This window comes from Tachysurus fulvidraco, chromosome 24 (genome assembly GCF_022655615.1).
Source record: "Tachysurus fulvidraco isolate hzauxx_2018 chromosome 24, HZAU_PFXX_2.0, whole genome shotgun sequence".
Taxonomy (NCBI): Eukaryota; Metazoa; Chordata; class Actinopteri; order Siluriformes; family Bagridae; genus Tachysurus; species Tachysurus fulvidraco.
In genome coordinates, this window is record NC_062541.1 from 16,061,751 (window position 1) to 16,133,839 (window position 72,089).

Below are 72,089 nucleotides of genomic sequence, written 5' to 3' on the forward strand. Positions count from 1 at the left end.
AATCAGTGAGCTAGTAATCTTCCAGATTTGTCTCCATATTCGTAGTATTTGGCCCGAGAATGTAGAAGTAACCGCTCTGCTTCATTAGTTGTGTTCAAGTCTATCTCTGTTTTTAATACCACATGCCGCCTTAACAAATCAGGAGACGTGGACGAGGCAAGCTGTTGATCCACAGATTCCAGATCGGCTCATAATTTTTGAATGGTTGACGTTCTTAATTTCTTCAAATGAGCAGAATATGAAATAATCTGACCCTGTAAGTAGGCCTGTAAAGATTCCCACAGGAGTGTCTTAGAAATGGTCTGAAATAAGAATAGGATGATAACAAGTATCTGTCACTTTGGGCATCAGTATGGCATCAATAAAAAAATAATCGATACGGGAAAATGTCTGGTGTACATGTGAATAAAAGTTGGATTGCGATCCCTCCAGGGGTCAATGTAGCCATTGTCGGACAACAAAACTACTTAGAGTTCTAGCCATTTGTGACTGATTCATGCTGACTGTTGAACGGTCTAGCTGGGAATTCACAACACAATTCATGTCCCTGCCGAATACCAAAAATACATCATTTAAAGATGGTAGTTTCTTAAACAGATTATTTAAAAAGCTAGGATTATCAAAATTTTGTGCATATACATTGACAAGTAGCACTGGAACCCGGTATATAGTCCCTAAAATGATCAAATACCTGGCGTCCTTGTCTGAAATTACTTTGGTCTGTGTGAATGGAACTGATTTACTAATCTGAATGGCAACCCTTCTGGCTTTAGAATTAAAGCTGGAATGGAATACTTCTGCAACCCAGGGCCATGTCTGGTCATTATTTCACATGTGGGTCTCTTGCAGAAAAACGATATCAGGCTTTAAATGCTTTAAATGAGAAAACACTTGATATTCCAACTAGCAAATCTCACATTCAAAGCTTTAATACTTGTCATGTTTAATTTATATCATAACTGAAACTGCAACCACAATTTGACCTCCAAAAAAAAAAAAGACAAAACAAAAGAGGGAAAGACAAAAATAAGAGATAAACCCAGATCCCCCTTCCCCCACACCTACTATTACCCCATGCTTAAACGATAAGGTACCGATGTAGACTCCACTAGGAGTCATTAACAAAACAACTAAACTCAGTGTATTAGACCTAACAGTCATCTTCATACTTCTCCAAAGTCAAACTCAGCAGGAGCCCCTGCACAACAATAATAAAATGTGTAACTTAAATTACAGGGTGTATATTCAACCAGAACAGTGCAACTTGTGTGAACCAGACATTTGTAAATCAAAATAATAAAATATTTGTGCCACTGTTACTTACGTCTCAAAGTCAAATTTACTTTGATGTTACATATTTATGTTATATAGGCATTCAAAGTCATTTGGTAGGCAGGTGGCACTCAAAATCGGTTATAACTATTTAAGGGTTTTAATAAAGACAGCAGCCTCCCCAGGGGATATGAAATCCGTTGTAACCCCTCCACTCGTTGTGATCCGGAAGAGGGCAGGATATATCAGACCATATCGTATGCCTGGGATGTCCCTGAGTTGCCTCCTAACATCATTAAAGGCAGCGTGTGCTTTCGCCGTCCGGGCTGTGTGATCCGGAAAGATGGAGATTGTAGAGTCCCCGATCTTGATCCGCTGTTGGGTCCTGGCACGTTGAAGGATGTCAACACAGTCTGTGTAATAATGTAAACGTGCTATTATTGGACGTGGCCGCTCTTCGGGTTTGGGCTTGGGGTGCTTTATTCACATTAAGAGCTTCCTTAAGCAAAGCGGAGGTAGATACCACGGTAACCATGCCACATTGCTCAGATAACCCGATTATACGGATGTTATTGCGGCGAGATCTACCTTCTAGATCTTCACATTTATTCTCAAGAGCCAGAACTTTATTAGACAGGCTCTCCACTTTACTCTTGAGGTACGCCATGTCGTCTGTGCAAGTTGACAGCGATTCCTCCATTGCAATCACAGTCCCCCTTAGCTCACCCACATCAGATTTTGTAGCGGCTAGATTAGCCGTCAGCTCCCTTTTCACACTTTGCAATTCTGACTTCATTTGGGATAAGTTTTCAGTTATAGCCATCTGTAACTCAGACTTGAAAATGCCTACCATCTCTTCTCGGAGAGCAACAAGAAGTTCGGCTTTAAAGTTCGCAGAGGCTACACTCAAAGCTATGATGGTGCTAGCGACGGTAACGCCATGAGGCGGCGGTCTGACAGGATCACGCTGGGCCCGGGGATGTAGCCCCTGCGTTAGGCCGCGCTCTCAATGCCGTCTGGCTGTCCGCATTTCTGGGTTTTGGAGGCATAACGGCATTTAATACAATCAAAAAGGTTCTATGATTTCAAAATCTGTACACACCACGTCAGTCGAAAACACCCTGAACTCTCAAGTTTCGGATTTCATGGAGTTTAAACATCGGATCTCAGGCAACATCTGGATAACGATGCTGCTGTGTTTAACAAGCTGTGCACAAATGTGTAGCACAAATACACACTTTATTGTTTATATATTTTAAGCCTGATCTCGCTGCTAAGCTGCATGAAAAGGTCTGGCCTGCAAATACGTTTAGAGAAATTCTGTTTCTGAGCTGTGAATTCATACCCTGTGATATGAACAGTCGATTTCAATACCTGGAGATGTATGCAAATCCAGGCCACAAAGCTGTTTTAATTCAGGGCCAGTGACCAGGCTATGTTGTTCATTTGAATTTTGGAGTAAGATACGGAAAACTCTATATTCGTTCTCCACTGGGATGATGGGGCTTTCATAGGAAATGTTGTGTGCGTTCTTGCTGCAGAGGATCTTTTCCGTGATCAGATAAACGTCATTATGAGGGCTGATAAACGATTGAGGTTTTGATGCACAATCCAGAATGTTATTAAGGCTCTGATATCCATTAAACCACGATAATCTCGCTGCTGGAGGGTGTGACGTTTTCAGACCCTGAGCTTCCGGTACACGGGGTACACGGGCCATACTCCAAATCTGTCTGGATCACTGGGTCCAAGTTCTTCTCCAGAGAAGGAAAAATGCTCTCATGCTGATTCAAGTCATAGATACAGTGTCCATTGGTGGGGTTATGAATCTTGTCAGAGAGTGAAAACATATAGGACTTGTTACTGAAGTCAGAGCTGTTCCCATATGGCATTAGAACATTACTGTCATTGCTGAGAGATGTCAGGTTTTTATAATATTGTGTTGTTGTTGGTATTCCACTGATTGTTGACTGAGATTCTTTCCCATGAGTTTTATTTTCAGGGCTGTTAGCTTCTTTACTCTGAATTACCTCTTGGCTGTAACTCACTCCTGACGAATCTCCGTCTCTACCGAAGCTGTTGAGGCTGTTATTTTCACCTCGGACGTCTACCGGAGAAGACGCAGGCCTGTTTGATGTCAGGAAAACAGCAGGAGTTTAGAAGAAAAAGCTCTTGACATTAATAGAACTTTGTGTTTCTTTGAATACTTCTCTAATGTGTGTAAATGAAAAGAATTACCAGATCTTATCTCCGGAGTGGAGCAGCTTTGAAGCGTCGGGATTGTCAGGTGAGAAGTCGTTTTGAAATGACAGCAAGTTTGGGACCTGATGAACGTCAAACGTATGAGAGACAGAATGAAATCATAGCTTTTGGAAATAATATAGACATAATGCTCGCTCTCTCTCTCTCTCACACTTTCTTTGTTTCTTTTCTTTTCTGTCTTTTAAATTGGCCATTATGCCATTTTAGATAGCCGAGAGCTTTCGTACAGCTGTGTCATGAAACTATGACAGCAATTTGTCATTGAAATTTGGAAACAGAAAGTTCAAATGAAAATGACAGCATCTGAGCGATTATGTGTCCTGCTTACGTGTTCCTGACATTCCTGACAATCAGTAGCATGCTGTGATTTAGAGAAAAGACATGAAGATAACTTTTCTTTGTTGGTTTTTCATGCCACAGACCCATAATTAAGCTGATGGTAAAACGTCTTGCATTTCGGATGCGGCGTGTACGCTATTCAATCCTCTCATTTAAGTCGTGTTAAAGAAATGGGTACAACAGTTAATAGGAACAAAAACGCTGCCTACCTGTTTTACAAAACTAGTAGCTATTTTTGGTGTAGGAATCTTGAACCACCAAACAATCAGGATTCTGCAATCAAAAGATTTACACAATGCAATTTAAACTGTAAATATGCTGTTTATATTCCCACTTTAATACTAACATCCAACTAACTGTAAAAACTGTAAATAAAATATCTAAAGGAAATAAAATGGAAGCCTTCTTACTTGTTGCATAAATAGTAGGTGATAAAAATGCTGATGATCAGAGTTATACATATGAGGGGAATTATTATCTTGACATAGTCCTTTAGATATGAGGCTGAGGACACAGAAGGATGTAATACAGTCAGTTGTTTTTTTAGTAAATGGGATCATATTTTTAATTGAAATTAAAAAAGACTTACGTGTAGAAAACCTATATGGAACACTGTAGTCGCTGAATCTGTCATTGAAGATTGATTTTATTCTTGCCATCACAATATAGTTGGAATTTGACTCAAGGTTTCTGCCTACAAGCTCGTACTTAAACTGGCCTTTTGTTGGTACGATCACCTGTATGAAGAAACAAAAAATAGCTGCAAATGTAAAGTTCAGTTATTTACTTTTTCACTATTATGCGTACTGACGTACAGCTCACTTACATTTTTTCTCGTCCCTTTGCTTCCTTCGATGTAGTAAGTGAGCTCCGCAATCAGGTCATCAGAGTCATTATAAGCCGTGTCCCAAGCAATGACAAAGTTTCCATTCTTTGTTTCCTTGACTGTCCTTATGACAGGTTTTTTAGGTTTAACTGTTTAAAAGAAATGAATTCATGAACTGGCAATAAGTTCAATTATAAACGCTACAAATATAACAGTAACAGATAAATGTGTTGTATATAACAGTATACAATATGATCTAGTTACTGAGCTACTATCAATAAATTCTCTTCATCACATAAGAATTGCTTGAGATCATTTTGATCCTTCTAATAAATACAGGGAACTGACATTACTAACATGACAAGATGGGGCACATGTGAGAACACAAGCTGTGGCCAATGATAAAATAAGATGTTGTTAAGATAAGATGTGACTATTGTGGACCACAAAACACCAAACACAGATGAGACGCAGCCGTGTTAATTACTTAGATAATTTAAACACCTCTTTCATTCTCAGACGCTGCAAAAATAAAGTGTGATCATCACTTAAGATTAAATTTAAACCATAACCATTCAGTTAGATGTTGTGCCCACTTACTGTTCTCTGTAGTACCGAAGTTTGTAATGAACAGTAGGTTTTTGTTTCTCAACACATTAACCGTGTATTCCTTTCCCAGAATAAAGCCAGAGTTCACATGCACTGTGCATTCACATGAGCTGGAATTAAGTTGCTGTAAATCGCAAGTAAATCTTCTGTAAAACAGTAAGGAACAGAAGGATCAGCAATCTGAACAGATGTGCCAGTTGAGAAAACGTTCATTTTACATATTTTTGGACGTTGTTGTTAATTTAGGGTCTACTGATGTACTAACACATCAAATACAGTCACATTGAGACTGTACTCGGGGCAGATGAGCTGTTGGTCTGAAGTCAAACTACACATCATCTCTGTTATGTAATCATTAAGGCACTCCAGATCCATCTTAGGCTCTGAAAATATATAGATTTAAGTTGTCAGTGTATTTAAAGTTCTAACTGACAGACAATAATTTACCAGAGGCTCCAAAAACAATGCACAAACTTGCCTGCACTTGTATAGTCTCCAGAAGATTCAGCAAAGTTAAAACTGATCACAAGGCATAGCTGCAGGATGAGGATTGTGGCACCCACCCTAATAGGCTGCATGAAATGAAAGTAAACAACAAAAACAGATTATTGTTTATTTAAAACATATACACACACATTATATATGTATATATACATTTATACATGGGCGTAAATCCCGCGGGGGGGACGGAGGGGACATGTCCCCATCCGAAGGTTGTCCCCCACATCCGAGGACCCCCCCCCCCCCCTCCCATTTAAAAAAAATATATCGCGATCTCTATTGTGAATCATATATGTATGTATACTTTAATAATTGTGTAAGTAGAAAAAAAAACCGCAGAAACTGCTCCGGGTGTGTGTTCACTGCTGTGTGTGTGTTCACTGCTGTGTGTGTGTTCACTGCTGTGTGTGCACTTTGGATGGGTTAAATGCAGAGAACGAATTCTGAGTATGGTTCACAGTACTTAGCCGTATGTCACTTCACTTTCTTTCTTTCTTTCTTTCTTTCTTAGAAACAGTTGAGTTCCCCCTCACCCCCCTTTTTAAATATCGCACTCTCTATTGTGAAACGTATATGTATGTATACTTTAATAATTGTGTAAGTAGAAAAAAAAACCCAGAAAATGCGTTTAGAAACAGTTGAGTTCCCCCTCTCCTTCCTCACAGTGGTTTGACCCACTGCCTGCTTTCCCAGTACATCTCACCTACTCTGCACACACGAGTCAGGTGTGTGGCTGCGGCTCAATTAATGTTCAACTCCATTAAGTAGTGGATTTTATTCATTTTAAATAAATCTATTCTCTTTAATGTAGTTGATGCAGACTCATTCATAAATAAGTTGCGGCAAACATACTGATTAACGATGTAATTTTCCATGAATCTGCTAGCGGTTACAATCTGACTTATCTAGTTAACGTTAGCTTGTTTACAATATAGTTGCACAGTGCACTGTAACTAACACAACAAAACGGCTTTGGCCGTTTTGTTGTGTTGTTGTAATAATGTTTTGTAATGTTGTGTAATGTTGTTGTAATAATGTTTTGTAATGTGTTGTAATAATGTTTTGTAATGTTGTGTTGTTGTAATAATGTTTTGTAAGTAATGTTTTGTAATAAAATATTACTTATTATATATATTTTTTTCACAATAACAGTCATGTTTATATTTTATTGTATGTTGATGGCTTAACTGTAAACAACACAAACAATGCAATAAATAGTTTTGAAAAAAAAATCTGCTTTGTCATAGAACCTGAGAAAAACTTTGAAAATAACCATAATGACACAGTCTATATGCTATAATAATAATGATAAAAGCAAAGTTTTTCACTGTGAGGACATGTCTTTATAAGTACAATTAGACTGTATTATTTGTGTCCCCTTCAAAAATTGCTCATGAGAAATTTTATACTAAATTTTATATGAAATTTTATACACCCCCCCCCCCCATACTGTTACATGAAATTTACGCCCATTAATCTTTTTAGGAACCTCTACAGAGATATAAAGGCTTTTACTCGCTTCACAAACTCACCGTTGCATAAAATGATTTCCAGGTTATTCCTCTCATCTCATCTGTCGGTTTTCTTCGTCCACATAACACGTTTTCTGTTTTAACCGTGTTTACTTTCCATCGCGTTGATGGCACTGAAGGCGCGTTTGGGAACAACCAGAACCTCACTTCTTCATTGCGGGACTGGGCAGAGTGGGTGTGTTTTTACTGGAACAACTGAGCAGTCGTTGCTCACCCCCCCACCCCCCCACCCCCACCCCCTCCCGGTTGCTCAACCCTGTCGAAACTAGAGAGTCATTTTAGTACAATAAGAAATTACTCAGGTAAAGCGGCAAGCACCTAAAGCATCTACAACCACCCCCTCAACAAAAAAATATTAAAAATCGGGGAGTAAGGATCACTGACCACAATTTAACCAAATACAAAGATTTTTTTTGTTTCCATTCATTTATTTGTGTGTGACAGAGAGAGAGAGAGAGAGAGAGAGAGAGAGAGAGAGAGAGAGATTATGACTGGTGTTGTTTATTGTAAGTGTTTGTTTCCTTTTTAGACTCCTTTATCATTTGTAATGTTTCTCCCATATAAAACAGTTCGGCTCAAGCCCAGACATTTTTAGGGTCATGATTGAGGACAATGTCCCGTCCAGAGACAAGCTGTTTCGTGTTGACCTTTTGTTCAAACCGACAAAAGAAAATACCCTCACTAATGAACGTTTTTTATTGGTTGTTGTGTTAAATCTTACCCAGATAGTGCTTTTTTCTGTTTGGCTATTGTGTAGCCTCTTTTTTTGATTGGCTGATAAGTGACAGGCTCGACTAAGAACTGAGACACGCTTGATTCCTGCCTGATTCCATAGAGACAGCAGTGTGGACTGATACATTGTGGGCGCTGCGGTTTATGATAAATAGTCAAAAAGGTTTTCTGTGTGACAAATACGATGTGTGGTGGGAGAGCGTGACAAAAGACCGACATGAGGGATTGTCACTCTCAATGCGTGACACATAACAGCCCTGTTAATGGAAGAGAAAAGTCCATATGAGTCTATACCACTAGTCTATAATTAATAGAAGAGGAAAGTCTGTTTCAAGTCAAGTCAAGTCAAGAAGCTTTTATTGTCATTACAACCATATATAGCTGTTGCAGTACACAGTGATATGAGACGTTTCTCCAGGATCAGGGTGCTACATAACACGAAGACAGAGCTTAAAGAACTTAAGTAAGTTAGTCCTAGATACATAAAGTGAATCTGTGCAACCTGGTGTAAACAGTGCAGGACAAGACAAACAAGACAGACAAGATGCAGGACAAAAGACAGTGCAAACAAAAAAATTACAAGATAATACAAAAAAGACAATAGAAAAAATACAAAAAAAGACAGAACACAAAAGACAATAAACAGAAACAGTACCAATCAGTGTAAATACTATATGTTCAACAATATTTTATGCAGTAATAATATTATAAACCCAGTTTAAGTGCAGCTGGTCAAAAAAATATAAAATCTTTTGCAGTAATACTATAATAAACCTAGTTTAATAGCAGCAGGTCCCTTAGATAATGTAAAGATTTGTGCAAAACAGCAAACGACAGAAATGTTAGACAGGGTGTACAAAGAGCAAAAAGTGTGCAAAACAGCATGTAAACAGGTTGATAAATGTTTATTGGAAGTGTGTGAACTTTAATCTGGTTTGCTTTGCTAATTCAGCTCATATTTCATATCGATATTTCTTTAGTTAACGCGGTTAATGCGAAACAAATCGGTTTCACAAAACGAGTGCATAATTAAATTTATAAGCGGTTTAACTATGTTAGTATTTAAATACAGATAGATCTGTTTGTATCCTGCTTGAACCCCAGGTAACCTTAGCAGAAGCTCGGACTGGCTGGAGACCCTGAAACTGTGAGGCACAAAGCTCCACCGTTCACTACAACCATTCAAGAGATTTCAAACGAAACTCGAAATTGTTTTGATTTGTTTTGCTTCAGCTCTGCTCTGACACAAGTTTACCGTCTGTGTCCATTTAAATGACAGCTTCCTGTGAGCTTGTGCATACGTTCCTCTCATCACATGTTGTATTCTTTTGTCATTGAAGTTCTTTATGTTTGTTTGCTTAGCCTGTGCTTCGCCTTCCACAGAACCCAATGGTGAAGATTCATTCGGTCCAAATATATCTCTCTGGCGCCATCGTAAGCCTCGTTGTGAAAAGCCATGACACCCAAAACAACTCTAAAAGGAAGTTAAATATAGAAGGGCTAATTGTATTACATAGTGTACAGTATTTATATGTGGCAGATTCGATAAAATCTTTTTTCTAACACACCATATAATAACAAACACGGTGGTCTGTCCCTCCAGATGAAATATTTCGACAGGGTTAAGCATGTAGTCTTATCTCAAATCACATTCTCACATTAAGGCGAGAGACTGCAAGGAAGTGGTTTTTGGTTTTATCCTTGTTTTTACAAGTTCTGTAATTAAACATCACTCTACTACACTTCTTCTTTTACCTAATTCTCACTGAAGTTTTAATTCCTCACGTCTAAATATCCGGATCTGTTCGGTGTTTGTGATCTTTCTTATCTTATTGCATCAATAACGTTGGGTTACTTAACGTAATCCCCGGTTCTTTGATAACAGAGTGAGGTGTTTCACTATGGGAATCGCTTTGGGCGTGACCAACTACGGAAGCTCTTATGACACCACGTCTGTCTTTGACAGACAGTTCGACCTGCGACCAGACTCCGCCTTGCCTATATCAGTCAGGTCGACCCCTCTCTACATCATTAATGAGATTTCTTCCCATCCAAGTGCAAGGAGGGAAGTGCTGGTGAAACACCTCACTCTGTTATCAAAGAACCGGGGATTACGTTAAGTAACCCAATGTTCTCTTTCTAACTTCGCTCGGTGTTTCACTATGGATATATAGACAGCTCCCGATTGCACCCATATTACTGTTTCCAAACGGGTACAGTAGTACTGGCTCCCAGCACTGCGTGTGCTGACGGTTCCGAAATGTCTTGCCCATAGAATCGAACAAACTTATGCGGTTTTGCCCAACTCGCCGCCGAGCAAATGTCCAGAACGGAAACTCCTCTCAAACCCTTAGTGGGCTGAAGACCTCTGCAACCATAAGCCACAGATATCGCCTCCACAATCAAGTGGGATAGCCGCTGTCGAGATAACGGCTTCCCTGTGTGAGGAGTAGCCCAAAACACAAACAGCTGGTCACAAGCTCTGAAACCAGCTGTCCTGTCCACATACGCCTGAAGAGCCCGAACCGGGCATAATGCATGAATGCATATCCTCTGGAGAAGAAAACAGTGGAGGATGAAAAGCCGCCAGTTCAGTAGACGGGCACCTATATGCCGACTCCAAAACCTTGGGCACAAAAGCAGGGTTAGGACGAAAAGAAACTTTAGTGAGCCCCGGAGCGAACTGTAAGCAAGACGAGCTAACCGACAAAGCATGTAAATCACTCACACGCTTGGCTGTCACCAAAGCCAGGAGCAGTGCCATCTTAAAAGAAAGATTCTTAAGACTCACCACCTCTATCGGCTCAAAAGGATGTTGAGACAAGGCTTCTAAGACGATGGGCAGATCCCATAAAGGAACCATCCGCCTAGACACCGGCCATATGCGGCACGCCCCCTTCATAAAAAGACTTATTAAAGGGTGCTGGCCTGCCGACTTGTCACCAAAACCTAAATGGCAGGCTGAAATAGCTGCCAGGTACACCTTAATGGTGGAGAAAGCCTTCCTTTTATCAAGCAGATCTTGGAGGAAGCATAATATATCCATAGGGCAATGAGCGTTTTCTTGCGAGGCGAAGAGATCGACGGCAACCTGACCGTACCTCTGCCATACCTGGCTCACCACCTGAGGATGGAGTTTCCACTCTGGAAAGTTACCCTGGACAGTAAATCTGCCCCTCTGTTCAAGATTCCCGGAACGTGAGTCGCCCGGAGAGTCAGAAGCCGTGTGTTGCTCCACACGATCAGCTTCGTCGCCAACCAATGCACCTGAAGGGAGCGTGTGCCCCCCTGACGGTTGATGTAAGCAACCACTGTGGTGTTGTCCGTTTTCACTAAAACATGCCGACCTCTGAGGAAACTCAGAAAATGTTTCAGTGCCAGCCATACCACCAATAGCTCCAAATAGTTTATATGTTCATGCTTCAGCTGTGGTGGCCATGCCCCGTTCACAGTTCTGCCCATTAGGGTTGCTCCCCAACCCATTCAGGACGCGTCCGTTGTCATAGTTACTCTCGATGACACCGCCCCTAAGGGAATCCCCGATCTGAGCGTCACAGGGCCTATCCAGTGTCTGAGCGCTTTGACGCGCGCATGATTTACTCTCACCGGTCAGCTGAGATGCCGGCGAGAGCACAGACGCAAGCGTGCGATCCAGCGTTGAAAATCCCTCATTTTGAGTAGCCCCAAATGCACTACCGCGATCACCGAAGCCATAAGCCCCAGCATTCGTAAGAACAGCCTGTACGGGACCACTCGTCCCCTCTGAAAATGAGCGAGACGTTGTGTGAAAGACGCTATTCTCTTCCGTCAATGTGACTTGATACGAAAGGGAGTCCAAGTTGAGCCCTAAATACTCCGTATGTTGAGAGGGCACCAGCCGGCTCATCATGTTTATCCTGAAACCCAGGTCTCTGAGGTAATTTAGGACAATCTCTGCGTCTTTTATGGCTTGCTCCCTTGACGACGAGCATATCAGATAATCGTCTATGTAAGACAATATCCTTATGCCCTTGTCCCTCAATGGGAACAGGGCTGCCTCCGCACATTTGGTAAAAACCCTCTGAGCTAATGACAGCCCCGAACGGTATAGTTTGAAATTCGTATGCAGGCTTTCCTCCCCGTGTACCACTCTGACTGCCTGCTTGAGCAGGAGGGTTTCGATTTCGGCCATCAACACACAAGCTGATTCTCCCTTGGCCACCGACATGATCAGCCCATTGAAACGAGGCGGTTTCATGGCAAATTGGAGTCTGTATCCCGGTGAAGCTGTTGCTAAAAACCCATGGATGAACCACACATGCGCGCCAGCTGGCTATGCGGGTAGAGAGAAGGCCCCCGTACACTTCCGCCCCGCCATCGTCGCGCAGTGATGACGTCATCACATGCGCCGTGCGGGCTCCCGCTGACGGGGAAGCGAGACTGGGGGAGCGCATTTCATGTCTTTGCATTTTCTGGGGTTTTTAAACATATCGCCTTCCGCTGTTTGCTTGGCTGCGATAGTGCAACATTTATTGCCGTGTGTCTCAAACCCGGGGAGCATATCGCCCTCAGCCCGTGGCTTGGCTGCGATAATGCATGTTTTATTATCAATTCCCCTGTGTGTGTGTGAGTGCTTGATGACACCGCACATGGCCCTGACCTCCGCTTTCTGAGCGCTACCCAGGCCTGACAGGTTTAACTACAGCACTCTCTCACCTGACACGGCCAGGCCCATTATGTTGCCGCAGCCCTGAACCGCACCGCGTGAGGAGCGCAAATTCAGGTCGTTCACAACACAGATTTCGTCCCAGAGTGCCGGGGCGGAGCGGCGGGAAAACACGGACCAATCAGGAGCGCCGCTGGAGCATTCACCCTCCAGGGGAAAGCACAGCAGGAAGCAAGGCTTCCCGTGTATTCCTGTATATATATATATATATATACATACATATTGTTGAAATGAATTTTCTTTATGGTAATTAATTTTTGTGCTTATTTCATTTTCTTTCATTTTCTTTCCACATTTCTCTTTCTATGTCGAAATGAATGTGTGTCGTCGTCCCCCTCCCCCCCTCTGGTCATGCTGACCTGTGATAAGTGTGTTTTTGTTTTCTTGTTTTGTACCCTGTGTTTCTGCAAACATAAGCAGGATGGTAAGGCTTGCTGATAACATTACCATAATCTTAAGGGAATAGAAAACGAGGATTCTCTGTCATGTAAAATTGTATTTCTGTGTTATATGTTATATGTCATCTTCACCTCTTCTGATTTAATGTTTTTGATTTGAATCTATCCTGTTCCTTTAGTGCTCTTGACCGGATGAAAAGACAAGATAGGTTGACCTGCTTGTGAGATTACTCGCAGGACACTCAGTTTCTCTTTGCTCATGTACAGGCTTTCTGACCTTCAATGCTTGAATGAGAGTTGTGAGGAAGCAGCATTCTAGCATACCCCTATCTATGTTGACAAAACTTGGCCTCCGCCTTATCTCATACACCATAGCTTACTGTATTTCAGTGCGTATATATTCTGTTCTGTCGCTCAGTTCTTTGAGCAGCTGTTTGGAATAAACCAGATTTGATTTCACTCGTGTGGTTTGTTCTCTCAGTGCTCCGAAGCGCTCCTATTGTTTGCAGAGGTAAAGAGACGCGGATGAGTGCGAGGAGGAATCTTTCTTACACATATACATAAGACGATTACCTGTATTGTATACCTATACTACATGATTACCTGTATGATTACTATGATTACCTATATTGTACGCCTATACTATGTGTATGTTGTGTATGATTGCCCTGACAATCACATATAAATAATTTGCTCTACACTGGATTAATCACATCTCTACATATAACATAAACATATAAACTGATCAGATCAGTGATGATACTCAATCCCCAATCACCTACCATCACCTATGATATAGGAGTTCTGATTTAGTCTGATTATGACATACGACATTTTATGATCATATTTTAGGATATGATTTTCTTGATTACAGTAACATCAGGTTCCAAATCAACTGGATTATTCTACTTACAATTAGATTTTTTATCTGGTTAGTAAAAGTACTGCATTATTACATAAGCTTAGCTTTTGCATTTTATAATGTTGTTTTGCATATATGTGGAGATCTGTTTATGCTGACTCCTTAAGTTTGCTAGACTTATGATCTCAGTCTGTCTTGTTTGTCCAGACTGGGCCTGCACATGCATAGTATTTTAAGCCTAAGTTCCTCTGTTCTCGCCTAAAGGACATGTTCCCTTTTTCTTGTTTTTCTCAGATTCTCAGAGTTCTGAGTACTGAGTTTTATAACTTCAATACACCCAATAAACCCCCTTATTTCTGTTAACACTTGTCTCAAGGCATCTAACACATATATATATACATATATATATTAGAATCATATAACTCATATAGCTCAACACTATTACAATATCTGGCCTACCCCCATATGTCCTACAACATCAATTGTAATAGTTCATATAATAAGAGCACATATCAAGATTTTTTCCAACAGACGACTACCGGAGAAGACCCAGGCCTGTTTGATGTCAGGAAAACAGCAGGACTTTAGAAGAAAAAGCTCTTAATATTAATAGGACTTTGTGTTTCTTTGAATACTTCTCAAATGTGTATAAATGAAAAGAATTACCAGATCTTGTCTCCGGAGTGGAGCAGCTTTGAAGTGTCGAGATTGTCAGGTGAGAAGTCGTTTTGAAATGACAGCAAGTTTGGGACCTGATGAACGTGAAACGTATGAGAGACAGAATGCTATCATAGCTTTTGGAAATAATATAGACATAATGCTCTCTCTCTCTCTCTCTCTCTCTCTCTCTCTCTCTCTCTCTCTCTCTCTCTCTCTCTCTCTCTCTCTCTCTCTTTGAAACTTTTCTTTGTTGGTTTTTTGTGCCACAGACCCATAATAAAACTGACGATAAAACGTCTTGCCTTTCGGATGCAGCGTGTACGCTATTTAATCCACTCATTTAAAAAAAATGGGTACAACAGTTAATAGGAACAAAAACGCTGCCTACCTGTTTTACAAAATTAGTAGCTATTTTCGGAGTAGGAATCTTGTCCCACCAAACAATCAGGATTCTGCAATCAAAAGATTTACACAATGTAATTTAAACTGTAAATATGCTGTTTATATCCCCGCTTTAATACTAACATCCAACTAACTGTAAAAACTGTAAATAAAATATCTAAAGGAAATAAAATGGAAGCCTTCTTACTTGTTGCATAAATAGTAGGTGATAAAAATGCTGATGATCAGAGTTATACATATTGAAGAAATTATACTGACATACGTGTCCTCTAGTGACAATTGTTTTTGGATTGTGTAGGAAACTCTTCCACAATCCCACTAAAGGATGTGTCCTAGTTTGCACGGGATAGTTTTGAAAACAATTAGAGTTGCTCTTACTGTACCTTGAATGCAGGTATTGTTCGAAGTCCCTCAGTCTTCTAATAAAGGTTCTGCTTCAAGTTCTTCTACCTATTCTATTGGTTGAATCTTTAGATGAAGGAGACAGACTTAGACCTTTTTGTCTTTTCAGGATCCTCACAATGGGAGGCCTTGTTTTTATTAAAAGTAGTGTAATACAAATAGATGTGTGTAATATATGTAATGTAAAAGAAAAGAAAATTACAGACAATATCTCCTTCAAATAGTCAAACAATTCTAGCGTAAGTAGAAATAAGAAATAAGTAAAATACAAGAATAAAACAAACCAAGAAACACTCTCCAAGTGTAAGCCTGAGTTTGTTCTCCTGATGCACTCTCTACAAGCAATAACTTAGTATAACACACCGAGCTTGCTTCAAGCTGAATGCACACCGATAACTGGTTCTAAAACCCTATTTATACCATTTATTAGTATGATCTCATAACGTCATTCTGCCTCTGTCAGCATACCGTCAGGTCTCTCATGATCTCATGCTTCTGCAAAACATCCTGAGAAGTCTCCTAGGCTGCACGTCTGACTGTGTGTTCTTATTCTGCTGACACAAAGCCTTGTGATGTCCTTTTAAGCTTTCACTGTTACTCTCTGTCTTAATATTTAAACATACTAATGAAAATTATATAATTTCTTAATCACATAATGGTTACATAAATTCATATAAAGGTAAATGAAACTTGTCATTCTATAAAATGAAAAAGAAAATTCATAACAATTCTATAATCTTGATCCAACTGTCTAGGTACAGTGTCTGTTCCTCTTTGGGTTGAATCAGCTTCCTTCTAGATCTTTTTCTTTACAGTTTTAATCAGATATATTCAATTTCTTTATGTCATATAACAATTTCCCCATTTCTTTTAGTTTATTTTCCACATCTTCCTTTTTCCTCACTCTCTGTCTTTGTTGTCTCTTATTTCTTTTCTCTCTTTTTGCTGCATTAATTTCACTTTGTTTCTTTATAGTATTGGATGAGATTGTCACAAAAGGATAACCATGTGCACATTGTATGGCAGTTACTCCACTCCTAACATTTCTATTCACAATATGAGGGGAATTATTAGCTTGACCTAGTCCTGAGGCTGAGGACACAGAAGGATGTAATACAGTCAATTGTTTTTTTTAGTAAATGGGATCATATTTTTAATTGAAATAAAAAAAGACTTACGTGTAGAAAACCTATATGGATCACTGTAGTCACTGAATCTGTCATTTAAGAGAGATTGTATTCTTGCCATCACAATATAGTTGGAATTTGACTCAAGGTTTCTGCCTACAAGCTCATACTGGTCTTTTGTTGGTACGATCACCTGTATGAAGAAACAAAAAATAACTGCAAATGTAAAGTTCAGTTATTTACTTTTTCACTATTATGCGAACTGACGTACAGCTCACTTACATTTTTTCTCGTCCCTTTGCTTCCTTCGATGTAGTAAGTGAGCTCCGTATTCAGGTCATCGCTGAATACAGGCTCTAATACAGGCTTTAATCCTATAAATCATGTCCAAAGCAATGAGAAAGTTTCCATTCTTTGTTTCCTTGACTGTCATTATGACAGGTTTTGTAGGTTTAAGTGTTTAAAAGAAATGAATTCATGAATTGGCAAAAAGTTCAATTATAAAAGCTACAAATATAACAGTAAAAGATGGGGCACATGTTAGAACATAATGTGGCTAATGTTAACACAAGCTGTGGCCAATGATAAAATAAGATGTTGTTAAGATGCGACTATTGTGGACCACAAAACACCAAACACAGATGAGACGCAGCCGTGTTAATTGCTTAAATAATTTAAACACATTTTTCATTCTCAGACACTGCAAAAATAAAGTGTGATCATCGCTTAAGATTAAATTTAAACCATAAACCATTCAGTTAGATGTTGTGCCTACTTACTGTTTTCTGTAGTACCGAAGTTTGTAGTGAACAGTAGGCTTTTGTTTCTCAACACCTTAAACGTGTATTCCTCTCCCAAAACAAAGCCAGAGTCCACATGCACTGTGCATTCACATGAGCTGGAAATACGTTGCTTTAAATCACAAGTAAATCTTTGAAGTGTTCTTCTGTAAAACAGTAAGGAACAGAAGGAACAGCAAACTGAACAGATGTGCCAGTTAAGAAAACGTTCATTTTACATATTTTTGGACGTTGTTGTTAATTTAGGGTCTACTGATGTACTCACGCGTTAAATAGAGACACATTGTACTCGGGGCAGATGAGCTGTTGGTCTGAAGTCAAACTACACATCATATCTGTTATGTAATCATTAAGGCACTCCATATCCATCTTAGGCTCTGAAAATATAGATTTAAGTTGTCAGTGTATTTAAAGTTCTAACTGACAGACAATAATTTACCAGAGGCTTCAAAAACAATGCACAAACTTGCCTGCACTTGTATAGTCTCCAGAAGATTCAGTAAAGTTAAAATCGATCACAAGGCATAGCTGCAGGATGAGGATTATGGCACCCACCCTAATAGGCTGCATGAAATGAAAGTAAACAGATTATTGTTTATTTAACTATTTAAATGGACTTAAAAATAAAAGAAATAAATAATCATAACAACATAAGATTCAGGGCTAACAGATAGGAATATATATATTAATAAAAAATCCATCCATCCATCCATCGATCCATCCATCCATAAAATAATGCCCACGCATCGTATTGATGTCGTTTGAATTTATTTACACTCTCTCACTTGCTCTCTCTTGAGACACTGTGAAAACTATAAAAAATATAAACATATAACATTCAAATACACATCTCACAATCATGATACATTTACATTTACATTTACAGCATTTGGCAGAGCGACGTACATAAGTGCTTAAATCTCTAACATTGAATACATTAATGCTGGTTCACTAGGTTACATACTTAAGATACCATGAGCTTAAAACATTTTTCAAAGTTACAATGAAAAAGTGTCAAAGGTTTTTTTTTTTTTTTTTTTAAATGCAAAAGATAAAGAAAGAAGTGCTATTTGAAGTGTTTCTTGAATAAGTAGGTCTTCAACCGCTGCTTGAAAATAGCCAGTGTCTCAGCTGTCCGGACCTCTAGGGGTAGTTCATTCCACCACCTTGGTGCCAGAACAGAGAGATGGTGGAACCAGTCGAGCAGTGCTGGTAGATCGGAGGTTGCGGGGTGCAGTGCGAGGAATGATGAGGGCTTTGAGGTAAGAGGGAGCTGGTCCATTTTTGGCTTTGTAGGCCAGCAGCAGTGTTTTGAATGGGATGCGTGCAGCTACCGGAAGCCAGTGGAGGGATCGCAGCAGCGGGGTGGTATGCGAGAACTTTGGCAAGTTGAAAACAAGCCGGGCAGCTGCATTTTGGATCATTTGCAGAGGACGGATTGCGTCCATAGGTAGACCTGCCAGCAGTGTGCTGCAGTGATCCAGTCTAGAAATGACAAGAGACTGAACAAGTACCTGAGCAGTCTGTATGGACAAAAATGGCCGAATCCTTCTAATGTTGTAGAGAAGAAACCGACATGAGCGAGTCACATTAGCAACATGAGAGGAAAAGGACAGTTGATTGTCCATGGTTACCCCAAGGTTGCGAGCTGTGGCTGAAGGGGAGATCAGATCGTTGTGCAAGGATATGGCAAGATCATGACCTGGGGATGAATCACCTGGGATGAACAGCAGTTCAGTTTTGCTAGGATTGAGCTTTAACTGATGAGCAGTCATCCATGATGAAATTTCTGCCAGACATGCTGAGATCCGGTCAGAAGCTGTGGCATCTGAGGGTGGGAAAGAGAAGATAAGTTGTGTATCATCAGCATAGCAGTGGTTAGAGAACCCATGTGATGAAATAACTTCCCCAAGAGAGTGAGTATACAGGGAGAAAAGAAGAGGACAAAGTACTGAGCCCTGTGGGACGCCAGTGGAGAGTCTGCGTGGAGCAGATGTCACTCCCCTCCATGTTACCTGATATGAGAGTCCTTCCAGGTAGGAGGCAAACCATTCCCAAGCTGATCTGCAAATCCCAAGACTCTTGAGGGTGGACAAAACAGTCTAGTGATTGACCGTATCTAGCAGTATGTAGCTGATCTAGCAGTATGTAGCTTCTCAGAGACATCCAAAAGGGCTGTCTCTGTAGAGTGAGCTGCTTTAAAGCCAGACTGTTTGGGATCTTGGAGGTTGTTCTGTGAGAGATAGACAGACAGTTGATTATAGACAATGCGTTCAAGAATTTTTGAAAGAAATGAGAGAAGTGATACCGGTCTGTAGTTACTGATGTCTGATGGATCCAGAGCAGGTTTCTTTAGGATGGGAATAACCCTTGCTCTCTTGTAGGTAGTTGGTACCTGACCAGATGCTATGGATCTATTGACGATAGTGGAAATGAAGGGCAAGAGGTCTTGTGAGATGGTCTGGAGAATAGTGGTAGGGAGTGGATCCAATGGGCAGGTGGTAGGATTGCAGGACTAGATGAGTTGTAAAATCTCTTCTGCTGCCACAGTTGAGAAATGTGACAACGAAGGTGTAGGGGAATGCATACTCTGAGATGCAAGTGCAGTCGGGGCTGAAGTGAAGGTCCGTCAGATTTCCTCAATCTTCTCCTGGTAGAAAGAAGCAAAGTCTTCTGCAGTCAGGGAGGATGAAGAAGGTGGAGCCGGGGGGTTGAGCAGAGAAGAGATGATGTTGTGGAATTTCTAAGGGTCATGTGAGGAAGCTTCAAGCTTTTCCTTGTAGAAGGAAGTTTTGGCAGTCACATCTGAGGAGAACTTGACAAGAAGTGTTCTGTAAAAATCAAGATCTGCATCAAGTTGTGATTTATTCCACTTTCTCTCTGATGATCTTAGCTCTCTTCGATTATTGCGCAGCACATCTGAAAGCCAAGTTGAGTGTGAGGGAGAAAGAGTTGAGAAGAGACAGGAGGGAAGAAGAATGTAGCTTGTCAGAGGGGAGGTTGAAGTCACCAAGCACTGTCAGGGGGGAGCTATCAGAAGGGAAAGCACTAAGCAGTGAGTCCATTTCTTCCAGGAAGTCTCCTAGGGGACCAGGACATCCACAAACTACAATCCATTCATAATTAGTCCCAATCACGACATTACAATGCACAATACACTTATATACAACTTATATATATAATACATCCTACATAACAGCACATGAACAACATTATAATATTTGACATGCTATTAACAGTTACCGTGTGTGCCTTTTTGAACCACTTGCAGATAAATGGTAGTCATTTATGTTAGCATGTTAACGTGTCCATGTCATTGCTACGCTCTGACCCATAATTCCATAGTCCTGCGCAACACTGGCATCACGTGGTTTTAAATAAACATGCACATACACATTCTCTGAACATTACATATTACATTTTTAACCTTCTGTTTAAATTTTCATACATTGAAATTAACTTGTATTAATAACAAAGAACAGTTAAACTTTCTTGCAGACATTTACACTCCCACCAATTACTTTGATTTATGAGAACTTTATGCACAGGTTTGAATAAAGCTAGTAATTCCAGAACCACATACCAGAAACAGTTATTTATCGAACCCTTACATATATTTAACGTTTCAAATATTCTATAATATGTGTGAGTGTTTAAAATATTTCTAATGAAACACAATTTAGTTGTTTTCTATGAGTACAACTAACTTATAGATAGGACGTTCCAGAATGGAAAGGTTATTGTGTCTTTTACCCTCTTTACCTAACTTTCTATCTCCTAGTTGTATTGTGACCTTCCGCACCAATCCATCTTCATCTTTACAAACATCAATCACTCTTCCAAGCCTCCATTCATTGCGTGCAATCTCTTCCTTGTTGACAATAACAATATCTCCAATCCTCACATTCTATTTTTGAGAATGCCAGAGTTGTCTGAGGGTGATATTTGCAAGATATTCTCGTAAGCAAATGGTTTGGGGTAAGGGGCCCTAGAGTGTGTTGATGGTCAGTGGATGGCTGTTGATAATTGACATGGCTTCGTAGAAGAATGTTCTTAAAGAAGCATCATCTAATCTGCCAGCACTTTGCAATAAGACCCAGCTTAGAACACTCCTAAAGGTCCTGATCTGCCTTTCCCAAATACCACCCATATGACTGGCATGGGGCACATTCACTGTGAAGTCGCATTGTTTTTGGGCTAGTTAAGCAGTCTGTTCGTCTTTATCTACTTCCTTTAGTGCTCTTGACAGTTAATTTTTTGCCCCGACAAAATTTGAGCCTTGATCAGACCTGATTTCTCTCACAGCTCCACGAATAGCTATAAAACACCATAGGGCATTTATAAAGGCATCAGTTGTCAAGTCATCCAACATTTCAACGTGGACTGCTCTGGAGGAAAGACAGGTGAATATGAGACCATACCTCTTTTGCTCTTTGCGACCTTGTTTGGTGTGAAATGGCCCAAAACAATCGATTCCACAGTATGAAAAGTGTGGTGATGGTTCAGTACGATTGATAGGTAGATCCGCCATCCTTTGTGTTTCTGTTGGCCTGCGAGCTCTCCTGCAGGAAACACACTGTTTTATGTAGTTGGCTACAACTTTGCTGCCACCAATGACCCAGTAACCATTGGCTCTCAGATCATTGAGGGTCTGCCCTCTGCCTTGATGCTGATTTTTATCTTGGCAGTAACCCAGGATTAAATGATGCTTCAAGTCCAGAGGTAAGTTAGCTTTTTTCAGTCTCCCTCCCACCCTAAGGACACCATCTTGTAGCACTGGGTCAAGCTGGAACAATGGATGGTTATTTGGCAGTTTGTCATGGCCCAGTATTTCCTTTATGAAGGCATCCCTTTGTGCTAATTTTATGAGTACAATGCTGGCTTTCCTCAAGTCTTCAACATTTATGGGCTTTGGTATTTTGTCTCTTTTTGCTAGTAGCTGAGTCCGCACAACCACATTTAATGCTGTATGCCATTTTGAGAAACAATTAAATCTCTCCAAAAAAATGTCCTCTTGTACTACTTTAGTTGGCAGGACCTGTGTTTTGATTTCAGGATCTCCCAACAAGATCTCCCACAAGAACTTTGGTCCAGTAAGCCAGTCTGAATTAATCAACTCTGAAACACTGAGGCCTCTAGATGCTTAATCCGCTGGATTTTGGACTGTATCGATGTAGTTCCACTGTGCAGGGTCTGATGCTTCTCTGATTCTTTGGACACGATTGGCAACGAAAACATGGAACCTTTGGGCATCGTTATTGATGTAACCTAAGACTACTTTGGAATCAGTCCAAAAATATTCTTGGTCAATTTTGAGCTCCAGTTCTTCTCTTAACATACTACTGACTGCTGAGGAGACCACTGCAGCTGTTAACTCGAGTCTAGGTATGGTAACAACCTTTGTGGGTGCAACCCTTGCTTTACCTATGACTAAAGAGCAGTACACCTTGTCTTCACTGAGCAATCGTATATATGTGCACTGACCGTCTGCACTCTTTCCAGATTTTGGGGAATGAAACATCTTGGGATCTGAAGTTTTTCCAGATTCTTTAGATCGTTTAACCAGCTTTCTCATTGGGGTCTTAACTCTCCAGGCAGCAGTTCATCCCATTCAATGCCTTTTTGGCACACATCCTGTAGTACTTTCTTTCCCTGCAGTAGAAAAGGGACTAGAAATCCTAGAGGGTCAAACACAGAAGCTACAGTAGAAAGGATTCCTCGCTGTGTTGCTGGTTTCTCATCCAGAGCAACCTTGAAGGTGAAGGCATCGCTATTCACATTCCACTTTACTCCCAACACAGTCTGGACAGGGAGGTTGTCATGACTGAGGTCCACATCCTGAACTCCACTAGCTCTTTCACTGTCAGGAATTGACTCCAGAACTTCTGTTCTTAGAGAAGAACTTATGAAGATGCAATATTCCTTTAGCACACACATTTTGTGCTTCCATCACAAGGTTGATAGCTGTGTCCACATCTTCTATGCCACTATCAACATAGAAATTCTTCTGTATGAAGTTGGCTGCTGCAGGATACTCCTTTTCATTTTGGCTTGGGAGATACTTCATTCCATAATTTGCACAAGCAGGAGAGGATGTCGCTCCAAAAAGATGGACTTTCATACGATATTCCTTTGGCTCAGAATTCGTATCCCCATGTTCCCACCAGAGGAACCGTAAGCAATCTCTGTCCTCCTGGCTTACATGGAACCTGTGGAACATCTTCTCAACATCACAGATGACTGCAATTGGGTATATGTGGAATCTGCAAAGCACTCCTGTTAGGCCGTTGGTAAGATCAGGTCCAGATAGCAAATGATCGTTTAGGGCCGTGCCATTATATCTGGCAGAGCAGTCGAACACAACCCTAATTTTATTTGAGCCAACCGCTTATTCTCTGGAAGCTGGGGGCATCATAAAAGCTATTTCCTGGTGCCCATCTGCATTTTAGCATATTTTGTCATTCAGTAACTGCATAAACTGTATGTCATCTTGTGATATGCTCTTTTCCCCAGGGCTTGTGTCTTTGAAGTCTAATTCTAGGGCTCTGATGACAGTGGCTGGTGTCAGTAGTGGAATTTTTTTGACAGATACACGATGGCACAGGCCTATAACCTCTGACGACTTCGCAACCCGTGGTGAGCTGCCAACAATGTGCCATGCCAGGTCTGTCTTAATGGCATATGGCTCATCATCACCTCCTATAATGACCTGTCATGAAGCCAGTGCCCTGGAGCAGTCATAGCCTATTAATAATCGGACCTTACAATCCATCAACTTTGGAATTTCTTGTGCTATTCTGTTCAGATGGTTCCACCTTCTGGCCATTTCAGGGGTTGGAATGTGGGAATGCTCAAGAGGGATGAAATCTCTGGTATAGGTAGGTGGCAAGTTGACAAGACTTTGGGAGGAAAACCCCCTAATTCTAAGCCCACTAACTCTTTCACTCTGAATAATGAAATCTTTTCCCATCATTTACGTTAGTTTTAGCTTGACAGGCTCTAAACTTGCTCCCACCTCTTCACATACCTCTTGATCTATAAAGGTGTTGCTACTCTGTGTGTCCAATAAATCATACACTAGTATCTCCTTTTCAGGAGCTGTGAGTAAAGAAATCCATACAGGCACTATCATAGATGTGCTCCCGCAATCACCTCTGTCCACACAACAAGAAAGAGAAGTTGTTTCTTCAGATTGCATAGCATGAGAAGATGTGTCTTCTGTGGTAGAAGAACGGTCTTCGTGCAATGGTGTTGGATGGTGCTTCTTACATATGGCACAAATAGCTTTACTCTTACAGTCCTTCGAGTTGTGTCCTCTCCTAAGACAGCCGAAGCAGAGGTTGTTGTCAAATATGAATCTTTTCTTGCCTTCTTCTGGCTTGTTAGCAAACCTTTGACATTTGTGGATAGAATGGTTTTCTCCAGAGCACATGCAAGGAACTGGGTTTGAACCTGAAGGTGGGACATTTACTCTCTTAGTTCCATTTGAGGTTCTTGTGTTGTGTTCTAAAGCACTGTAAGCTTTCATCTCTGCGTTTGACTTATCTGGTGCTTTCACATTTGTGATCAATGCATTAGCTCTTTGTCGTCTTACATCTCTAGCTGGTTTTTCTTCAGGTGACTTCAAAGCACCAAAGGATGTTACAGGGTTACATGCAATTTCTGCTTCTTGTGCCATAAACTCAGCAAACTCCTTGAAATTAGGGTATTCTTCCGTTTTTCTCAACTGCTTTGTCACATGGCGGTTCCAGCAAGAAGTCACCCAGCCTGGAAGTCTGCAACATCTTTTGATTTTCTTCACAGTCATTTAACACCTGAAGTCCTTTGACATATGGCATAGCATTATTGCATGCTGTGAGGAAATCACTGAATTGTCTCAATTTAACTGAGTCCTTTGAACCTATCTTTGGCCAGTTATTCAGTTTCTCTCTAAATGCCCGCTGAATCACAAAGGAGTGTCCGTATCTAGAATTCAGTGCATCCCATGCTTTGTCATCCTTCCTAAAGAAGCTTCCTTCTAACACACATCGTGCTTCTCCACTGACATATTTTTTGTAGGTATAACAACCTATCAGCTGGATTTGTGCATAGTCTTTCAATCAATGCCTTGAAACTTGCGCTCCACTATAAGAATTTAAGTGGATCCCCTGAGAAGACTGAGGGCTCGGGTGCTTGAAGTCTGGTGAGTACCATTGTGTCATGTAGGGCTTGTGCTAACGATGCATCATTGTTTGTATGGTTTGTTTGCACATTGTCATTGTTCTCACAAATCTGTTCATTTTTTATTTCTTTTTGAGAAACTGGAAGACGATAGGCTGCTTCACTGCTTGGTGATCTGCTTTGATTACTTGCTTCGCCTGAATCTGCTTCCGAGTATGCTTTGAGCTTAGCCGCTATTACTTGCAGATCTCTTTCATTTTCGAGCCTTTCTAGTTCTTGCCCTTGTGCAGCGATAGCCTCTTCCATCTTTATTTCAGCCTGCTTTGCTGCGAGCTGTGCAGCATACTCTGCTCTTTTTGTTATGATGCTTGGTTGTTCTGATGAACACCTTGAGTGGTCACTTTGAGCGGTAGATTTGATAATTGAAGTCTCAAATATTGACTGGGCATATGACTTTGTTCTCCTTCTGAGTTGTTTAAATGCTTAAGCTCCAGCATTTTTTGAGTTAATTTTCTACCCCGTGAGGACATTCTAGGTTCTTTTTTCTTGGCAGTGACAGAGGTTGACTCTATTGCTATCTGGTGCATTTCTGTTGTGGTCAATTCTACCTGAATGGACTCAATTTGTCCAGTAGGTTCCTCAACTTGTGATGTCTCTCTATGAACTAACATTGTTTATGCCGTCGTACTCTTCTGTCTGTAGAGAGTAATATGTTACAGCAACGTCGCACTTGAAGCCTTAGTTCTAAAGCATATTTGCAAAACCGTAGTCTGACGCCCTCTCTTGGTAAATTAATGTACTGCCTTTAACGTTGCCAGCAGCCAGCACTCCCGTCTTCTCTTAATCAGCAAACTAGCGCTTCGCCCACACTCAGCAATAGTCTTCTCTTCATATAATCGCCAATCTTCTCTTTGATTTCTCTGACTTTAATCTTCTTTGGCAATACCAGCGGTACGTTTTCACTGTAGCTGCACTGGTTCAATAAAATAATGCCCACGCATCGTACTGATGTCCACTCGCTCTCTCTTGAGACACCGTGAAAACTATAAAAAATATAAACATATAACATTCAAATACACATCTCACGATCATAATAAACATCCACAAACTACAATCCATTCATAATTAGTCCCAATCACGACATTACAATGCACAATACACTTATATACAACTTATATACTTATACAATATATATATATATATATATATATATATATATATATATATATATATATATATATATATGATAAGTTGTATAAGTTTTATATTTTATATATAAAATAAGTTTTAAATTTTATATTTTATATATATATAAAATTCATCCTACATAACAGCACATGAACAACATTATAATATTTGACATGCTGTTAACAGTTACCGTGTGCGCCTTTTTGAACCACTTGCAGATAAATGGTAGTTATTTATGTCAGCATGTTAACGTGTCCATGTCATTACGGTCTGACCCATAATTCCATAGTACCGTAACACTGGCATCACGTGGTTTTAAATAAACATGCACATACACATTCTCTGAACATTACATATTACATTTTTAACTTTCTGTTTAAATTTTCATACATTGAAATTAACTTGAGACGCAGCCACACATATAGATATATACATGGGCGTAAATCCAGGTGTGTGGCTGCGTCTCAATTAATGTTCAACTCCATTAAGTAGGGGATTTTATTCACTTTAAATAAATCTATTCTCTTTAATGTAGCTGATACAGACTCATTCATAAATTAGTTGCAGCAAACATACTGATTAACGATGTAATTTTCCATGATTCTGCTAGATTAGCGATTAAAATCTTACTTATCTAGTTAACGTGTTTACAATAGCTTGTTTACAATATAGTTGCACAGTGCACTGTAACTAACACGCCAAAGCCGTTTTGTTGTGTTTATTCATAAAGCAGTTACTGTAAAGTGATTATTTAATAATTTATTTTGTTACAAAACATTACTTATTTTATATATATTTTTCACAATAAGTCATGTTTATATTTTATTGTATTTTGATGGCTTAAATGTAAACAACACAAACAATGCAATAAATAGTTTTTAGTTTTTAATTAGTTTTATATCCCCCCCCCCCCCCCCCATACTGTTACATGAAATTTACGCCCATTAATCTTTCTAGGAACTTCTACAGAGATGTAAAGGCTTTTACGCGCTTCACAAACTCACCGGTGCGTAAAATGATTTCCAGGTTATTCCTCTCATCTCATCTGTCGGTTTTCTTCGTCCACATAACACGTTTTCTGTTTTAACCGTGTTTACTTTCCATCGCGTTGATGGCACTGAAGGCTCGTTTGGGAACAACCAGAACCTCACTTCTTCATTGCGGGACTGGGCAGAGTGGGTGTGTTTTTCTGTGGAAAAGAGTAAGAACGCTTCACACCCCTAAACAAACCCCCACACCCCTAAACACACCCCCATCCCCCAGTCCTCCACACACACACACACACACACACACACACACACACACAATGTCGAAACTAGAGAGTCATTTCAGTACAATAAGAAATTACTCTCGAGGATTGCGAGGATCTTAATGCAGGGCTCTCAAGATTTGAAGACAGGCAAGAGTGACATCTACAGCCACCCCCTAAAATAAATAAATAAATAAATAAATAAATAAATAAATAAATAAATAAATAAATAAATAAAAAATGGGGGAGTAAGGATCACTGACCACAATTTAACCAAATGCAAAGAATTTGTTTTGTTTTCATTTATTAATTTGTGTGTGTGTGTGTGTGTGTGTGTGTGTGTGTGTGTGTGTGTGTGTGAGAGAGAGACAGACAGACAGACAGAGAGAGAGAGATAGAGAGAGAGAGAGAGAGAGAGAGAGAGAGAGAGAGAGAGAGAGAGAGAGATTATGACTGGTAAAGTCGAGTCAAGTCAAGTCACCTTTATTGTCACATCACCACAGCACATGTGCCATGATGAGTGAAATTCTTGGGAGCGAGCTCCAGAAATTGCAGAACCATTTACATACAGTATTAAGAAACAGAAATTAGACAATTTACATACAGGTGAAAAATGTGCAAAATGCTGAGTACCAGGTGAAATGTGCAAATGTGGAAAATGTGGAAAAGATTCAATGTGCTCATAGTCAGTACACACCGGCCAGTTGGGATGCGCATGCTCGGAGCACACGGCCTGGGATGCCATCAGGACCCGCAGCCTTGCAGATGTTTACCTGTCGGAAGGATCTGGTTACATCCGCGACAGAGACGGAGAGCGCACTCACATCTTCTGCAGCAGCCAAGGGAGCGCTCTCTGTGTGGGCGGGGTTGTGAGCCTCGAAACGTGCACGACTGGTGTTGTTTATTGTAAGTGTTTGTTACCTTTTTGGACTCCTTTATCATTTGTAATGTTGCTCCCATATAAAACAGTTCAGCACAAGCCCAGACATTTTTAGGGTCATAATTGAGGACAATGTCCCGTCCAGAGACAAGCTGTTTCGTGTTGAGGTTTTGTTCAACCCGACCATCGAAAATACCCTCTCTAATGAATATGTTTTTTTTATTGGTTGTTGTGTTAAATCTTGCCTATATACAATAGTGCTATTTCCTGATTGGCTATTGTATAGCCTGTTTTTTTGATTGGCTGATAAGTGTCAGGCTCGACTAAGAACTCCAGGGGAGACGCGCTTGATTCCTGCCCGGTTCCATAGAGACAGTGGTGCGGCATACTAAATATATGAAAATAGTCAAAAAGTTTTTCTGCATTAGAAATACAATGTGTGGTGGGAGAGCGTGACACTTGACAGCCCTGTTAATAGAGAAAGAGAAAAGTCAATTTGAGTCTATACCACTAGTCTATACTTGAGTCTATACCACTAATCTATACTTAATAGAAGAGGAAAGTCCATTTCAAGTCAAGAAGCTTTTATTGTCATTACAACCATATATAGCTTTTTCAGTACACAGTGAAATGAGACAAGGTTTCTCCAGGATCATGGTGCTACATAACACAAGGACAGAGCTGAAAGAACTTAAGTAAGTTAGTCCTAGATACATACAGTAAAGTGCATCTGTGCAACCTGGTATAAACAGTGCAGGACAAGACAAACAAGACAGACAAGACAGTGCAGGACAAAAGACAGTGCAAACAAAAAAATTACAAGACAATACAAAAAAGACAATACAAAAAATACAAAAAAGACAAAGCACAAAAGACAATAAACAGAAACAGCGCCGATCAGTGTAAATACTATATGTTCAACAATATTGCATGCAGTAATACTATAATAAACCCAGTTTAATAGCAGCAGGTCCCTTAGATAATGTAAAGAATTATCATTATCATTTTCAAATGACAGAAATGTTAGACAGTGTGTACAAAGAGTAAAAAGTGTGCAAAACAGCATGTAAACAGGTTGATGAATGTATATTGGAAGTGTGTGAACTTTAATCTGGTTTGCTTTGCTAGTTCAGCTCATATTTCATATCGATATTTCTTTAGTTAACGTGGTTAATATGAAACAAATCGGTTTCACAAAACGAGTGCATATTAAATTTATAAGCGATTTAACTACGTTAGTATTTAAATACAGATAGATCTGTTTGTATCCTGCTTGAACCCCAGGTAACCTTAGCAGAAGCTCTGACTGGCTGGAGACCCTGAAGCAGTGAGGCACAAAGCTCCACCGTTCACTGCAACCATTCAAGAGATTTCAAACGAAATTCTAATTTGTTTTGATATTACAGGTTATTTTCTCAGGCTCTGCTTCAGCTCTACTCTGACACAAGTTTACCATCTGTGCCCATTTAAATGACAGCTTCCTGTGAGCTTGTGCATATGTTCCTCTCATCACGTGTTGTATTCTTTTGTCATTGAAGTTCTTTATGTTTGGTTGCTTAGCCTGTGCTTCGCCTTCCACAGAACCCAATGGTGAAGATTTATTCGGTCCAAATATATCTCTCTAGCGTCATTGTAAGCCTCGTTGTGAAAAGCCATGACACCCAAAACACCTCTAAAAGGGAGTTAAATATAGAAAGGCTAATTGTATTACTTAGTGTACAGTATTTATATGTGGCAGATTCGATAAAATCTCACAAGATTCCAACAAAGTTCCCTAACCAGAATTTTCCTCAACAGTGTCATGTTACATTCAAATGTAACAAAGAGCTTTTTTGTGTAGGTCATTTCAGAGGCATGACTACCGAGGTTCCTTGCCAACGTACATAATATTTACATAATGCTTCCAGTGAAAAGTTTATCTAGCACACCATATAACAACAAACATGGCGGTCCGTCCATCCAGATGAAATATTTCGACAGGGTTAAGCGTGTACAGTCTTATCTCGAATCACATTCTCACATTAAGGCAAGAGACTGCAAGGAAGTGGTTTTTGGTTTTATGCTTGTTTTCACAAGTTCTGTAATTAAACATCACCCAGTACACTTCTTTTTTTACCTAATTCTCACTGAAGTTTTAATTCCTCATGTCTAAATATCTGTCATAACCAGGGAAGGAAGGAGACGGACCCGTACACAGGATAGCTTCAAAAGAATGGGGTTTAATAAATGATAAAGACAAATACAGTAAAATGACGAGGACTAAAATAATACAAACGAGAGACGTATTTCTAATAAACGAGAAACGAGATATTTCTAATAAACTTATTTGTAAACTGTCTGCTATTTAAATTAATACCTTCAATGCAAAGTGTTCTAATTTCTGATGGAGAGTTAGAATATATTACAAACTGCTAAATCATTGTTTTCAGGGGTGCTGGGATGGCCTTTATTACTTTGTTGTATTCTCTAATTGGGAACTTGAAACTAAATTTATCACAGAAGTCAGTGTAATATAGCAAGTTACCAGAATTATCCATCAAATGACTTACTGCCCATATACTTTTTTCCATCCAAGTACCGAAAAACAATGATTTCCTATTACTCAGAATGTATCTGTTGTTCCACAAAGGTGTATTGTGTGGTGTAAAGTTGTGTTTAAACATTAGTTTTCAGTACAGAAGAACTTGTTGGTGAAAATCAGATAATTTTACAGGTAATTTGTATACATCATAGTCACAACGCAAAAGAAAATCAATTCCACACATCTTTTGAAAAATAGCATTTGGGATAGTAAACCAAAAAGAATCTTTGTGACAAATAAAGGACTTCAACCATTTCAATTTTAGTACACCATTCATCACAGAAAGATTTATGACAAACACATATGGCCGAAAGTCCGGGCTGATCCCTGACAATATCCGGATATTCGGCATTTGTGATCTTTCTTATCTTATTGCATCAATAACCATATGATAAGATACCAGACTTAATAAAAACGACAAACTGTCAGTCGTATTTCTGCTTTAACGCTAGAAGCTTAACTATTTTTTTTAGTTAAATATATGTAAATTACTGCATTGACTAAATGCTGCAACCAAAGACTTAAGTAAGCATTTTTACAGTTACATTTATAGTAAATTCATATTATTGATATTGCTACAGTTTGTCCTAAAAATGTCATCTCGCTAAAGTTTATTTTTTCTACTCGGATAAAGTTTCGGATTTCATTGTTTTTTTGTTTCATATATTTATTGGTTTGCACACACACAAAAAAAATGTGAAGACATTTTGATAACAATAACCAACATAATTGTACACAACATTTTCCTTTTTTTTTCTCCCCCATAAAAAAAAAAAAAACACAAGCCAAAAATAAATAAATACATATATTTAAAAAAAAAACCTGAAGAATGTATGTTGGAGTCAGGCCTAGCTAGCTTGGAAAAATTGCATAAATGGTTTCCACTTGTTGTAAAATTTGGCGAGATTACCTTTATTAGAATATCTTTTTTTTTCCAGTTTTAGAAAAGACATGACCTCAGTGATCCAAAGTGTGCTGGATGGGGCATTTGTTTCTTTCCAATTAAGGAAGAGATGGCATCTTACTATCAAGGAAGTGAAAGCCAGGACCTCTAACTGCACCGATGAAAAGAGGTGGTATTCTTGAGGAGTACCGAAAATGGCTACATGTGGAGAAAATATAGTTTTGGTTATATTCGTAGCCCAATAATAAACTTTGAGATTTGGTAGAGAGAGGCCACCATCGAATTTGCAATTCTGAAGTAATTTCAGACTAACTCTAGGTGTCTTACCATTCCACAGAAAATGAGATACAACTGAATCAATGTTTTGGAAAAAAACCTTTAGATAAAAATATTGGTAGGCACTGGAACAGAAACAAGAATTTTGGGAGGACACTCATTTTAACCACGTTAATTCTACCGATCAGGGAAAGGGGGAGGGAACCCCATCTTTGGAAATCAGCCTTAATCTCAGTTAATAGGGGAGAATAGTTTACATCATAAAGAGATTTGCAGGACCTGACCACATGAACCCCCAGATACTTAAATCCCGAAGGACTCAGTTTGAAGCGGATATCAGATTGAGAGAGCTGCATTGCTAGGGCATTGATCGGGTGACATTCGCTCTTCGAGACATTGATCTTGTATCCCGAAAACGAACCGAATTTGTGGAAAAAAGAAAGGATAGCAGGGCACGCCCCTACAGGATTTGTGATATACAGTAGCAGATCATCAGCATATAAAGAAAGTTTGAATTCGACATAGGCACGCGTAATGCCACTAAAAATGAGGAAAGACCTCAAATAAATGGACAGAGGTTCTACTGCACGAGCAAAGAGGAGGGGAGACAGAGGACAATCTTGTCTACAGCCACGGTTCAGGGAAAAATAACTAGATTGAACATTATTAGTTGCGATACTGACGCAAGGTGACGTATACAGAAGGCGTACCCATGATATAAAAACATTACCAAAACCAAATCTCTTCAAAACTGCAAGCAAGTAACTCCACTCAACTCTGTCAAACGCCTTTTCTGCATCAACAGAGATTACAACTTCTGGAATGGCAGCGGTTCCTTTCGAGTAAATAACATTGAATAAAGTATGAACATTGTAAAAAGGGTGGCGTCCTTTTATGAAGCCTGTCTGCTCCTGAGATATAATTGTCAGAAGCACCTTCTCTAGGCGACATGCCAAGGCTTTCGCAAGAACTTTTGTAATCCACATTCATCAAAGAGATAGGTCTGTAAGAAGTACAAAGGTCAGGATCCTTGCCCTTTTTCAAAAGAACGCTAATAGAGGCCTGTCTCAAAATGAAAGGAAGAGAGCCATTTGACAGAGATTCTACATAAACAGCATGTAAAAGCGGAATGAGTTGATTATGGAATGCCTTGAAAAATTCAACGGGAAACCCATCTGGCCCAGGAGACTTATTATTTTGCATATTTTGTAGTGCCAGTGTAAGTTCTTGTCATCCAACTGAACAATAGCATCTGTGCTCGTATCCGGAAAATCTAGGTCTTGCAAAAACGCCTCCATATCAGTCAAGTCTGAAGGAAATTCAGAACTATACAAAGATTTATAAAAGGATGAAAATACTGAATTTATAAGGTCAGGTTCCTCCACCAACATCCCCGACTCATCTCTAACACGAGGTATTAAACGTAAGGCTGCTTGTGGACGCAATCGGTGAGCTAGTAATCTTCCAGATTTGTCTCCATATTCGTAGTATTTGGCCCGAGAATGTAGAAGTAACCGCTCTGCTTCATTAGTTGTGTTCAAGTCTATCTCTGTTTTTAATACCACATGCCGCCTTAACAAATCAGGAGACATGGACAAGGCAAGCTGTTGATCCACAGATTCCAGATCGGCTCATAATTTTTGAATGGTTTACGTTCTTAATTTCTTCATATGAGCAGAATATGAAATAATCTGACCCTGTAAGTAGGCCTGTAAAGATTCCCACAGGAGTGTCTTAGAAATGGTCTGAAATAATAATAGGATGATAACAAGTATCTGTCACTTTGGGCATCAGTCTGGCATCAATAAAAAAATAATCGATACGGGAAAATGTCTGGTGTACATGTGAATAAAAGTTGGATTGCGATCCCTCCAGGGGTCAATGTAGCCATTGTCGGACATAAAACTACTTAGAGTTCTAGCCATTTGTGACTGATTCATGCTGACTGTTGAGCGGTCTAGCTGGGAATTCACAACACAATTCATGTCCCTGCCGAATACCAAAAATACATCATTTAAAGATGGTAGTTTCTTAAACAGATTATTCAAAAAGCTAGGATTATCAAAATTTGGTGCATATACATTGACAAGTAGCACTGGAACCCGGTATATAGTCCCTAAAATGATCAAATACCTGGTGTCCTTGTCTGAAATTACTTTGGTCTGTGTGAATGGAACTGATTTACTAATCTGAATGGCAACCCTTCTGGCTTTAGAATTAAAGCTGGAATGGAATACTTTCCACAACCCAGGGCCATGTCTGGTCATTATTTCACATGTGGGTCTCTTGCAGAAAAACAATATCAGGCTTTAAATGCTTTAAATGAGAAAACACTTGATATTCCAACTAGCAAATCTCACATTTAAAGCTTTAATACTTGTCATTAATTTATATCATAACTGAAACTGCAACCACAATTTGACCTCCAAAAAAAAAAAGACAAAACAAAAGAGGGAAAGACAAAAATAAGAGATAAACCCAGATCCCCCTTCCCCCACACCTACTATTACACCATGCTTAAACGATAAGGTACCGATGCAGACTCCACTAGGAGTCATTAACAAAACAACTAAACTCAGTGTATTAGACCTAACAGTCATCTTCATACTTCTCCAAATTCAAACTCAGCAGGAGCCCCTGCACAACAATAATAAAATGTGTAACTTAAATTACAGGGTGTATATTCAACCAGAACAGTGCAACTTGTGTGAACCTGAGAAAGATGTTTGTATATCAAAATAATAAAATATTTGTACCACTGTTACTTACGTCTCAAAGTCAAATTTACTTTGATGTTACATATTTATGTTATATAGGCATTCAAAGTCATTTGGTAGGCAGGTGGCACTCAAAATCGGTTATAACTATTTAAGGGTTTTAATAAAGACAGCAGCCTCCCCAGGGGATATGAAATCCGTTGTAACCCCTCCACTCGTTGTGATCCGGAGGAGGGCAGGATATATCAGACCATACCGTATGCCTGGGATGTCCCTGAGTTGCCTCCTAACATAATTAAAGGCAGCGCTTGTTTTCGCCGTCCGGGCTGTGTGATCCGGAAAGATGGAGATTGTAGAGTCCCCAATCTTGATCCGCTGTTGGGTCCTGGCACGTTGAATGATGTCAACACAGTCTGTGTAATAATGTAAACGTGCTATTATTGGACGTGGCCGCTCTCCGGGTTTGGGCTTGGGGTTTAAGGATCGATGAGCATGATCAGGTGCTTTATCCACATTAAGAGCTTCCTTAAGCAAAGCGGAGGTAGATACCACGGTAACCGTGCCACATTGCTCAGGTAACCCTGAGGATCTACCTTCTAGATCTTCACATTTATTCTCAAGAGCCAGAACTTTATTAGACAGGCTCTCCACTTTACTCTTGAGGTACGCCATGTCGTCTGTGCAAGTTGACAGCGATTCCTCCATTGCAATCACAGTCCCCCTTAGCTCACCCACATCAGATTTTGTAGCGGCTAGATTAGCCGTCAGCTCCCTTTTCACACTTTGCAATTCTGACTTTATTTGGGATAAGTTTTCAGTTATAGCCATCTGTAACTCAGACTTAAAAAATGCCTACCATCTCTTCTCGGAGAGCAACAAGAAGTTCGGCTTTAAAGTTCGCAGAGGCTACACTCAAAGCTATGACGGTGCTAGCGACGCTAACGCCATGAGGCGGCGGTCTGACAGGATCACGCTGGGCCCGGGGATGTAGCCCCTGCATTAGGCCGCGCTCTCAATGCCGTCTGGCTGTCCGCATTTCTGGGTTTTGGAGACATAACGGCATTTAATACAATCAAAAAGTTTCTATGATTTCAAAATCTGTACACACCACGTCAGTCGAAAACTCTCAAGTTTCGGATTTCATGGAGTTTAAACATCGGATCTCAGGCAACATCTGGATAACGATGCTGCTGTGTTTAACAAGCTGTGCACAAATGTGTAGCACAAATACACACTTTATTGTTTATATTTTTTAAGCCTGATCTCGCTGCTAAGCTGCATGAAAAGGTCTGGCCTGCAAATACGTTTAGAGAAATTCTGTTTCCGAGCTGTGAATTCATACCGTGTGATATGAACAGTCGATTTCAATACCTGGAGATGTATGCAAATCCAGGCCACAAAGCTGTTTTAATTCAGGGCCAGTGACCAGGCTATGTTGTTCATTTGAATTTTGGAGTAAGCTACGGAAATCTCTATATTCGTTCTCCACTGGGATGATGGGGCTTTCATAGGAAATGTTGTGTGCGTTCTTGCTGCAGAGGATCTTTTCCGTGATCAGATAAACGTCATTATGAGGGCTGATAAACGATTGAGGTTTTGATGCACGATCCAGGATGTTATTAAGGCTCTGATATCCATTAACCACGATAATCTCGCTGCTGGAGGGTGTGACGTTTTCAGACCCTGAGCTTCCGGTACACGGGGTACACGGGGTACACGGGCCATACTCCAAATCTGTCTGGATCACTGGGTCCAAGTTTTTCTCCAAAGAAGGAAAAATGCTCTCATGCTGATTCAAGTCATAGATACAGTGTCCATTGGTGGGGTTGTGAATCTTGTCAGAGAGTGAAAACATATAGGGCTTGTTACTGAAGTCAGAGCTGTTCCCATACGGCATTAGAACATTACTGTCATTGCTGAGAGATGTCAGGTTTTTATAATATTGTGTTGATGTTGGCATTCGACTGATTGTTGACTGAGATTCTTTCCCATGAGTGTTATTTTCAGGGCTGTTTGCTTCTATACTCTGAATTACCGCTTGGCTGTAACTCACTCCTGACGAATCTCCGTCTTTACCGAAGCTGTTGAGGCTGTTATTTTCACCTCGGACGTCTACCGGAGAAGACGCAGGCCTGTTTGATGTCAGGAAAACAGCAGGAGTTTAGAAGAAAAATCTCTTAACATTAATAAGACTTTGTGTTTCTTTGAATACTTCTCTAATGTGTAAAAATGAAAAGAATTACCAGATCTTGTCTCCGGAGTGGAGCAGCTTTGAAGCGTCGAGATTGTCAGGTGAGAAGTCGTTTTGAAATGACAGCAAGTTTGGGACCTGATGAACGTCAAACATATGAGAGACAGAATGAAATCATAGCTTTTGGAAATAATATAGACATAATGCTCTCTCTCTCTCTCTCTCTCTCTCTCTCTCTCTCACTCTCTCTCACTCTCTCTCACTCTCTCTCACTCTCTCTCACTCTCTCTCTCTTTGTTTCTTTTCATTTCTGTCTTTTAAATAGGCCATTATGCCATTTTAGATAGCCGAGAGCTTTCGTACAGCTGTGTCATGAAACTATGACAGGAATTTGTCATTGAAATTTGGCAACAGAAAGTTCAAATGAAAATGACAGCATCTGAGCGATTACGTGTCCTGCTTACGTGTTCCTGACAATCCTGACAATCAGTAGCATGCTGTGATTTAGAGAAAAGACATGAAGATAACTTTTCTTTGTTCGTTTTTCATGCCACAGGCCCATAATTAAACTGATGGTAAAACGTCTTGCCTTTCGGATGCGGCGTGTACGCTATTCAATCCTCTCATTTAAGTCGTGTTAAAAAAATGGGTACAACAGTTAAAAGGAACAAAAACGCTGCGTACCTGTTTTACAAAATTAGTAGCTATTTTCGGAGTAGGAATCTTGAACCACCAAACAATCAGGATTCTGCAATCAAAAGATTTACACAATGTAATTTAAACTGTAAATATGCTGTTTATATCCCCGCTTTAATACTAACATCCAACTAACTGTAAAAACTGTAAATAAAATATCTAAAGGAAATAAAATGGAAGCCTTCTTACTTGTTGCATAAATAGTAGGTGATAAAAATGCTGATGATCAGAGTTATACATATGAGGGGAATTATTATCTTGACATAGTCCTTTAGAGATGAGGCTGAGGACACAGAAGGATGTAATACAGTCAGTTGTTTATTTTTTGTAAATGGGATCATATATTTAATTGAAATAAAAAAAGACTTACGTGTAGAAAACCTATATGGATCACTGTAATCGCTGAATCTGTCATTGAAGAGTGATTGTATTCTTGCCATCACAATATAGTTGGAATATGACTCAAGGTTTCTGCCTACAAGCTCGTACTTAAACTGGCCTTTTGTTGTTACGGTCACCTGTATGAAGAAACAAAAAATAGCTGCAAATGTAAAGTTCAGTTATTTACGTTTTCACTATTATGCGTACTGACGTACAGCTCACTTACATTTTTTCTCGTCCCTTTGCTTCCTTTGATGTAGTAAGTGAGCTCGGTACTGAATACAAGTTCATTAATCGTATAAGCCGTGTCCCAAGCAATGAGAAAGTTTCCATTCTTTGTTTCCTTGACTGTCCTTATGACAGGTTTTTTAGGTTTAACTGTTTAAAAGAAATGAATTCATGAACTGGCAATAAGTTCAATTATAAATGCTACAAATATAACAGTAACAGATAAATGTGTTGTATATAACAGTATACAATATGATCTAGTTACTGAGCTACTGTCAATAAATTCTCTTCAACACATAAGAATTGCTTGAGATCATTTTGATCCTTCTTATAAATACAGGGAACTGACATTACTAACATGACAAGATGGGGCACATGTTAGAACATAATGTGGCTGATGTTAACACAAGCTGTGGTCAATGATAAAATAAGATGTTGTTAAGATAAGATGTGACTATTGTGGACCACAAAACACCAAACACAGATGAGACGCAGCCGTGTTAATTACTTAAATAATTTAAACACCTCTTTCATTCTCAGACGCTGCAAAAATAAAGTGTGATCATCGCTTAAGGTTAAATTTAAACCATAAACCATTCAGTTAGATGTTGTGCCTACTTACTGGTTTCTGTAGTACCGAAGTTTGTAGTGAACAGTAGGTTTTTGTTTCTCAACACATTAACCTTGTATTCCTCTCCCAAAACAAAGCCAGAGTTCACATGCACTGTGCATTCACATGAGCTGGAATTAAGTTGCTGTAAATCGCAAGTAAATCTTCTGTAAAACAGCAAGGAACAGCAATCTGAACAGATGTGCCAGTTGAGAAAACGTTCATTTTACATATTTTTGGACGTTGTTGTTAATTTAGGGTCTACTGATGTACTCACGCGTTAAATACAGTCACATTGAGACTGTACTCGGGGCAGATGAGCTGTTGGTCTGAAGTCAAACTACACATCATCTCTGTTATGTAATCATTAAGACACTCCAGATCCATCTTAGGCTCTGAAAATATATAGATTTAAGTTGTCAGTGTATTTAAAGTTCTAACTGACAGATAATAATTTACCAGAGGCTTCAAAAACAATGCACAAACTTGCCTGCACTTGTATAGTCTCCAGAAGATTCAGTAAAGTTAAAACTGATCACAAGGCATAGCTGCAGGATGAGGATTATGGCACCCACCCTAATAGGCTGCATGAAATGAAAGTAAACAACAAAAACAGATTATTGTTTATTTAACTGTTTAAATGGACTTTAAAAAAGGAAATAAATAATAATAACAACATAAGATTCAGGGCTAACAGATAGGAATATATATTAATAAAAATATATATACACACACACACATTATATATATATATATATATATATATATATATATATATATATATATATATATATATATATATATATATATATATATATATATATATAAAACACAGCTGAAAGTGAGCAATCTTAGGAGAACTTCTACAGAGATATAAAGGTTTTCACGCGCTTTTACGCGCTTCACTCACCGGTGCGTAAAATGATTTCCAGGTTATTCCTCTCATCTCATCTGTCGGTCTTCTTCGTCCACATAACACGTTTTCTGTTTTAACCGTGTTTACTTTCCATCGCGTTGATGGCACTGAAGGCGCATTTGGGAACCTCACTTCCTTATTGCGGGACTGGGCAGAGTGGGTGTGTTTTTACTGGAACAACTGAGCAACCAGCCCCCCCACACACACACCCTCTCTCTCTCTCTCTCTCTCTCTCTCTCTCTCTCTCTCTCTCTCTCTCTTTCTGACTCACACACATAAACACACACACACTCTGTCGAAATAAGAGAGTCATTTCAGTACAATAAGAGATTACTTTCGAGGATTGCTTAGAAATTATAGTGGCGTGATTAATTATGCCGATATCTGGATAACATATCTCATCTTAATGGAAGAGAAAAATCCATATGAGTCTATACCACTACTCTATACTTAATGGAAGAGGAAATTCCATATCAAGTCAAGTCATGTCATGTTTATTGTTATTTCAACCATATATAGCTGTTGCAGTACACAGTGACATGAGACGTTTCTTCAGGATCATGGTGCTACATAAAACAAAGACAGAGCTTATAGAATTTAAGTAAGTTAGTTCTAGATACATAAAGTGCATCTGTGCAACCTGGTGTAAACAGTGCAAGACAAGACAAACAAGACAGACAAGACAATTACAAGACAATACAAAAAAGACAATACAAAAAAATACAAAAAAGAGAGAACACAAAAGACAACTATCTTAAAATCCGAAAACACATTAACAAATCCGAAAACACAATGACAATTCAGACAACCCGGAAGAGGTTGGTATAGTTTGCAGCCTACCTGAGTATTGTTGCTGACCATGTCCATCCATTTATGACCACAGTGTACCCATCTTCTGATGGCTACTTCCATCAGGATAACGCACCATGTCATAAAGTGCGAATCATCTCAGACTGGTTCTTTTTCTAACTTCGCTCGGTGTTTCACTATGGGAATCGCTTTGGGCATGACCAACTACGGAAGCTCTTATGACACCACGTCTGTCTCTGTCTACGTCATTCGCGCTTTCTTCCCGTGGGAGACTGCAGCAAGCTCTCTCAGCGCATCCCAACTTGCTGATCTCGCTTAACTGTTCAATAGACGGACCATCATTGGATTCCATTGCCGAACACGACATCAGTGGAGGGATTGCAGTGAGTGACAACCCTACATTTGGAATAACGTCCACGTCGTGGCGAGCTATTCTTATCCCCTGCTGCATGTTTAGTTACAGCGGTAGGAAAAATCTGATTTGCTTCGGTCTATGTGTCAAGGCGGACCTACCAGAGGTTTAATTCGAAAGTCTAACAGGCTAACGAGTTGTGACGAGTCTTTAGACTGCGCTATGTCGACGGTGATTATCCCCGCCAAAGGGCATGAGTCAAAGACTAAGGAGGCTGTATCCCACGTTTGTCCATCATCATGTGGATCTACCATCTCGGGCAGGGACCCTCATCCTATGTGCATAGTGTGTATGGGCCCTAAGCACACTCAGACGTCCCTAGCGGACCCGCAGACATGTGCTCACTGTGTGTCGTTGCCAGTGAAAATCTTGGAAAGGAGGCTGAAAGTGTCGGTAGCTAACCAGCAGGACCCTTGCTTGTCTGAAGCTGCCTCGACAGACACGGCCCATCTGCCGCGAGCAAGGTGTGCAAACAGGCCGCAGTTAAGCCAAGCCTAGCCTGGCCAGCTGCCAGAGCTGCTGAAGGAGCCATGAGAGACCTTTATGATAGGAAAAGGCTGCCGCCGACCCACTCAGAGATGAGACAGCGCCTGCATGCCGTGCCTGCGTGCATAAAGGAGATGTCTCGATATTGGTCTAGCCCCTTTAAAAGTAAGCTCCCCACCAAGGGACACTCGATGTTGGAGATTCATGGGATGGAGTAGCTGGGGTTGGCCGGACCCTCAGCAGTGGAGCCTTCAGTGGCATATCACCTCCATCCCAATCGACAATCTGTTTTCTCCTCATCGCAGTTTTCACTGCCAAGTAAGGCGGACCGTTTGACCGCCGCAACCTTTCAGAGGGTGTACAAATACGCGGGGCAGTACATATGCCCGCTGAATGCTGTGACTTTACTGTCAGCATATCAAGCTTTTGGGAGATTTTAGAGGAGATGGGGTGGCAGTTGGACTCAGGTGTACCGAACCCGGCACTCTGGGATGAAATTTGTGTTGTGAACGATATGATTTTGCGCTCCTGTGGTTCAGGGCTGCGGCCACGTAATGGGCCTGGCCGTGTCAGGTGAGAGAGAAACCTGTCAGGCCTGGACGACACTCAGAAAGCGGAGGTGATGGCTGGCCCTTACGACCCGACTAAGGGCTTGTTCGGGCCCGCTCTAGAGAAAATGAGGGAAACCAGTACCCTCAGAAAACAGGAGCATGAGGCTTTTCACCTCTGTTTGCCACGCAAGCAGGCGGCACGACCACCCTCTCAGCTGATGCGGTAGGGCTTTGCAGCAGCCGCAGCATTAAGAGGGTGGCCAATGACTGCGAGAGCTGTGAGACCTCCTCACAGCGGACAGGTCGGTCAGAGACCGCATCCGGATGGCTCCGGACCTTGGGGAAAGCATTCCGAGGAAAGGAAGAAAAAGCGTGCGACCTGACACACAGGATTTTCCCCGGTCCTTCTCTCTCCGCCCGTGAAGAGAAGAAGGCGGGAGTTCAGCCCTTCTGTTATAAGTTCGATAAGGGCTCATTATGTTCGCTCTCCTCCAGTTCAGAGAAAATAGGGAGGTCAGAGCCATATGCAGTGTCACCAAGCACTTACACACACAAGGCAGTTGATGATAAAACATGCATTATCGCAGCCAAGCCACGGGCTGAGGGCGATTTGCTCCCCGGGTTCGAGAAATATGACAATAAATGTTGCATTATCGTAGCCAGGCAAACAGCCGAGGGCAATATGTTTAAAAAAACCCGAAAAATGCAAAGACACGAAATGCGCTTTACTTTTCTTTTTTACTTTTCTTTTTTTTACCTTTTTGGGCCTTCATCAGAAAACAAGACTAGGCACACAGTTGTCAGGAAGATGCCACCTCATGTGGGATATTTGTGCGGAAAGTAAGTTTATGTTTTTGTCATTTCATTTGTCATATCAGCCATTCTATGTCTGCCTTATTATTATTATTTAAACGATGTTTTGATGTCACAAAATACTTTGTTTTCTACTGTATTAACAGTTTGGTAGTCTATATTTTAATTATCTTCTAAACAATAATAAATCAGTTATAAATTTGCCATATTAGTATGCAGAGAAACTACTGTCAGAGGAGCCTCTGACATTTCCTAACAACACTGCTGCAGTAAAACTGTATCTGAGACAGATTGCAATGACCCTGTTAATGAGACTGGTACATTTGTTTAATTCTGTGGTTTTAACTTATGTAATACATTATTTAAATGATTAACACATGCATGCAATTATTCGGGATCTCATCCACCCCCAGTGCCTTGACACCGAGGAACTTCTCAACTACCTCAGTGACCTCAGCTTGGGGGATCGACAAGTCCACAACCGAGCCCTCAGCCTCCACCAGTGGTGTAGTCTAGTTTTTTGTAGTGAGTATACTGTGATTTTTTTTCCCCCTCCCAGCCTCATATGCACCCATCCTAGAGCGACACCTCATAGGCACCACCACAATTACTAATGCATAAAATATGCATCTACATGTAATTGTGAGCATAATGTAATTGTCAACATTCCAATTTATTATAAGCAACAAAATACAGTCTGCTGATAAAAAATCTGCGTATCACATAGACTACACCAGTGCCTTCCACCGTCCGAGAATGTCCCCAGTCGAAGTCAGCAGATTCCCACTCCCACTGTAAACAGTCTGTGCAGGGCACTGCTTCCCCCTCCTGTGGCGCCGGACGGTTTGACAGAATTTCTTCGAGGCCAACCGATAGTCCTTCTCCATGGCCTCACCGAACTCCTCCCAGACCCGAGTTTTCGCCTCCGCAACCACCCGGGAAACTCGAGAGAAATACACCACAGTAAATAAAATGGAAATAATTTAATGTTCCGTGGGCGACCCGGTACCATTTGGTCCGCGGCCCGGGGGTTGGGGACCACTGCTCTAGACCGGAACATTAAATTATTTCCATTTTATTTACTGTGGTGTATTTCTCTCGGGCTTGTGTGACTTTCCATGAACGAGAGGTTAACCGGGAGCTGAGAGACGTCACCTAAAGCCGCACCGATACCGCGCATGCGCAAAATATCATGATTTCGGGCCAGATTTAGGTGACGTCTGGAGCTGAGCGGCTGCAAGCGGCAGTGGTGTTGTAGCTTTGGTGGAGAGAGAAGGTGTGTATCGCTCTTCTCTCTGTTCACCGGTACTTTGTCATGTTTAACAGTGCTTGGTGTACGTGTATATTGTGTTTGCTCAAATTTAATTAGCAAAAATGAGCACGAAACAGACGTCGTTAGAAGGTTAGAAACTCTGCCGGTGTTATGGATTAAAAGTCATGGCGAATACCCTGAGATTGTCACCACAGCACTTAAATCCCCATTGTCATTTCCGACATGCTATCTGTGTGAAGCGGGGTTTTCTGCAGTGAAGGCAACCAAAACAAAACAACAGAATAAACTGGACATAAGCGACACACTTCGGGTGTCATTGTCTCCTGTTACCCCAGATGGAACCGTCTCGTTGTAAAGAAACAAGCTCAGGGTTCTCATTGATTTAGCGTCGTAGTGAGTTAAAAATGCATGATTAAATACAATTAAGTTAAAATTATTTATTTTAATTTAATTGTTTAGCTGCCACCCCCACCCCCAGCGGGCCGCGGTAAAATTATCAAACATTGACCGGTCGGCGGCGAACAAAATGTTGGGGACCACTGCTCTAGACGACATATTTTAAGCTGCATTTTAGCAACAGCGCCCTCTATGGTCACAACATACGATGGGTCACAGATTTCGGTGTAACACCGGAAACGCTACCTTTAGTGTTTATTTTCATGCGATATGTTACTCCATAGATTTGTTCACTACTTAGGCCACAAAATAAAACAGTCCACGCGCACTTTAGAGCACTATCTAGGGCCCTATGTGCACTAAGGAAGCCATTTTGAAATACGGCCGTGTGCTAGCATGTTAATATCATCGGATGCGACGTTATAAACTTCTTCTGTAAGTAAACAAGTTATCTGTCGAGTTTATTATTGCTTCAAAACACTAGCTGCCGAAATAAACAGTGTTATATACTGTAACTTTTAACAGTTTAATGTCAGCTTTTACTTCTTATTCTTTTACTAAGAGAGCGAAAATAATAAATAACTCTAAGTTAGCATTAGCGTTAGCATTAGCAATAGCAATGATTCTGTTTTATGTGTTTTTTTATTTGCTTGTATAAAAATAACACAATCCAAAAAATGTCCTACAGGTTCAACTTGTCTTAGAAATACATCAATAAATCGCTCAGTTCTCCAAATAATTTAATAACTTGATGACTAGATAATGAGGTCCGTCTGGGGCATCATTTTAACTGGAATTAGAGCCTTTATGTTGGCTAAAAATGATAATTAACAGCTAATAACAGCTTGTTGTCATTTTTTTTCTGGACGATAAAAACACTGCAGTTGTGTAAAGGACACACACAAGACCATAGAGATAAAGCTTAAGACTGAAATAAGAGGAAAAACATGAACCAAACATCACAACAGAACAGACACTTATATGACACTTATATATTAAATATCTACTTCAAGGATTAAATCATGTATCTTTCGTCACATAATCATGAGAAAAAATAAAATAGAGTCATGACTTGGTTGTGTAGCTCTATAACCTATAATAGTGACTGTCAGTTCACTAGTATATAAAGCCTCCAGTGAAGGATGGTGTTTGTTTATAAGAGAGGACTAATATTTTTTTACTATTAATATTTTAGTATCAAAGTTACCATTAAAACAAATAAAATGTAAAAATGTGTCATTTTTTATGATTATCATTTTCAGCACGAATTAGAAATATAAAAAATCTTTCTTTGATAGATTAAATGTATATTACACTTAACAACAGTATTAAATGGGATATATGTTTTACATTTATGGTTAAAATTAGTGGTTACATTCATGAGACACTTGAGGACACTTAATCAGATTTAAATAATCTGGTGTGTTAGACATTATCAATCACACGACAGTATGGTCATTATTTTAATGGCTTTGTGGAGAACATTCAAGTCAGTTTGGTGTGAAATAGAGGGAGGTAACGGATTCTCATAACCTGTAATAGTGCCTTATCAAATTTGGTGACCCTGCTATAAGTTTGTTTCTGTTGATATTGATATGAGACCCAAATCCATTTCATTATATAATATAGAGGGTGTTGGGCATCACCAGAGTGAATTTGGAGAACAATAACGAATTCCAGTATTTTATTCAGCACTTTATTTCCGAATAACAATAATTCAAATGTTTTCAAATTTGTTTAATTCAAATTTGGAATAATAATAATAATCTTATTGTTGTGTTATATTTAATTTATATAATTAATTATAATTAATATATATAACTAGATTTGTAAAGTTCGTCGTGACAAAATTTGATGTTGGCTTTGATGAGGCAAGTATTCGCAAAGGCCGGTGCTTTTTGGAGGCGAGTGGACATAAGGGACAGTGTTACTTTTGGAGGCAAGTGGACAGAAAGGTTTTTTTCAGGACTCATTTTTTTAAGCACACGCGTAAAGGTGTGGTGGTCATGTGACCACAAATTATAGTGCAATATAAAGTCATGTTTCACAAACAAAAACCACATCAACAGTTTTTTTTTCTTCTTTTCTTTCAGTTTATCTGATTCCCTTTATAGAGAAGACGATCCGGCAACATGTCCCGTCCTATGGGTGACAGCCATAAGCGGTTTTTACAGACCATGATGAGGAACGGTATAATCAGTAGTGTTCAAGCCAAGGCACTTTATCGCCATTGTTGTGAGACTCACGGAGGTATGTAAGTTATTGTCTGTGGTGAAATACAGAAAACCAGAAAACAACCATTTGTACATCGAACTCCTCTAACAAGGTTTGTTTTTGTGTTGTTCCTCTGTAGCTCATTATTTGCCAGATAAGTTGGAGGAATTCATCGACGTCATCAATACTAACCTTCAGCCCATGTTCATGCACGTTAGAAAAGGCACGTCAGAAGAGGACGGAGCACAGCACTACGCTTTGGTCAGGAAGAGGTTTAACTCTGTAGATTAGGCTTAGCTGTGAGCCAACAAATCATAATGTTTTCTTTTTCTCCATGCAGGTGAACGTGGCCGAAACAGACATCACGAGAATGTCTTCTGATTACGCGGATAACGAACTGGAGCTGTTCAGGAAAACGGTAAACACGTTTGCTTCCTCTTATCTTCGGCTCTGTTACAATAACAATTAATGCCATCAAAATGATGTTCATTTACATTTCATCCCACAAACCTTATTTCTCCTCGGCTTAACCTGTCGTGGTTATATCTTTTTAACTCAGATGGATCTGATTTTAGACGCCGAGAACGGTAGCGCCTCTTCCACCGATCTCCTGAATTGCGCCGATCGTCTCCAGACGAAGAAAATGAAAAAGAAAGAGACGGAGCAAGTGCTGAATAAGTTTGTTCAGGACAAATGGTTAAGTGAGGTATATCTTCTGTCTTGATTACAGTGACGCACTTTGCCTCAGTTTTTCATGACATGGATTCCACAAGATGTTGGATCCGTTCCTTTGAGATGTCGATCTGTGCTGACTTTATTGCTTCGCTGTAGCTTTTTCAGGCGAACTGCCTTTCTGTGAATCTCCAGTTCTACCTCATCTCAAAGGTGTTCTGCTTGATTTAGAGAGCAAGGCCACTCACTCGTGACCTGATAACACTTCTTAACACTTTCAGGCTTTGTTGAAGACATATTAAGAGAAATTCCTGTTAGATCGGGAACATGCCGGAGCTTGGAGCATAATTATGGAGATTGGATTCTGACCGAATATTTCTATATCAATTCAATATATTTAAAGTTACCTAGATAGTTTATCTTAGGCTTTAACTAAGTATCGTGTGTTTAACGTTAAAGGTGAAGACTGAATTGATATTTTTTGATGTCTCTGTCTTTTCCAGAAACAAGGAGAATACACTTTAAGCACTCGTTGTATCATCGAGATGGAGCAGTATATGCGTACAGTTTACCAGGACCTCATCAGGGTGTGTCACGTGTGCCACAACATCGTCTTACAGGTGAGCGACATACCGGCTGAAGATCCTTCTGGTCTTAGCGCTCAGTAGCAGATCACTGTAAAAGAAACACCTTCAAGGAAGTGTAACCACTGTGCTTCAGTAATACAGTAAATCCTGACGGCACAGCAGAGCCGTAGTAGATTTCTCAAGCTGACGGTGGGGGACTTCTCTCTGTATAAGCACAATGCATATAAACGTTCACTCGCTCATTATTAGGAGCACTTCTACCCTTCATTTCTGCCTCCCTGCTTGGGAGGAAACTAGAGAAGCTGGATGAGAACATGTAGAGAAGCAAACACCGAGCTGTTAGGTCGCAGTGTCTCCCAGTGCAACACAATCATCAGGGTCGAACCTCGGTTCCACGGCCCAGTCACAGTCTACCTCAGAAAACACCCCTCAGTATGTAATTTCACCACATCATGGGGGACGTGATGGCTTAGTGGTTAAGGTGCTGGACTACTGACCACCAAGATGCCACTGATGGGCCCCTGAGCAAGGCCCTTAACACTCAATTTCTCAGTTGTATAAAATGAGATCAAAGTCACTCTGGAAAAGGGCGTCTGCCAAAACGCCATAAATGTAAACACCAGCTCCCACTTCCTTCCCCGTTTAGCATTTTATCAAATCACCCGTGTCCGCTCACGTTGTTCTCTACATTTAAACGAGTTTATATCTGTACTGGCTTTAGACGAGTTAATATACAGACGCGGTAGATTTAATCATAATGCTGAACATACTAATCACTGTTTTTTTTTATTTATTTCTTTTGATAAGGTATGATTAGAGTTTTCTCTCAGATTAACGTTTGCCAGCCAATTTGTTTGAAGGTCACTAGAGTCGAACAGAAACCAAAGCCTGTCAGCCCTGAAACTGTAAAAGCGAAGTAGCTTTTTATGAGCTTTATTACATAAGACACGCTTTGCAGAGGCGTCCGTGTTTTTCCCTTTTTACATCCTGATGCTGGAAATGACGCCAATACGAACGCAGGATTAATTTGTGTCTACGTGTGGACCGTTCCTTTAAAGTAGCGTTGATAAATCATGATATAAGATATCTGCTCAGTGTTGGTGAAAATATATATAAACGATGTTCTGACGTCTCGGTGACTAATCCTATGCTTCATATTTCCAGGGCCAAATCTGTGAAAACCCTGATTGTGGGATCAAGATGCATTATTACTGCGTTGCCAGATATTTTAAAGGGCGCATCGACCCACACTGCCCTTCCTGCAGTGCCTTCTGGGCTCATGAGGTCCCCGGTAAGAGTCTTTATTACGCACAGATTTGGTGCAGATGGAAAAAAAAAAAAACACTGACACTTTGTGTAATTGTTCATGTCGCTGTGTCAGAAATCCAGCCGGAGTCACAAAGCCAGTCTTCGTCTGCCAGAGAGACGTCTGCTCCTACACCGTCTACGGTTGCCACACGACGCTCCAGGAGGCTGTGACGTCACACACCGCATCCTCATCTCAGGGCTGGAGTGGAGAATAAAATGTGATACCGTGGTTGTATTTTATTTGTTCGTTTTTATGTAACATGCTGTACAGGATGTACAACGGTAAGCAACTGCACTATAGATATCCTGAAATAAATAACAAATGGAAATAACTGCTGTATAGTATAGTAAATATTCAGAATAGGAAATTTATCGGATTATATACTTTGCCTCTAATGTCCGTCACTTCTTTTTATATATTTTTGATACATTTAATAAACGAATGTTTATTGTTTGAACATATCGAACTAAATGGATTATTTGCTGGACCTGGTGTTAACTTGGCTACAGTAAACACATGATATACCGTGTGTAGGTGAGAGTACTGTATAAAGTTCCTCCTGATACGAATAAAACAGGAACATCAGTCTCAATCATTATAATAACAAATGCCAAATAATTACTAACAATAAGTAGCTGAGAGGTAGTGAGTCTTACTGTCAGAACTGACCGTGTTGGGTTCAGGACACGTCCAAGCCGTACACATCCGTATTACGTCGGTGATGGGGAATCAGAGGCAGAATCTAATCTAGAGTAATCCTGTGAGACGTGTGTGTGACGCTCACAAACTGAATTCAATATATCTACGTTGTCAACATCTGGCATTGTGACCTTTGGTAAGGTTTTCGAGGTACTTTGTAGAATCTGGCACGGATTTTATATATATATATATATATATATATATATATATATATATATATATATATATATATATATATATATACCTCCAAAGATGGGATACGCGAAGAAAAGAATTCCACGGTGCTGTAATGTAGATGTGGTGAAGATAAAGGCCCCAATTCATTAATTTCAGGGATACGGGAAAAAATCTTTCACAGAGGCGTAGGAAATTTATGTTTTGTAATTGTGATGTGAAGAACGCTGATGATCTCACAACAATGACAACAGCCAAGGAGTGGGATATATGGTGTATGGTAGCCTAGTGGTTAAGGTGTTGGGCTACCAATTGGAAGGTTGTGAGTTCAATCCCACTGTTGGGCCCCTGAGCAAGGACCTTAGCCATCAAGTGCTCAGTTGTATAAAAATGAGATTTTTATCGCATATTCGCTCTGGATAAGGGCATCTGCTGAATGCTGTAAATGTAAATATGAGGCAGAGAGTGAATGGTCAGTTCTCGAAGTTTGTGATTTCTAGACAACAGTCAGAGCATTTATAAATTGTCAGGTCTTGTGGTGTTTCCTGTATCCTGTAATTAGTACCTACCAGGGTCACGGACCTCCGTCTCGTCCGAGCCCATGGAAGAGCTACCGTAGCACAAAGAGTGTTAAAAAGTGAATGTTGGCTGAGATAGAAGGGAGTCCGAGGTCCTGTGGAAGCCTACGTAATATGAGACAGGTGGGTTTAACGTTCTGGCTACTTGTCACGGCAGCTTTAAATTAGGATACGGATGGAGGGAATCGTATTTAACAATGCATATCACACAATTATTATAAAACTAAATGTTTACTGAAACATTTTGCTTGGAAAATAACCTGTACGATTTAAACACTGTAAAAATGACCATTTTTTTTTATTCATGGTTAAAAAATAAAAATGGAGACACTCTTCTGGAGAGTTAAGATCATGACCACCAGAAGCTAACAGAAAAGCTGAGCTCCAGTGAGCGCACGTAATGCCAGTGCTGTCTGGGGATGAAGAGAACTTCACCAGGCTCAAGCACACACTCCTGAAAGGAGGCTTTGAGGAAGTCTGGGAACTGGACCACGTCTGGATTTTCAACATCCACCTGGAATGGAAGTCATCATCATCATCATCATCATAAGGCACATGTATTAATTTATGCCACCCACCCAAACGAGGTTGCATCGAGAGATGAACAGGTTTAGAGTGCAGTGTGTACCTGGCTGGTGTTGTGCAGAAGCTTGGACTGATGTGGATAAAGGTTCTCGCTTTCATCGGTGCTGTACAGACGAATGTACTTTCTCCCAACCACCTGTTATTCCCCGGAGAATAAAATCCCACAGTGAGAAACAAATACTGTGTGTTGCAGAAAATCGGCACAGATGGTCGCTAACATTTTACCTGAGCCAGAAAGTTTTGCTCGGGATCCTGATGCAGTGGAGAGACGGTCCCTCCTGGCCCGAACCAAGCGTTAATCGTGATGTCATCTTCATCTCGCTCTCCAAGGCAACAGTAGTCAGGGATACGGATATCTTCTTTCAACTCCGGCACCTGGAAGAACGTCGATTACTGTTAGCTTCGTGTTCTAACTCGTTAAGACAATAACTAAGTCTGAACTTCACGACGCTGTAAGATGAGGTCCAACAGCATGTGGAGTCAAAGACATTTTAGCTGTTTACCAAAGTATACTGATGTTGATAAAAAATGATTATTTCAAAGTGCAGATATTCAGCTTTAATATTGAATCCTTTAACAAATCCTTTACAGTCAACTGTCTGGGCTTTTTCCCTGGTGATGTTCTGCCTGGTTTTTCCTGCAGCTGTCTTCACTTTCTGCTCGTTTATGAGGTTTTTGCAGCTCAGTTAGATTCAGCTCACTGTGAAATCTCCACTGTGAAACTCCGTCCAATGAGTTTAAAAGCATTTGGCAAAAGGTGAGAAGATATTATCATCATGTGGTGAACCTTCTGTATTTCCTCTGGTGGAATCTTCTCTCAATTGTTGACTTTGACACAGATACATCGACCTCCTCAAGGATCTTCGTGATCTGGTCAACTGTTGTGTAGGGATTTATTTCACCAGGGACAAAATTCTCCTCATCTATTACAGTTGTTTTCTGTTTGTCTTTAGGCCTGTTGGATTTCCTGAGATCATCAGCGTGTTCTTTCTTTTCAAGAACCAACTAAATAGTAGATTCTGCTCTCGCTCTCATTCTCTCTCTCTCAGGGTCTCTCTTTCACTCTCAGTATTTCTCTCTCTGTTTCTCTTTCAAGACTTGATCTTTTAAAAAATAAGACTCGAGTTGACTCCGGTATCTTGTTGTACACAGATATGTTCAAATATTCTGTGTTTATAAAATGGACTTGACGGTAAATAGTGTAACAAATGAAACTGTCATCACTCATATATTTCCTTATGTGTATATAAACATTATGACGCTTAGCGCATGACCAGGACGAGTCAGAACAGTAAAACAGAATGTCACCTGATCAAAAAGCTGATGCTGAGCCAAGTATCCTGTAACATCCTCCCTCTGTAAACACACACACACACAGCTTTATAACCAGCCCCAGTGATTTTACACCGAAAAACTATCATGGTATATAGACAGTAAAACTGTACTTGGCCTAAAATGTAGCTGTCGATGAACTCGTTCACTGTAAGGAGCTTCTGCGACCACTCTTCATCAGTGTACCGGGATCCCAGCTCGACAGGAACCGTCCGGAAACCTGCTACCGCTCGCAGATACTCTATACTTGTGCAAAATAAGAAAAAAACAGATTTTAACTATGCAGAATCACATAGTGTTTAATTCATTTAATATTATTAGCATTTATTAAACACAAATCATTCAATTATGGGAAAAAGATGTCGCTCGCTTTATTATTGCTATTCGATCAATTTCCTTCCTATCGCTTTCGATTGCTGTGCACACACAGACACACTTAGAAAAGCATTTATTTACACTTTATATACCTCCAGGTGTGCTCACTGAAGGCAGGCCAGTGGTCGATGATTCCCTCGAGTATGACTGGAATTTGTGGCTCCAGAAATCCTGAGCGGAAACTTTCCAGAGCTGGGCATCGAATCCTCTGTACTGACAGTGCAGGGTTGATTATGGGCTTCAGGATACACTCTTTTCTAACTTTCTATTGACAGAGAAAACCTGAAGTGAGCATACAGCTTTGTCTGAGGGCTGTCTATACCAGTCAAAAAGCATCATCATCATCATCATCAATAGTATAGTTAACAATATTAAACGATCGAGTTCATGCATCTGAACATCATGTAAAGGATCACCTTTGGACAAGGCTGTTCCATGTCCACTACTTTGTCAGGAATCACTTTATTTTTCAGAACTACTATAAGTCTTTGTAGAACATTATCCATAACAGAGGCACCCATGAGCAAACCCATGTCACATGTCTTTATCGCATCCTGGACCTTGTCTTGTGATGTCTCTCCTCGACACGTCCCTACAGCTTTAAACAAGCAGCCGTAAGAGTAAACACGTCTCCATTCCTTGTCCACTTCTCGCCATGTTCCTGTGTTGAGCTTCTCCCAGGAGTAATCAATAACAACCTGAGCTTTTTCAATACAAGAGGAGATGAATGATGTGTACAGCTCCTTTCTGCTGAGCTCTAACATCACCAACACACTGGGTTCAACTACATCACTGAACACAAGGGGGAACTCGGGTTCAGACGCAGGCAGCAGTGCCATCACGTCTCTCCAAACGTGATCCATGACTCCTGCATTGATGACGTCGTGTTTGTTTACAGTCTCGTGTTCAGCACACGTTGTCCATCACAAACCGCAAAAACAACTATTAACACGCTGTAGATTTTCGAAAAGCCACGTTTATACACATCTTCCGAGTCAATAAGACAATTCTGAAATAATTTCATTCGTTAAATATGTTTAATTATGTAAAAAAACAAAACAACAACAACCCGATAAACGTTTCTAAATAGATTTACTGCGCCACATCAAAAACCGTCCGTATTGAAACCTTGCCCCTACACACTGAGTTCCTAGTGCTATTTTCTTTCGTAATTACGTATATAATATCTGTTAAAACCTGATTAAGAAACTATTTGAAATGTTTTATCATAAAATGTTTTTTTTTACTTGGCTTAGAAAGCCTTTTTAGGACAGATTACTGCTGTGACAGTCATGACTTCCTAGTTAAACTAATATATATTGCCAGTGTGCTAGACCCCACTTTACCCCCCCTCCCCCCATTATCAGCCCACTGGACCATGAAGCTGAAGGAAACTGATCACAATTTATCTTTTTTTCTGTCTCCTCAACACGAGAACATGGTCATTTACCTTCTAGATGACCTGTGAATTTCAATTAAAGGCTTCCTGAGGCATCCAACACATGGAATGAGTTTCATCCTTGGCAGGGTTGAAATAAAATAAATACCAGATGACATTTATAGGTTAATCAGATTGATAGGATGCTACAGGAAAGCCTAATAACTTTAAGATACTATGTGCAAGCATCCTTAATAAATATTCATATGCGTATCATATACAGGCCGGAGAGTTTATTAAACCGGTATTAAATATTTACGTTTGCTAAAGTTACAGATGCTCTTTTTATGTGAACTGATAACATGAGTTTTTAATATTTTTTGCTCGATTTGTCGTTGATTTATGAGTAAACATGTACGATTAAATAATTTTGCTTGCTGTACAGCAGCGTGGAGTCACTAGCAAGTAATGGAATAAAATAAACAGTAAAATTAGAGAATGTCATTATTTCATTCATTTTGATCATCCTATAATACTCCAGTAAACTATTATAAGAGAGAGAAAAAAAACGAAAAAGAAAAGAGGAAATAAAGAAAAAAATATTTGGAAAAATATATTTTTTGGTATAATTTTGGGCTTTGGGGCTATAAATGTGTCCAGATAAATGACGGAAACTCCTATTATCATTGAGCTCTCTTTCTCTCTCTCTCTCTCTCTCTCTCTCTCTCTCTCTCTCTCTCTCTCTCTCTCTCTCTCTCTCTCTCTCTCCCCCTCCGTGTATGTCTGTCTGTCTCTCTGTCTCTGTCTCTCTGTCTCTGTCTCTCTCTCTCCCTCTCTCTCTCTCTCTCTCTCTCTCTCTCTGATAAAAAAGAATAAACATACATTGGGGTTGATTAGATTAACAGGCGTTTTATATATATATATATTAAACAAGATGTTGATGAGATTAACGTTGAGCTCAAATCACTACTGAAATGCACAGCAGTCATATAAAAAAGAAAGAATAATTAAATAGATAAGATAAACCATATATCTAAATATTTTTAAAGATAAATAATATGCACAAAGGATGTAAAAAGCACAGCACTGGAATAAATAGTCTGTTCATGCTTTGTACGAACCCCTTCATATTAATCTTCTATCATGTATCTCTGCGATGTTACAACAATAAGATGATCTCGGAAATGAACAGGCTTTGTAGATTTGATTAGACTTACTGTAGGACTAAGCGAGTGCATCATCCAGGCTTTGTAAAGTAGCTGTTTTGCACATTGCTTTGACAGTTATTTCTAAACTGTCAGGTCTCAGTATCATCTGTGATAATATGTTAGCGCCTCTGACACCTGCTGCTGAAATTCTGACAAGCTGTGAAGACACGCAAGCACTGGAAAGCAAGAGAGACAGTTTGGTTCTCTATTACATCTGGGTTTGCTTCAAATGAACCACTCGTGAAATGCCTATAATATCGTGGGGCAGCTGGAAAAGCTGACTCGACACTACAGTACTTCTCTGCCCTCGATGACTTTGCCTGTGTATGAAACACACAGTCTTGGCTTCAGCTGGTGTTGCACAGCATGTGCTCTCTCCTCGCTTGCTTTCTCACCTTTTGGCGTTACGGATGAAAGCTTTGTTCCTGGCACATGACATTATTATCCTATTTACTTCAGTATTGCGACACGGTTCTGACACGAACTCGAAAGCTTTCTCTTTATTAACGACAAATTTTCCCTAAATGATTTGTATGTATGTGTATTGATCCTATTTTATTGCTGATACAGAAATATCTTTACTGCTGAAATGAGCTGATCAGCTAAAACGGACCCAAAGCAAACACAGAGAAGGAGGAGGAGCTTTTTCAGGACCTCAACCAGGAAAATACACAGGACTGAAGCTTGGATTTATCTGGACACTGAATACTACAGCCAGATTGTTTGCTAAGAATATAGCGCAAATATTACAATAAATGCACACATCTGAAGCAGTCATACTGTTCTGCTATCAATCAATCTATCTATCTATCTATCTATCTATCTATCTATCTATCTATCTATCTATCTATCTATCTATCTATCTATCTATCTATCTATCTATCTATCTATCTATCTATCTATCTATCTATCTATCTGATATCGGCCCCTCTGGGAAAGACTCCAGGTTCCCTGCATACCTGTGTAGTAAGTGCCACAGAAAACTGATGGATGGATGGATGGATGCATTATCCAAAGCCCAAGTGCCAGGCTGATTATTTGTATTCTAGGAGTGTAATACAATTGCTATAGTCTGTATCTGTTTCTGCTTTCGACCCTTAGCTAATCACAGCCATGCTGATGTTCAGCTGTAGCCTGATCTATAGACAAAAACTTTATACAGTGTGGCCAAATGTTTTTGTTTTTTTTTTCCCCTCAAGGAGCTACCAGTGATTAATAGCACATCGGCTAGCTGGATGGCTAGCTCACATTGATTTCTACATTCTCATTTATGACAAATTGGTGTTCTTTCTTCTACATCTACAACTGATGAGCTTTTATATTTTATTGTCTTATGTAAAGTTATGTTTTGCAATATCCGATGCTGATGTCATTATCACTATTGTAACGGTTTCAGACTAGGAAGTAGACTTTTACTTGATTTAACATCTGTATCTCTTTATCTGTTCTTTCTAAAGTCACAATGCTCTTAGTCACATCCCTACAGTATTATTACCACAGCAGGCTGTTTCTCTGGTCCTCTGTCCTCAGCTCTACACTAGTCACTAGGTAGTTTATTACTGCCATTATTTTTACACAAAGCTCTTTAATGGTTTTCAGATCCTTCTTTCTTCTTTCTCTGCTAAACCCTAGAATTTCACTGCAAACACCACGAGAGATTTCAGCTTCGGCTTTCCAAAAGGAAAGAAAATGCATAGACTAAAACCTCTCTGAGAGTATATGACGAAGAAACCTTGAAACACTAAACGGAACATCATCATCATGTGTGTGAGAGCAAGTGGAGAGAGGGATTATAAATCATTTCCCTTCTACAACTGTGTTCTATATGTCTGTCTTGTTGAAGTGATGAAGAACTGATCACTGATGGAGGCTCCAGTGTAAAACTCTTCATATCGACTGCAGTCCAAAGTCACCATGGTTTCTGATGGAAGATTTACCATCAGCATTGATCTTATGTATCTCAGGCTCCATGTGGTCCATCTTCAGGAGCAGTGATGAGACTCCGAGCAGAAGTAGAGCATCAGGATGGATCAGGCAGGTCGTCAGAGCAGAAGGGTTCACGAGCACTGGATTACGCTCTTCTTTGTTCGTGTGTTTAGTGTCTGGATTGTTTAAAAATTTCAGAATCCCCATGTCTTAATATACAAATCAGCTCATTTCTGTCTAATGAAAAATTTAATTTCTTTCTAGTTTCTAACTGAGATTAAAAATTGGATACAAAATCAACCTTTTTATGTGGCAACCAGTGTTTACACAGAACACCTACAAACCGGGAAAAACACTGAACGTTGGATGTGTTGAGAGCTGATGTGTAGATTACATGAATATAAGCGACAGGTGAGTACGGTAGATCTCTGCAGGTTTACCGTTAGGATAAAAAAACCTGCCAGAGAAAAGCATAGAATAAAATATCTATAATTCACACTGTGTATTTTTGTGTATATTCTCTTGATTCTTCCTATAGGTGCATGTTAGCTTATGTATACCTGGTTTTATAGAGATATTCATGTACAGAGGCATCAGGATACAGCTGTATCTGGATCACTGGCTCGTCTTTGCTCCCGTCACGGAGCAGGTCATTCAGCACACGTCCATCCTAATCGCTCACATTACAGCCTGATGTCATGATGAACTGAGAAAAGAGCTCTCTGACACCAAAACACTGAAGACAGGTTCATGGAGAAGTAGGTTAATCGGCTGTTTGGAGCAAATTGCAGTCATCTGATCCTAATATTAAAAGGTAAGACACAGGAAGCTAAACAGACATCACAGCAGGATGTATCCCTGACTGCTATCGTTATATGCTTCTTATATAGAAGCATGCAACACTAGGAAGTCTGCACCGCTGCTACCTTGATGTTACGGGTTCTAAGCAGGCTTTCATTCACACTGGTAACTTACTCTGAAATAGAGCACGGTTTACATGAAAAGTTGGTAACTCGAAAGCTGTCAAGTGGATAAGGAAGTGCTGCGCAGTGACCACACATTCACAGCACAGTGTGACAAGTGTGTCGGTATTACATGATGTTGTGGCACATTTTATCCACGTGATTCTCACAGTCCTTAACGTACATAACTGTGGTTCTGTGAAACCAGTACTCACTGTTATATAGAACAACTGTCGTACTAAATTCAGTCATACTTTCACTTTTTGTGTTGAAGCTTTGCTGAAGGGTCCTGAAGGAATTTGTCTTCACTCGGCATCAAATAACTGATGCATGGCTTCGTTTAAAAATGTTATTTATTAATTTATTAATTTTAATTAGTATCTATGACTTATCACTTGGTAACCTCCAGATAAACCCTTCCTAGTTTCACAGGCACAGTTATTGAAGGCAAGGCCATGTGACACCTTCACTCAGTCCTGTGTTGTTTTTTTTTGCTGAACGCAGGAGAGTGTTTATTAGAAATGTCAATACCCAGACTTCATTGTGTTTCTCTTGTGCTTTCTTGCCCTTTTTCATCCTCTGCGTGGATGGAGTAAAATCCTCTATATCGTGGGTGACTTTGCTCCAACATTTCAACAGAAATGTTCTTTCATTTCACAAAGATAAGTGAGCTTCAAAGTATTTGATTACAAGTGCAATCAATCTTTACCACAAGTGCATACAAACCTTATGAAATAAATTCATTTTGTAACAGCGCCTGACCCGAGCGAGACATACTGCACAACGCTGACATCGAGGTGTGCTTGTTCTCAGCCGTGCTGTGGGCGACTTGTACCTTACTGGCATGTTATCAATATGCTTGCTTAGCCTCGGCTTGGCGGTTGGAGAAGCAAATGATTTATTTAAATGCGGCTCATGCTGTGGGGAGTGGTTGGAGGCGGGAGGTGGGGTGGGTGGTATGGGGAGTTTGGGGTGTAGACACGCTGAAGGTCAGAGGCTCGGCGAGGCCGTCTCTCTCTGGGCTATCAGTGTTGACATCACCTGCTGGCTGACTTCCAGAAGGCTTGTCAGTACGAGCAGCTGACCTTTCTCAGGCTCATCGTGCGGTGCAGGGTCGAATCTGGGCTCTCGATCGTCTCCTGGCCTCGTTAACACCTGTCACTCACCACCTGAAAATGAATAATAAAAACACAATTGAATTAAAATGCTCTTTTGTAGAATTCCTTTGAAACGTCTCCACGGAGGAGTTAGATGACTGTGATTATGACGGAAGCCGCTGTAATGAGAGAACCTCTATTTAAAGGTGACACATGGTCAAGGTGAGCGTTTCCATGATATTTATTTACTGACAGAATGACAGAATCAATGAATGCTCCATCTGTGCAATCACCTGTCCTGCTATTTTAGGCTTGAAAACTGCCTTTCCATGATAATTCAGCTAGATTTATGTCAGCAGTATTTATGTATTATGCAAATGTATTGTTTTTTCCCCCTGCAAGGCCCCAACAACACTCTATTACTAACCTTTTAGATACATTGCTGACAGCATCATTATTCCATGCTATGAAAATCCAGCAGCGCTTTATGTGCAGTACGTTTGAGTCAGGAGAAATCAGGAGCCATTAAAAAATTTCTGTGCTATTGTTGGATTTTATTTCTCAGCCATTTTAAGCATCAATCCCAATGTTGTATTTTTCACATACTCTAATATTTTCATGTCTTGCCAGTTTACATGGTAGTTTGATCTGCCCTTATACCGTATCTTAACCTACTATTATACATTGCGATACCTGGAACGTCCTAAAGAGGGCAGCATTAGTAAATTTCTCTCTGCTGATCATGGTCGCTAGTGAATTCCTAGGCTTTATCTCCTGCGCTGTGAAATGAACTGTATCCTGAGCTTGTTGTCACAGCAGGAGATGATCTTTGTGGCAGAAATCACTTAAGGTTAATCCCGGCTGAAACACCGGGGGTGACTCGAGTTGAGCAGAGGTGGCGGAATTAGAGGCATTAACTGCCAGGCCCAGTGCCAGGGCATGAAGGCACTGCTGGAGCATGACCGTAAACAACACCCTCCCAGGGGTCTGGAGCAATGAAACCAATCACCTCCATTACGCTCTAGGTGCTCTGAAAAAAGAAAAAAAAATAACAGAGTGAGGATATGTGGAGCGCCAAACAACCTTGTAGCTGGGTTGCTGTGGATCAGAATCCAATTAATCACTGTTTAGTTTTAAGCAACCTGCCAGTCATAGTCTGTTGATTCATGAAATTAAAGCATTGTGAAGCCACAAAAGCACCCAGTGTGTTAGAATGCACAGCTTGCTCTGGGAAACTCAGACACGGCTTACATACCTGGCAGATGTTAACATCTCATTGTCAGTAAGAATACACAAGGCCGGGGTCTGACTAATCCCTTGATCACGTTCTGGAATTGACAACCTTATAACTACTGTCAGTGTACAATAGTTATAGACTGCACTGATAGGCTTTTAATAGAGCCTAATGGAGCAGGCAGTGAAGGCTATCTGATGAAACTCTGCCCACTGTGTTCGCATTCGTCCCTGCTCTCCTGCATTCCTCCCTAGCTGCAGCTTGTCAGGGTAAATAATGACCACTGCAATGTCCCGGCGCTTCCACAAGGCAATTTATGCATGCATAAAAGCTATTAAAGGTTAAGGGTTGCTGAGTTCTATGGCTGTTCTTAATGGACGTGGGGCAACTCTTTGAGGATGTAACAAATGGGTGTCTTAAAGTTCGGTGCTGTGTGAAAAAAGTAGGGCTATTTAAACAGGCACTGCAAACTTTAATAAGTGTGGGTTTCTTTCCAAGAGCAACCACTACAGGTCTAGCTATATTTCAATATAATCACGCTCTCTGTGTGTCCGTGACAAATACTCTGGGGTGAAAGGAACTATCAGGCCATGCCACATTAAAATGGCACAGGATGGTTTTGCAACCCTGCTTAAACACGTGCTTTAGCTGGTCTCATGCGAGTAAAGAATCTGCACATGGCACTGCAGTGCATGCACCGCTGTCTCAACCACTTTGGATCAAATTAATTCAGCCAGGTGTGTGTCTGTGCCGCTTGGCTCAGGTGGCACCTGCTACAGTTCTTTAATTAGAGCCCAAACAGCTGTTTCAGGGTAAACCTAGGGGACAAACACGTCTACCTGTGCCCCTGCTGGATCACATGCTTTGAATCTTGACACATCAGAAATGTCCAAAAATTTGATGATCAAATTCGAACAAAATTAAAGATGACAAAATCAAAAACTAAATCAAAAGCACAAAAACAAAATTAAGAACAAAAACTAAATCAAACAAAACAAAATTCAATAAAAAAAACACAAAAACAAAATGAAAAAACAAAATAAAGAATAACACAAAAAACAAACTAAAAAACCCAAAAAGAAAATCAAAAACATAAGCAAAATCAAACAGAACCAAAAACACAAACTTATTCAAACAAAACAAACTAAAAAACACAAACAAGATCAAACAAAACAAACAAACAAACAAACAAAAATACAAAAACAAAATCAATAACACAAAAACAATTTGAAACAAAACAAAATGAAAAAACACAAAAACAAAACCAAAAACACAAAAACAATATCAAACAAAACAAAACAAAATTGAAAAAGACAAAATGAAAATCAAAAACATAAGCAAAATCAAACAAAACCAAAACACAAACATACTCAAACAAAACAAACTAGAAACACAAACAAGATCAAACAAACAAACAAACAAACAAACAAACAAAAAAATACAAAAACAAAATCAATAACACAAAAACAATTTGAAACAAAACAAAATGAAAAAACACAAAAACAAAAACACAAAAACAATATCAAACAAAACAAAACAAAATTGCAAAAGACAAAATGAAAATCAAAAACATAAGCAGAATCAAACAAAACCAAAACATACTCAAACAAAACAAACTAAAAAACACAAACAAGATCAAACAAAACAAACAAACAAACAAACAAACAAACAAACAAACAAAAAATAAATAAAAATGCAAAAACAAACATAATACAAGCAAAATCAAAAACCCAAAAACATAATCAGTGGCTGCATTAACTCAGCATGAACTCAGAACAGAAATGTTGGGTCCTTGCTGAACATCACATACTAGATTTTGCTCTGACTCCATGTTTGACTATCACAGTGAAAAAGAAGTCGGATTATTCAGTCTGTCGTTATCTCTGTGAAAAAGTGGTTGAATTATGTATGGTTTTGCTTCTGTTTCACAAATTGACATGTCTTGCCCTTACTGAGGCAAAAGCTTTGAAGCCGTTCCAAGCTTCACTGCAGTTAAACCAGCAGCTCGTCCTGAAAGCACGGTTATCTCTCACACCTAATCAAGCTGCATGTAAATTTTATGGTTGTGGCTGTTAGACATTTACAGTTAGCGACTGCCAGCTCTTACACAGATAAAAAGACTTAACTTTCTACAAAATGATCATTCAAATAAAAAAGTATCAAAACAAAAATTCACAGTATCTGCGAGTATAAACGCTAATTTGCTTTTACATTTAAAAATATGTATTTGTTCACCTCTGTACCAAAATGGCAGGTCTACAATTTTCTTTCTTTCTCTTTCTTTCTTAATGATATCTTTATATTAAAGCATACACTGCTGGTCACTGTAGGATTCTCTGTCAAAATTAAACGGTAACGTTTAAGGTCAATGATGATGGCATAAAGATAAAACTTGTGCTCTGGAATAATGTGAATTAGCATGAAAATTAGCTTAACTATTGATTTAAACAAAGCCATAGTTAAATTGTTGCTAGCTAGCTAGGCAGTTCTTGGAGGGTTTGTTAGCTAATCTTCATTTTCTGATGCTGTTGTTTCCATAATGTTAAAATACACTAAATGGAGGGATGTGGTACAGTAGCTCAGTGGTTAAGGTTTGGGCTACTGATCAGAAGGTCACAGGTTCGAACTCCAGGTCCACCAAGCTGCCACTGCTGGGCCCCTGAGCAACGCCCTTAACCCTCAGTAGTAAGTCACTCTGGATACGGGTGTCTGCTAAATGCTGTTAATGTAATGTAAATGGCCAAAGGTTTGTTTCAGCCTTCCTCATACTCTTGTGACAAATTTTGAAGCACACAATTGTATAGAAAGTCTTCATATGTTGTAATATTACAGTTTCCCTTCACTGGAACAACGAACCTCTACACAAAGCACAGTGCTCCATGAAGACATGGTGTGTGAAGGTTGGAGTGGAAGATCTCGAGTGTCCTGCACTGAGCCCTGACTCTGACTCAACCCCACTGAACACCGACTGAACCCCAGACCTCCTCACTCTTACACCATCAGTGTCTGATCTCACTAATGCTCTTGTAGCTGAATGAACACAAATCCACACAGACTCACTCCAACATCTAGTGGAAAGTCTTCACAGAACAGAAGAGAAGAGTGAAGCTGATTATAACAGGAAAGAGAATAAATCTGTAACGAGATGTTCAACAAGGACACATGGGTTTGATGGTCAGTGTCCTTTTAGTGTAAAGCATGGAAAAGCTTTTGGGTGTAAATTCATCATTGTTTAGCCACAAACTTTTGTATACCATGTTGAATAATGCATTATTTAAGAGTTAGGCAGTAGTGAAGACATTACTCTGTGTGTATGAACGTATACAAATTTAAAAGCGCCGTCACGCTCTTCTTCCATCTGAAATCCTGCCAGTTGGTTAACTGATAGGATTGATGCACTGTCTTATTCTTTAAAATTTATTCTGCAGACATAAACGCTGTCAAACGACGATGCTGTTCATCAGTTATCAGCTTAACAGGTTCTGTAGATAAAACTTTCCAAGAAGTCAAAATGTCATTTGCAAATAATTTCCATATGATGACAAGCATGATCTCAATTTCACAAGATCACAAGCCGATCTATGATTTTGCTCATGGCCTGACAAACCTAAAGACGCTAGGATTCTAGTCAGCAATATTTAGAACTCGACTCCAATCATTGGATAATGTTCCCACGCTCCAGTTTGATTAGAAATTTAAAGGAAAAGATGAAAGCTGAAAGAGTTTTCTTGATGAATCAGGTTTCACAAGGGAACCATTGACACTGAATGAGACCCACTCAAGCTGTTACAGGGAAGACAAAAGGGATCTACTGGTATTTAGTACAACAGAGAGGGATCTCCCAAGAGAATGGAAGAGGTCAGGGCTAGCTTTGAAGTTAGAGGTGAGTGGCAGAGCGATGTCAAATGTTCCTGACAGTTAAGCAGGCATTTAAAAACACTTAAGCATTGCAGCAGGGGTCTGATCCTCAGTGTTTTGGTAGACAATGTTCAGCTCAATTGGATGGAGCCGCATATCATATCACATCACATCACACCACATCATATCATATAATATCACACACTACATCACATAATATCACATCACACCATATATCACATCATATCACATCACACCATATCATATCATATAACACCACATCATATCATATAACATCACACCACATCATATCATATAATATCACACACTACATCACACAATATCACATCACACCATATATCACATCACATCATATATCACATCATATCACATCACACCACATCATATCATATAATATCACACACTACATCACACAATATCACATCACACCATATATCACATCACATCATATATCACATCATATCCCATCACACCATATCATATCATATAACATCACATCATATCATATAACATCACACCACATCACACAATATCACATCACACCATATCATATCATATAACATCACATCATATCATATAACATCACACCACATCACACAATATCACATCACACCATATCATATCATATAACATCACATCATATCATATAACATCACACCACATCACACAATATCACATCACACCATATCACATCACATCATATATCACATCACATCCTATAACAGATCACACCACATATCACATCATATCATATCACACCTTATCACATCACATCATATATCACATCACACCACACCACACCTTATCACACCACACCACATCATATATAACATCACACCATATCACATCACATCATATATCACATCACACCATATCACATCACATCCTCTATCACATCACACAATATCACACCATATCACATCACATCACTACATAATCATATCATAACATATCATATATCATATCATATCATAACATATCATATCATATCATATCATATCATATCATATCATATCATATCATATCATATCATATCATATCATAGCAATACTATAACATATTCAGATATTTTTGTGTGAGCACCACTATAGCACTATCAGGAAAAGATCTACATAATGTGTCATTCATTCATTCATTCATTCATTCATTCATTCATTCATTCATTCATTCATTCATTCTCCATTATCCTTGTCAGGATTCTGAAAAACCTCATCCATAGCCTATTTCAGGAACACTCTGCACTGAGTGAGAGAAATCACCCTGTAGTCCTTGGCCATACACCGTACATACACACTTTCACACCTGTCTCCTCGGTGTCCTTTGAGTATCAGTAACATGTTTAGATAACAGATATTCCCTTCTGTTCTGTTCATTAATCAGAAGTCCTCACTAGAATACTTTATCAGGTGCACCTGCACAACTATCTAATCATCTGATCACATGTCAGCAGTGCAGTGCATAAACACACACACAGGTACAGGTCAAGAGCTTCAGTTAAAGTTCACCTCACATATCAAAATGTGATCTCTGAATAAATATATTGGTGCCAGATTGGCTGGTCTGAATAGTAAAAAAAATGTTTAGAGTTTATACAGAGTTTACACACACACACACACACACACACACACACACACACACACACACACACACACACACACACACACACACACACACACACACTATGGTATCATTGATGTTCTTCCAACCTCCAACTGAACAGCTGGAGGTTGGAAGAACATCAATGATACCATAGTGTCTGAGACACTGAGATCACATTATTAGCATTTTAATAATATATATATATATATATATATATATATATATATATATATATATATATATATATATATATATATATATATATTACTACGTCCAATATATATATATATATATATATTACTTATTAAACAAAAATATATGGGAACAAGGCAAGACTTGATGTGAGACGCCTGAGACAAAGACTCCAGAACAAACAGGTTTGGGTCATTAGGATGTCTGGCATGCTGGGGCTGATGGGGAACGTAGTCCAACACTTACAGAGCATCAGCAAAGATTATATTATTTGAACACAAGGTAATATTACAAGGTAAGATTTTAAGCCAAGGACACAATGTTTAAAAATGTCAGAAAAATAATCTCAACTTTTTCAATTTCAACATGCATAAGATCATAAAGTAAGAACTTCTGTTCTGCTCAGTAGGAATGAACATGATGCATCAGTGTCCAGAAGGGGGCAGTAGTGGGGCAGCAGGGGGAACCTGTGTTTCACTAGAGCAGCACGTTCAAGCAGAAAGACAAGCCGTTTCATTACCTTATTGTGTCCAATAACTTTTAAATACAAGTTGGCATTCAATTCTTCAGCGTTTCTGCTGTACATGCGGTGAATGTGAATGCACAGGATAGTCTGGGTATGCATAATAGAGTGCTGAATTATTCTGCCAAGCAAGAGCAGAACATCAAGAAATGTATTAAGAAGGCAGGTTTTGTTGCAGAGAGCTGACATTAACTGCCAAAGGTGTCAGTATTTCTCTACAGAACACAAACCATAACACAATAGCTAGTGAAATTAAAAACAGATTCAGAAATACAAGCAAAAACAAGCCTTGGCACACTGTATTAAATCACCACAGATTGAAGCACTGGGTCACGTTTACTGCCCTGATAAACATCAAGGACTTTGCATGCTTTGTATGTAATTAGTTTAAGGCTCATCTTGCTGCCTTACTTTCTCACTGCATCTGTGATATTCCTGAATAATGTTTGAAATGCAAGCGTTCACCAAAAGGGTTTATTATATAACTCCGACACAGGGAGCAGCTTCTTTAGCTCCCACACTCACAACCGAGTTTCTTGTCTGCACCTGGTGGATGGGCTGAGAAAAAGATGGCTTGTGGCAGTTTAAGAACAAACAAAACCTTTCAGATGTGTGGGTGTGTGACCTTGGGATGCCTGCCCATTTTCCAACTGGGTCAGCAGTCACCTCTAGTCGAGAAGAGGCGTGCATTCTCCTCTCCAGCGAAAGCAGATAAAGCCCAGGGTGCACGCGGCCTTAGTCTTCAGGCTGTAAGTGTGTGGGTAGGACGGCTGTTTGCGTGCAGCGCGAGCGAGAGACTGATAATTCCTCTGGCACCTGTGACCCACCCTGGATTGTGCCACCAACAGCTGCCAGGTCATATCAGGGACAGGTGAGAGAAATGTTCTACGGCAGAACAGTCAAGCATGTACAGGTTACAACATTACGGCTTTCTCAGGGCTTCTCTCCTCTTCGTCTCCTCTACGTCCAAATTTTCTCCGAGAAATCTAAATAATATAGCTGAGATATTAAGAACATGGTGAACACTGAAATACCAGCTAGATGCCGTCTTAAATTCTTGAAAGGAAATCTGGGTCATTCGACTGATACATTTCTTCAAGGTCAAACACAGTGTCAACACTGTAATGCGATAATTGTGGCTTCTGGTTCGAGCTAAAATATCTTTCCCCAGTGGCGTCTGGGATGACAGAACTGCAGAGGTGGTAACCCAAGGAACTATAAATGCTGACTTCCAAAACATTCTGCGTATCATCAAAAAAGTTAACGAAGGACCGAATCCTGTTCTTGTAAACACTTTTTCATGAATATTGCTTGTGCTCGTAGCATTCACATGTTGACTCGTGGCGGTTTGGATAATCGTGATCCTCTAACTTTATTTTTTATTGGTGCTTTATCAAGAAAGTGTAGTTTACATATTCACAGTTATTGATCCCGCCTTGTGTGTGTGGAGTTTGCATGTTCTCCCCGTGCCTCGGGGGTTTCCTCCGGCTACTCCGGTTTCCTACCCCGGTCCAAAGACATGCATGGTAGGTTGATTGGCATCTCTGGGAAATTGTCCGTAGTGTGTGTGTGTGAGTGAATGAGAGTGTGTGTGTGTCCTGTGATGGGTTGGCACTCCGTCCATGGTGTATCCTGCCACGATGCCCGATGACGCCTGAGATTTTTTTTACATGATGCTGCACTTAATATACTGACAAAATATATTCACTCAGCTTCACACAGTGTGTGTAATGTTCTCCAGCTACAGTGTTCAGAATCCCTCTGAATTTTCATATATATTCCTTAAACCAGGATCTTCATAACACCTGCATTCAAGTCAACTGGCAATTTTCTCCTCTCTTGGACCTAACTGGACTTCTCGATTCCAACGCAGGCAATTAAACATCTCCTTCTTTTGCTTTCTGGTCGAACAAAAAGAGGGTTCTCCACCGAGGCTTATGGGCTCCATTGTGTTACAAGACTTATGCTCATGCTCAATGGGGGATGAGGGAAAGTCCTAGATGAAGGTGAAGGAATATAATTGAACTGGCTGACGGACGGCAGTGCCCTATAAGCTTCTTATACTTGCACTAAACTCTAAGCTCCAGCATTTAATTATGTTCTACTTTCTACTGTAGCGGAAAGTTGCTTTCAGAAGACCATCGGTCTGACCGATTGTAGAGCCAGTTGATTAGTTGATATTAACAGAGCAAACTGTTTACCCTGAGCAGAGAAAGGCTTCGCTTCAAACCGATAACTTTAGGTTACGTGTTTTGTTCATTGTTGTTCATTTCACTTTCACTGCAAGGAACGGTGGATCATACAGATCTGTCTGTCTTGTTATTTGCCTCTCTACGTAGTCATACCTGTGAAATGTCAGGGATGGTTTTGAATTCTCCAGTCGTACAGGCCTGGTAGAGCCATCTGCTTGCGTGCACATCTAATCCACAGCGCTGTGAAATTCAAATTGCTCTTACTTGCCTGGTGAAATATTATTAACTCCAGCAGAACTTCAGATGGAAAAGTGAAAATGTGCTCAATGACCCGAACCTGGTTGTGTGTGTGTTTGTATATTTTTCCATATATCATACAGTAGTTTTTTTCTTCTTCATGTAACTAATATTATTTCTGCTGAGACAAATTTTTACTCATAATTTCAACTAATTATGCACTTTTAATTATACTTACTGCGATTTTTGGAAATATACTTTTCTCCCTAATGCAGCTAGTTGAACCAAATGCTTTACCATTTATAATTTTCTTCCAGATGATGGAAGGGGGACAGAAGGAGTAACAGTGAAATTCAAACTTTAAAATGCTAAGTTGTTCATGCAGATAATATTCATTCACTCATTTCCTACCGCTTATCCGAACTTCTCGGGTCACGGGGAGCCTGTGCCTATCTCAGGCGTCATCGGGCATCGAGGCAGGATACACCCTGGACGGAGTGCCAACCCATCACAGGGCACACACACACTCTCATTCACTCACACACACACTACAGACAATTTTCCGGAGTTGCCAATCAACCTACCATGCATGTCTTTTTACCGGGGGAGGAAACCGGAGTACCCGGAGGAAACCCCCGAGGCACGGGGAGAACATGCAAACTCCACACACACAAGGCGGAGGTGGGAATCGAACCCCCAACCCTGGAGGTGTGAGGCGAACGTACTAACCACTAATCCATTTCCTCCCCTAATGCAGATAATATGTTTGTATTTAAACCAAATACAACAGCAAAAAAAAAATAAAACACCAGATTCAGATAATAGATAGCTAATAGATTTGCTCTGGCCGACGTGAACGGATTCTGTCTCGGTATCTATCCCCAGACGAGCTTCTTTAAAGCCTCGGTGTCAGCACATCTCAACGAGAAACACAAGTCCTCCATTTTGTCAGTGCTGACAAATCAAATAATTCTGTGATAAACATTCACATAGGAACATTCACATAGCCACTTTGCTAGCCAACAGAAATAAACACACACACACACACACACACACACACACTGTACGAGTTTCAGCGCTTGTGTATAAACCAACCTCAGCATGTAATCAAGACAGTAAAATGAAACAGTTGCATCACTCCTGACTCACAGCACACTCCTTTAACTATGCTGCAATCTCCTGAAGAGAGAGCTGATTTATGCTTCGGGGATTGATATTAAGGAAGCAAAATGGTTAATCAATCATGTTCCTGATAAGGATTTTTGTTTGCACACAAAATGCCAATTTCCTGCCTTTATTATTGTTCTATATTCCTTTTAACAGTGGTGTAGGTTTCTTTTGTTTTGTGTAGCGTGTCTCCGTGTCAGTGCCGTGACTCTGTTCATTTAGAAATATGTGCATAGAGACCGTGATAACGGCTTTGCCTGTTCAACAGAGACATCTCCTCAGAGGCAGAAGGTCCCTCTCTGCCTTCATTAAAGCACGGCCATACATCTTCCTTGCTCATCTGTGCCTCGCTCACTGCCTCTTTGGCTGCGTCCGGAGGATCTCGTCGACATCGACACTGTATCATCTGTGGCAACCTATCAACACCAGGCTCCTAATCCAAATTTAGAGTGAGAATAGAAGACTTGGGACGGGGTGCTGATGATGTGATTCCCCTCACGTCAGGCTTGCTGTTCGGCAAAAGTCCGTCAAGCCTTCTCCCCCACTGCCGAGAGACGGATGCCTCGTCAGCGACAAGCCTCCTTCTTCCTAGCACCAGCCACGATGAGTTATCTACCCCTGTAAGTGCTGTGATCAATTAGTCAATCACTTGACTGCAGCTCGCAATTAACGCAGTGAGTCTTGCTGCTGAAGTCTCCTAACACGGTTTGGCGACGCCGCCAATTAAAAGGTGCCTCTTGGAGCTGATACGTGTACAGATGCCTAGGGATCAGGAAGGAAAGGAAAATCCGAGCTCCTAGGATGCTGCATATGAAAGGGACAT

The 72,089-nt window shown here is 40.0% G+C and overlaps 4 protein-coding genes across 4 annotated transcripts; 1 reads left to right on the forward strand and 3 right to left on the reverse strand.

Moving 5' to 3' along the window:
* Nucleotides 1–1,857: 1,857 nt before the first annotated feature.
* LOC125140129 (interleukin-4 receptor subunit alpha-like) lies at nt 1,858–27,899 on the reverse strand. The gene is made up of 11 exons (XM_047807748.1): nt 27,782–27,899; nt 17,900–17,993; nt 17,695–17,806; nt 17,409–17,575; nt 4,700–4,848; nt 4,463–4,610; nt 4,284–4,377; nt 4,083–4,146; nt 3,511–3,596; nt 3,303–3,399; nt 1,858–3,101 (listed from the first exon to the last, which is right to left on the reverse strand). The coding sequence occupies exons 1-11, from the start codon at nt 27,815–27,817 to the stop codon at nt 2,913–2,915; spliced, it is 1,236 nt and encodes a 411-aa protein (XP_047663704.1). The 5' UTR covers nt 27,818–27,899; the 3' UTR covers nt 1,858–2,912.
* Nucleotides 27,900–36,661: 8,762 nt separating this feature from the next.
* On the reverse strand, nt 36,662–40,562 carry LOC113649521. Its single transcript, XM_027157343.2, has 10 exons — nt 40,401–40,562; nt 39,981–40,074; nt 39,768–39,885; nt 39,503–39,657; nt 38,879–39,030; nt 38,642–38,789; nt 38,461–38,554; nt 38,260–38,323; nt 37,628–37,713; nt 36,662–37,516 (listed from the first exon to the last, which is right to left on the reverse strand). The coding sequence occupies exons 1-10, from the start codon at nt 40,434–40,436 to the stop codon at nt 36,721–36,723; spliced, it is 1,743 nt and encodes a 580-aa protein (XP_027013144.2). The 5' UTR covers nt 40,437–40,562; the 3' UTR covers nt 36,662–36,720.
* Nucleotides 40,563–45,411: 4,849 nt separating this feature from the next.
* On the forward strand, nt 45,412–50,386 carry nsmce1 (NSE1 homolog, SMC5-SMC6 complex component). Its single transcript, XM_027157341.2, has 8 exons — nt 45,412–45,582; nt 47,241–47,397; nt 47,501–47,622; nt 47,702–47,779; nt 47,921–48,067; nt 48,537–48,653; nt 49,785–49,911; nt 50,002–50,386. Exons 2-8 carry the CDS (start codon nt 47,280–47,282, stop codon nt 50,097–50,099), a joined length of 807 nt encoding a protein of 268 aa, XP_027013142.1. The 5' UTR covers nt 45,412–45,582; nt 47,241–47,279; the 3' UTR covers nt 50,100–50,386.
* Nucleotides 50,387–51,659: 1,273 nt separating this feature from the next.
* kdm8 (lysine (K)-specific demethylase 8) lies at nt 51,660–54,810 on the reverse strand. The gene is made up of 7 exons (XM_027157342.2): nt 54,089–54,810; nt 53,765–53,937; nt 53,411–53,543; nt 53,274–53,321; nt 52,191–52,340; nt 52,009–52,101; nt 51,660–51,894 (listed from the first exon to the last, which is right to left on the reverse strand). The coding sequence occupies exons 1-7, from the start codon at nt 54,533–54,535 to the stop codon at nt 51,730–51,732; spliced, it is 1,209 nt and encodes a 402-aa protein (XP_027013143.2). The 5' UTR covers nt 54,536–54,810; the 3' UTR covers nt 51,660–51,729.
* Between the last annotated feature and the right edge of the window lie 17,279 nt (nt 54,811–72,089).

What these genes read in the sequence shown, in the direction of transcription:
- LOC125140129 (XM_047807748.1), bottom strand. Translation starts at nt 27,817, where the DNA reads ATGAGAGGAATAACCTGGAAATCATTTTACGCACCG. An exon ending in GGAAATCATTTTACGCACCG is followed by an intron (nt 17,994 to 27,781) that starts GTGAGTTTGTGA and finishes CATTTCATGCAG; the next exon opens with CCTATTAGGGTGGGTGCCAT. An exon ending in CACTCCGGAGATAAGATCTG is followed by an intron (nt 3,400 to 3,510) that starts GTAATTCTTTTC and finishes GACATCAAACAG; the next exon opens with GCCTGCGTCTTCTCCGGTAG.
- LOC113649521 (XM_027157343.2), bottom strand. Translation starts at nt 40,436, where the DNA reads ATGAGAGGAATAACCTGGAAATCATTTTACGCACCG. An exon ending in GCAAAGGGACGAGAAAAAAT is followed by an intron (nt 38,790 to 38,878) that starts GTAAGTGAGCTG and finishes TTCTTCATACAG; the next exon opens with GTGACCGTAACAACAAAAGG. An exon ending in CTACTAATTTTGTAAAACAG is followed by an intron (nt 37,714 to 38,259) that starts GTACGCAGCGTT and finishes GACGTTCATCAG; the next exon opens with GTCCCAAACTTGCTGTCATT.
- nsmce1 (XM_027157341.2), top strand. Translation starts at nt 47,280, where the DNA reads ATGTCCCGTCCTATGGGTGACAGCCATAAGCGGTTTTTACAGACCATG. An exon ending in GCCACAACATCGTCTTACAG is followed by an intron (nt 48,654 to 49,784) that starts GTGAGCGACATA and finishes TCATATTTCCAG; the next exon opens with GGCCAAATCTGTGAAAACCC. An exon ending in CTGGGCTCATGAGGTCCCCG is followed by an intron (nt 49,912 to 50,001) that starts GTAAGAGTCTTT and finishes TCGCTGTGTCAG; the next exon opens with AAATCCAGCCGGAGTCACAA.
- kdm8 (XM_027157342.2), bottom strand. Translation starts at nt 54,535, where the DNA reads ATGGATCACGTTTGGAGAGACGTGATGGCACTGCTGCCTGCGTCTGAA. An exon ending in AGCATCAGCTTTTTGATCAG is followed by an intron (nt 52,341 to 53,273) that starts GTGACATTCTGT and finishes ACGTTCTTCCAG; the next exon opens with GTGCCGGAGTTGAAAGAAGA. An exon ending in TTCTGCACAACACCAGCCAG is followed by an intron (nt 51,895 to 52,008) that starts GTACACACTGCA and finishes CTTCCATTCCAG; the next exon opens with GTGGATGTTGAAAATCCAGA.